The 64498-nt window shown below is 31.1% G+C and overlaps 2 protein-coding genes across 2 annotated transcripts; one reads left to right on the top strand and one right to left on the bottom strand.

The window, feature by feature from the left end:
* Positions 1 to 3816: 3816 nt before the first annotated feature.
* Positions 3817 to 39097, top strand: LOC111700854 (otopetrin-2). The gene is made up of 26 exons (XM_023471912.1): positions 3817 to 3924; positions 8387 to 8505; positions 9388 to 9472; positions 9801 to 9944; positions 12982 to 12988; positions 13170 to 13189; positions 14657 to 14695; positions 19067 to 19131; positions 19593 to 19648; positions 20314 to 20373; positions 20559 to 20600; positions 21275 to 21340; positions 21435 to 21491; positions 21773 to 21822; positions 22543 to 22666; positions 23705 to 23766; positions 24537 to 24569; positions 26969 to 27146; positions 27879 to 27955; positions 29418 to 29467; positions 31851 to 31912; positions 32559 to 32650; positions 35717 to 35781; positions 36327 to 36394; positions 37079 to 37152; positions 38372 to 39097. Exons 1-26 carry the CDS (start codon positions 3842 to 3844, stop codon positions 38448 to 38450), a joined length of 1857 nt encoding a protein of 618 aa, XP_023327680.1. The 5' UTR covers positions 3817 to 3841; the 3' UTR covers positions 38451 to 39097.
* A 2245-nt stretch (positions 39098 to 41342) lies between these two features.
* On the bottom strand, positions 41343 to 60368 carry LOC111700856 (sex peptide receptor). Its single transcript, XM_023471916.1, has 14 exons — positions 60314 to 60368; positions 57506 to 57596; positions 56264 to 56315; positions 55757 to 55906; positions 55278 to 55361; positions 54111 to 54244; positions 52426 to 52587; positions 51980 to 52082; positions 49925 to 50047; positions 49091 to 49168; positions 47057 to 47194; positions 45704 to 45814; positions 44222 to 44320; positions 41343 to 41735 (listed from the first exon to the last, which is right to left on the bottom strand). Exons 2-14 carry the CDS (start codon positions 57549 to 57551, stop codon positions 41672 to 41674), a joined length of 1344 nt encoding a protein of 447 aa, XP_023327684.1. The 5' UTR covers positions 57552 to 57596; positions 60314 to 60368; the 3' UTR covers positions 41343 to 41671.
* Positions 60369 to 64498: the final 4130 nt, after the last annotated feature.

Genomic DNA, 64498 nt, shown 5'->3' with positions numbered 1-64498 from the left:
GGGTACACCATGAAAACTGCCTAAAGCTTCTTAGTACAAATGAGAAAAAACCTGTATTTTTAAGTGTGTCTTTCTTTGATTAATGTTGCCAGAGAACAAACTGAAAATGTAAATACTTTTCAATGTTTTATTTTGATGATTTGATGCATTTTTTTTCCGTTCATTTTTTTCAATCTTGCATTTTTGCATATAAAGTGATCCTCACAAATGAGCTCATAATATGCTCTTGCATTTCATTGTCAAAAATTACGCAAATTGAATGAAATCATTTCTAGAAAGGAACTGATTACTCGCCTCAAACTCTAAATTTGTATTACCTTTATCTTTGCAACCAAATTTAGTAATATCTTAGATATTTAAACTATGAAATCTATTAGATCATTTATTTAAAGCAAGAAGTTTGAAAGATTTTCGCAAAATGCACATTTCTTAGATTATGTTTAATCTAAAAGCTAAAAGTTGCACATCCCTAAGATCATTTTAAATTGAAATATTAAAAGTTTTAAATCTCTAAGATCATTTTAAATATGAAATTAAAAAGTTACCCATCCCTAAGATAACATTAAATTTAAAAATAAAAAGTTGCCCAACCCATGGCAAATAGATTATCAAGTACAATAGGTGGCAACAGAGAAATGGACCAATTATACACGACGTCACAAGTGTCAAACATAACTAGGAAAACGAAATTTTCTCACATTAGTTGAAATGTTCTCCAAGATTATATACAAAATTTATTTTCAAACGTAAGGTGACATATATTTAGGTCAAGTATGTACAGCTATTTGCTATTTGGACGAATCCCTTGTTTAAATCTATAGTACATGTCTACAAGATACTGATATATAGGATATATATATTTGGACGAATCCCTTGTTTAAATCTATAGTACATGTATACAAGATACTGATCTAGGATATATATTTATGGACGAATCCTTTGTTTAAATCTACAAAGTACATGTTTACAAGATACTGATCTAGGATATATATATATGGACGAATCCCTTGTTTAAATCTATAGTACATGTCTACAAGATACTGATCTAGGATATATATTTATGGACGAATCCCTTGTTTAAATCTACAAAGTACATGTATACAAGATACTGATCTAGGATATATATTTATGGACGAATCCCTTGTTTAAATCTACAAAGTACATGTATACAAGATACTGATCTAGGATATATATATTTGGACGAATCCCTTGTTTAAATCTACAGTACATGTATACAAGATACTGATCTAGGATATATATTTGGACGAATCCCTTGTTTAAATCTACAAAGCATATGTTTAAGGATATTTTGCTACTTCTATGAAATATATTTGGATTGTATATATCTCCTAGAGTTTAACCTCAGTTACAACTATACTCTCAAGTGGGAAACATTGTCTGCGTGTTTTTATTTACCGCATATTTAGGGCTGGGCCAGTGGGCAGTAGGCCTACTATTCGATCCGTTATTTTAAACATTCAAAGGGACTGTGTAGGCGTTTTCTAAAACTAATTTTAATCTAATAAACAGCATGTCCAAGAAACAAGAATGATAAAGATGTCATTGTACGTTTTTCTATCTTAAAACTTGCCAAATTCTAACAATTCAAGTTAATTCAAAATTGTGTGTTAATGATGGACTATACCTCTATAGAGTTAAAGTATATGTCAGCTCCACATTTTATTGTAAATATATTCCGGTCTGGACTGAACCTCGTCAGTTCTAGCATTATCATTTTAGTTTCAGTATAAGTAAATATTTCCATTTACTAATAGCATCGATTGAAGGATTCATATCTCTAATTGGATAAAAAGATAGATAAAAAGATAGATGTTACCACCAGACTATTTCTATTGGTTCAGAATAGACAACAAACACATGACTGAACCCTGATTGGATCAGGCGCTAATGGACTCAGCATACAGGAGTGTTATAATCCCCATCAAAATTAATAATAAGAAAATGTTAAAAGCCTTAAGAAAATATTTTATTAAAAAAGAATTCAAGTTAAATTGTCTCTTCAGCATAAATCCGCAAGTCATTTTATATGGAAACCACAATCTCATTTACTCATATTAAAAGGTACTGTTGTGTATCGAACATGCCATTACATTATTGGAGGCTGCCAGTGCCCAGCCCTACTTGACGGCAGTTACTGGAGTACATGAGTATGGAAAAAACAAGAAAATGAAAACCATATGTAGTATTGTGCAAACTGCATGATTTCATGTTTTTAATAAAGTCTTATCTTCTTGTCTCATACGATAACTTTTAGCACTAACCAGTAGGTCAAATATAACTAATTTTCTTTCTTTCTAAATATAAAATATCGGGTTGCAAAGATAGAGGGATTAAAATCAGAGTTTGTGGCAAGTTTTGATTGAATTTAGATATGAAAATTTTAACATTGTTGAAATGCTAAATCTATCAACAAAAGTGTCTAGTAAATGATAAATTAAAGGTTTCAAATTATTGCAAGTCAACTTACAAGTCAGAGAAAACGTAGACTTTTACTTTAGTAAAAGCAAATAAACGTTGCATTTTATATCGCTTTTTATTAAACATGTTACACGATGATGTAGATGTCTTGGTCAGTGAACCTTCACTTTCGAAACCATTTAACCCTTTTTTTTGCTATTTATCAAATAGTTCATGCACCTGATCAGAAGCCGTAACTAATCTTTATCTTAGAAAACTTAAACATATAAAACTAAATTTGGTTTCGCGTAGCCCTGCAAATGTAAATATGAATTATTTTACTGTCTAAGTGGGGGTTCCCCCCCCCCCTCTCCTCCCTTACAGAAAACGTCCGGTCGCCGGCCTGAAATCTCAATCTAAAATAAATTGCTAGAAAAAACACGACATCTTCGTTTCGAATATTTTTGCAATTTCGAATAACAGATTTCTTTTGGAAAATTCTGGGAAATAACTAAACAAAGACTTAAAGTTCTTCACGGGAAAGGCAGGATATTTCTATTTCTTGAGTGAAATTTCTAATGTCCAGATCCGTATCTAAACATGTTTTTTAGGGGGGGGGGGGGGCCTCCTATACTTATAATTTTATCTTACAAAAGAGGGGGGGGGCACTTGTTCAATTGCTCCCCCTCCAGCTACGTAACTGAAAAAAATTAAAATGAACATTGTTATCATTTTATTAAGAATTGATCTAAATAAAATTTGGGAAATCTTAGAAATTAACCAGTAATAAGCTGAATGAAAGTCGTCTTTATTTACTCACTAATTTCAGTTTCTCTTCCTTAGAATGGAATATTGTAAACTTTATATGTATCCTGAAATGGAATATTATCATCTATCTATGTATCCTAGAATGGATTATTATCATCTACATATGTATCCTAGAATAGTAATTATCATCTATCTATGTATCCTAGAATAGAATATTATCATCTATGTATCCTGAAATGAAATATTATCATTTATCTATGTATCCTAGAATGGAATATTATCATCTATGTATCCTGAAATGGAATATTATCATCTATCTATGTATTCCTAGAATGGAATATTATCTATCTATGTATCCTAGAATGGAATATTATCTATCTCTGTATCCTAGAATCGAATATTATCATCTATATGTGTATCCTAGAATGGAATATTATCATCAATATATGTATCCTAGAATGGAATATTATCATCAATCTATGTATACTAGAATGGAATAATATCTATCTATGAATCCTAGAATAAAATATTATCATCTATCTCTGTATCCTAGAATGGAATATTATCTATCTATGTATCCTAGAATGGAATATTATCTATCTCTGTATCCTAGAATGGAATATTATCATCTATAAGTGTATCCTAGAATGGAATAATGTTAATGATGAGAATGGATGAGTATGGGGACAGGACGGAGAAGCCTGATAGGACTGATAGATCATTAAATGGGATTTCACAGTAAGGATGATGAATGTGAATCTAACCAAACTAACAGGGAGAAGGACGGAATTCATTTTTTAATTAAAATATTAAAAATATTTGTGTGCTAATCTATAATATTAAAGGGACTGTAAGCGTAAGATGGTAATGCCAAATTCACAATGGTACCTTTGAAACCTTTTTCTGATCATTAAATGTTTAATTCTGATATTTTATATATCTATATTTCCTGCAGTAGAAATGCGCAAGTCAACTTTAAAGAAAATCCCCAATTGAAAATAATAACTTTATAAACATTAATTTCTATTTCATGCTTGATCAGACAAAGCTTTTAAGGCACTGTTGTAAATCAGGCATTGTTGGCACTGTTGTAAATCAGACATTGTCATCTTTGTTTTGAGGGTCACTTGAAATCCCTTTAATCCACCACATGCATGAATTATTTATTTAAAAATTGCATGAATCAGTTTTATTGTCCTCACAATAAATGTGCCTGAAAACACACACCCCAAAATGCTGTGGAATAGAAAGACGATATTTACGCAAATTTATGTTCATTTAAAGTTGTTAGAAGGCAAATCTTTTCACTTGCAAATTGAAATAAACTTATTAAGTGAAATGGTTCTGTATACACTGCACAATTGCTTTTTATTAAACTATTAAAAATAATAACTTGAGTCTTAAGTCGTCTTCCTTTTCCACAGTTTTATAAGTCCCACTGGATGCGATCTCCAACCTAAATCTTGTACCAGATGTTAACCCAATTATACCCACTCTCATAACAACACCAGTGTGGCATTTGCAATTTACAACAGGACAATTGATAACCCATTTTGTCCTCGATTTAATTCTAACAACTGTTTTAAACCCATTTATCAAAAAGCATAACTTTAACAGTAGATGTTCACATTTTTATCCACAACTTAAAACTAATACAAGTTAAATGTTAACCCATTTATTCTTTTCTTAAATTACCTAAATTTTATTTTTATTTAGTTTTTAACCCATTTACGCCAAACGATAATTTAACAGTAGATGTAAACCCATTTATGCCAAACTTTAATCTGACACTAGATTTACGTTTAACTTGAATGTAAATCTAGAATTGTTAACCCATTTATACCAAACGAATATTTAACAGTAGATGTTAACCCATTTATCCCAAACCTTCTTGTAACAGTTCCTGTTTGTGTTCATGTTCTAATACTAACTCAGATTCCTTACTAACCTGGGGCAAAATCAATAAGGAATATATTTCTATATTGAACTATAGCTTGGGAACAAAACTTTGTCTGGAATCTAAGTTTTCCATGCAAAATCGACCTATTAAATCAAACTAAGAATATTTTAATTAATTCCCTAAATGAGGAAGACGACTGCAAGACTCGAGTTATGATTAAATAGCCTAACAAACAATAAGAAGCTATGCAGTTTACATAGAAACTTTTAACTTAATTAGAAAAACTAATAGACACACTTTTTGCAATATTAATAATTCAACTATATTGCTCAGTGTACAAAACCGAGTGCTTGAATGTCGTCTTCCTAATCAACATTTTTTTTATTTTTTTTTATCTTATTCTACCACGTCTGACAACAAGGCGAAAATTAGACTAATAAAACTAGAAAAATATGTCTCCAGGAAATTAAAGGTTATAAGAGAAACCTTCCCCTTTCCCTTTCTGCGTTCAGAAAATATGAAAACCCAGAGTTCAGAAAACCAGATCGTTTACCAGAGTCTAGAAAAACATCTCGGGAGACAGAAATCACTTTCATGACCTCTTCTAATCATCCGTACATGCAGTTTCAAGGCAGTCCATAAAATTGAATCAACTGACTTACTCTTTAATCATATTGAATATCTTTTACTGCGTTTAGACCCCATGATTCCCCCAAAAGAGGGGGGTCAAGTTACTTAACGTCCTTTAGAAGAATGCATTTAAAAAATCGCGCATTTTTATTCAAATAGACAATGCAATTGAGTAAAATAAACAACGGTGGGTATTTAAATATATATGAACTGTACTGCAGAAGAGACCGTGTACAAACTTCTGGAGGATTCAGCTCATATAGGATTTTCTCCTCTTTCCCTAGGGATCAGTCAGTGCAACAATTTTTTATACGATGGGACGATGGAAAGATGAGACGACATTAAAGCAATCTTGTGTGTTTTGATATTGTTATACAGACATTAGTTTTACAAGTTGGCATTAAAATCAACTAATGAAGGGAATTGGGTCTGTGTACACTGCACAGTGGGTGAATTTCATGCTTATTGGACAATTTTCGTAAATAATTTGATTCTTACAATAATCTAAGTATCCTGCAGTTTTAATGGTCTTACTATGTACCTTTGTAAAACACTGTGTCCTTCTTGCAAATATTTTCTTTTTGGTTTTAGACATTTCTCTCAGCGGCCTTGCAAAGATCTCTTCTTTAATCTTTTATATTCAAACCAAAATAGATGCAAAACCGAAACAGGTTTTGTTTTATGTAATTTCGAAATTAAAACTTAGAAATTAACATAATCTTCTTCAACGATAAATTCCTAAGTAATAACTCCATAAAAGAACAGTTGGGTTTGAGACACTACAATTGTACTTAAAAAAAGAAAATTTTTATGTTTAGAGAATAGAGACTTATTTAGAATATTTTTTTTCAACTTTTTTATCTTCAAAAACTAAAATATTAGGCCATTGGTAATTTTTTCTCCAATATTTCTTTTTCTTGGGAAACATGTTTTTACAAATTTTCATTAGAAAATTAATAAAAGAATTATTGAATCGAAAAATTTATTCTTTTCTCTTAAATGTTTCACTAAATGTTGAATGAATGGTAATTCAATTTCATTATAAAAAAATTTGTTCGTCAAAATGATTAATATTTTCTCATTCCTAAAGGTTGCTAAAGCTAACGAATTAATTATTTTTTTTTAGTTCAAATAAAGTTTTCATGAATGGTTTTTATTCCATTTGAAAAAAAAATCGACTTTACTTATTGAGTAATTTTTCATGTTCAATATTTTAAGTTTTATTTTTAGGCCTAGACTGAATTGTATTTGTTTGATTAGAATTGACGAGCAATTATTAGCTTGACAATGACATCCACTCAATTACGAGAAATAAAAAATAAACACGTTTTCCTTTTAAACGCAATTTTGTCAAACATGAAGGAAAACATCTTTTGAAATAACAATTTTCTTGTTCTCGAATATTTATTTTTCTTAAACAATGTCCCCCTCTCCTTCTCTTAAACACTGAATCTGGTTTCCAAATTTGTATTGAAAATCAGGTTGCATTGCAGAATATGATTTTTTACTCCAGAAGGAACTGCAGAGGCTCGTTTTTAAAACATTAAAGGTTTTAGAGTTTTAAAAGGCTTTACGAGAATCTGAGATTGTTATCCTATTTAAAAATTAAAAACCTGATAAGTTTGCTTTGTTAAAATATACACAATATTTACTTCGACTTATGATTTCACTAAAAACAATTTTTACAGTAGTTTTTTTAACAATAATTTTGGTTAATATTTTTGTAATTAATGAAACCCAATAAAAGCAAAACTTTTATTTATTGGATTTTGCTAAGCAATATAATATTTCGGAAACCTTAGATATTTCAAACTACTTTATGTAGCAACATTAATTCATAGTTTGAATAATCAAAGGTCTACACCATAAGGTTTAAAGTTTTGAATATTGCAATTTTGATTGTTTTAAAATTAATATTAACAACCGTGCATGACAAGTTACTTTTATTAAAAAAAATTTTCTGTAAAAATCAGGAATGTACGGTTTATGAAGAATTGAATTTTTGTTGGCAATATAAACAATGATTAATTTAGAATTAGAGTCTTGTATGAAATTCTATTCCATGTTAAAATCAATATTAAATTCACTAAGTAAAATTACGTAAATTGTGAGTTTCTTTTATCCCAAATCTTGCATGAACTGATTTTTAGAAAAATTTTCTCTTCTTTCCTCTGCGGCTCTCCCCTCCTGCTTTTCAATATTTAGGAAAATACTGGATATTTTTACATTTATATATTTTTTGAAGTATATAATAATACAATAAATATAAATATTTCAATACATTTATCCACTATATCTGAGTATCTATTCTGTTGAGGGAACCCCCGGGTGCCCGAGGAGTAACATAGACTAAAAAAAAAGAATTTTTTCTTCTTCAAAAATCTAATTTTCATGTAACTGTATACCCTGGGATTAATATAATGAATTTGAACTGCCAACCGCCAGTTCAAATTTGAATCACCGATTTAAATCCTTCCCTAATCTTTAAATGCTTGTATTGCAGTGATGCCCTGCAGAAAGTACTAACCGCTATCTTGTATCTTATATCCTGTATCCTGTATCCTGAAGTATATATAGGTGCATGTATTGCAGTGATGCCCTGCAGAAAGTACTAACTGCTCTATATCTTGTATCATATATCCTGTATCCTGTATCCTGAAGTATATATAGGTGCATGTATTGCAGTGATGCCCTGCAGAAAGCAGTAACTGCTCTGTATGCGAATATTTTGGTTATTCTTGGGTTCGCACTGCCTCTGGCGGAGAGCATTGCAGTTAATATATCAGAAGGTTAGTATTATAAATTTAATATTTTTTTCTGTTATTCCAGAGCTGAAAACTTTAGAATGGTGGATATCGAGATCAATGCTTGATCTACTTTTTACTTTTTTTTTACATATTGTCATAAACTATCAATTGAAATATACACATACTAAGGATACTATCAACTGATCTACGTATATTTACGATATTTTAAGATTTGAATGAAGGTAAATATCCCATGACTTTAAATTCCTTCACGACGCTCGAATTATAACACAATAAACACAAAACAATACTTTATTAATAATGTAAAAATGACTTATATTTAGGATACCATCAACTGATCTACATATATTTAGGATACTATCAACTGATCTACGTATATTTAATATACTACGGTGGTAGGCGGTTTTATCAATGTAAAGAAGACGACTTTTGATTTAATTTTTTATATATCAAGCTTTATAACACCATGGATACACAAAAACATAGATACAATGAGATGCTGTCAATTAAAAAAGCTTCATTTTAATTACTTGTAAACTTTGAATTCGGAAAAAGCTTGTTAACCATAAAACTCTAACAAAATGTCGTCTTCATTATATTGATATAATCGCCTACCACCGTATATCAACTGTTCGACGTATATTTAGAATACCATCAACTGATCTACATATATTTAGGATACTAGGACATTATCAACTATTCTACGAAGTTAGGTATATTTAGGATATTTTCAACTGTTCTACGCATATTTAGGATATTTTCAACTGTTCTACGTATATTTAGGATATTTTCAACTGTTCTACGTATATTTAGGATACTATCAACTGTTCTACGTATATTTAGGATACTATCAACTGTTCTGCGTATATTTCGGATACTATCAACTGTTCTACGTATATTTAGGATACTATCAACTGTTCTACGTATACCTGTACCTTGGTAGTCTATTGTTTCTTCTATTTATCTACATAGACCTACTTCAAACAAGGTAAATTCAGATTATATTTATTGATAAATACAGTTTTTCCTTGAGAGAGCATGTATCATTATTCCATAGTTTATCTTATCTGTAAAAGGAAAAAGTCTGTAAAAATAAAGCATGAGTCGATATTTCAACCCCCGAAAAGAGCTCAAATGCAACAAAATTGGCTGAACAAATAATTAGAAACGGTCTCAACTCTCGAAATTTTGTCCTTGAACTTTCAAGTTAAAATTTCATTTCATTTATTACTGTTTCCGAATCTGAAATGTAAATTAAAACGTATAGCAATGATTCTTCAAAATCAGTTAATGGATTTTCATATTTTTTGTTGAAGAATTTTTTGGAGTTTGGCGCACAGTCAGTTTGGTGTAAGGTATCAAACCAGTTTTACATTTCTTGGAATGTGTGTTTTCCTTTTTTTGAAACAAATTAAACAATTAATTGGTTTTCTGATCACAAGGTTTAAAATTTTAATAAAGTTATTCCAAAAGATTTTTTTTTTTAAATTATAAAATGACGAAAGGAAATATTTGCTGTGCATGGGAAGAAAGACCCACAAAGAATGAGACTTCAGGGACGATTGTACGATAACTAATCTGCCTTATGTCTTACATTAATAATCCCCTGCAGCTGTAAACTTGTTTTTCTCTTTGGTCAAAATATTAATCTATCATTTAAATACTATATAAAAGACAGAAGATAAAATTTAACTTTCCATTGGCCATATGGTCTCATCCTTTGTGGGTCAAACTGTACAAGCCAGAATTTTTCATGAGAAACTAAGATCAACAAAGACAATATATCCTGAAACGCTAATTTGTTAAGCAAATTGATTAGGATTTTGGCAAATTGCTTCTTTAAAATCCAAGCCAAAATTGATGATGCCTAATAATTACAGAATAATCGACAAGATTGACCTGACCTAATCTGACCAAGTTTTGCACAGCATCCTAGTTCTTCAGATTGTTTTATAACTGCTTAGTTTTAAGTTTAAACTAATTATACTTCCTATCTAAAGAAATTAACTTTTTTCTCACTAAATCAAATTTCCAATTCTTACATCTTTTCAACTTGATGGTGTAAATCTTTGATATTTCAATTGATGCAATAGAAATTTTAGTTAGAAATATCAAAAGTCTACCACAATGGGTTGCAAAAGTATAACGATTAAAAGATCGGAGTTTAATTTAAAAACTTAACTTCTTTGTGTGATCGCTTAGCTAAGTTATCCTACAGTCTACGGACCAGGTTCAACCGTTGACGCCGAAGGTAGTCGGCTAAGCCAAGAAAGCACAGATTTGGAACACACAAATTTCCCCATTTAATTACTAGATACCAGCAAAATGTTGAATTTTTTAACCTGTGCTTTTTAAATTTAAAATTTCTGCATTGCCCAACCAGAAATTCTTCGTTCACCCAACTAAATATTGGACAAATTCGATAAATTTTAGAAACGAATTAGGGATTAAGGAAATCTAAAACTAAAGTATTACTTCAAAAGAACGCACCAATAAGTTTGAAAACAAAGTTTTATCTTCGGAATATAATATTTAATCGTTAAATTCTTTTGTATTGTTTATATTTGGTATTTATTTATCATTTAAAATTTTTATAAAGCAAACGTTTTAAATTTAAACATGTGTAAACTATCCATTTATGTATAAAAAGTACGAAAAATGCAAAATTTTACAAAACAGTCATAAAAATTCTATGCATGCACAATCTAAGAAATTATCAAATACAGTTTTTTAATAAAAAAGGTTTTTAAAGAAATTGAAAAAAATAAAATACAATTTCGCACAATGCTCTAGTATTCAAGAATGATCATCATATCTGTATGGTCAAAAATACAAAGGAAGATTAGAAAAAAATATTTGAAAGGAACTAAATACACTGCTCAATTTCAAATGTTGAAATCTTAACTTTGAAACCGATGTTGTGGACCTGATATTTACACTATCAGGTTCCAAAGATATTTAATTTTTAAGCCATTTTAGCCTTAAAAAATCACTGCACAGTTTATGATTCTGCAAAAATAAAAAGTCAACAAACTAATCAAAAATAATGTTCAGATTTCTAAAATAAGAAGTTAATCAGAAAAAATGCAAAGGAAAAAAATTTAATTTTTAGACTCATTTCAAATTACAGTGATTAACATTCCAATGTTAGCATAAAACGTGTTTATCTATTTTGAAAACAATACTTCGGATGTTATAGGCTAAAAAAGTTCTTTTTTAAATTTGGTTTTAAAATTTTTTTTTCTCGGGCACCGCCGGGCCCGTCAGCTAGTATCTGTTTAAATGCAAAAAAAATTAAATGATTATAACAGGAGCAAACCTGAGATTCTCAGGTTTCTGTGGGATATCGTCGTTATCAGATTGGTTTCGTATTTGTGAAATAAGATCTGTTTTATACTACACCTTTTATACAAAATTGCGTATATGAATTTTCGTATAAATTTGACACAGTTTTATATCAATTTCTCGAGACAGAAACTTCAGATAGATGTCTTATATGTGTCATTCTGTGTCATTCAACGCCTGAGATTCTCAGGTTTCATCCTATACGCCCTTTCTTTTTTCCTTTACAGCCTTTTAAACTAAAAAATTTAAAAGTACAAAGTTTTGTTCAATTAAAAGTCTAAACTTAAAAAATCATAAAAGAAGTAAATTATAAAAGTAACTTTTACAAGAATATTCTTTAACGTCAACAAAACCTTGAATACGTCTGACTAAATAAATAATTAAGATTAACGGATAAGCTGTATTCTTTGTATCCATGATATTTTAATCAAGTTTAAGGATAATAAAAATTTAGATCTTTTCAGAAACTAATTTAGAAAAAAAGGAAAATTAACTTGAAAAACAGCTTACTTTATTAACAAAAGTACATTTAAGTGTAGAAATCTATGAATACTGCAAAGTACAAAAATTAGACATCGATATTCCTTTGATCCGACCAAAAGTTCAAGAATTATGTATTTTAACGATTTTCTAGAGAACAGCGCGTTATTTTATGACTGAATTCGATAAACTACAACAAAAACTTTATTGCATAAATCGGAAAAATATTGTCTGTTTCTGGCACCTAGGAGATAAACAAAGCCCAACAAAATTTTTTTTTGAAATATCAAAAACTGAAAACCTACATGGTAAGGGTGAAAATCGGTTTTAAAGGTAAGACTTACTGGACTGTAACCATGTTCAAACGTCTAAGGTTGGTCAGCACCGTTGAGAAATAAATAAATTGTAATTCAAGTCAATACATAACCATTACTTTGTTTGGACCATTTCTTAATAATATTTTGATAGATTTTTCTTGTTCATCGTGGATTTAAGCTTAAATCCTTCCATTGAAAGGTTCACATTGTTGATATCAATTGAAGAAACTATTTCCAACATGTTATTAAGTGCGACGATAACTACAAAGAACACTATTAACCTTTTTTCTAAAATTAAAAAATTAAAATTCGGAGTGATCAAAGTTGATTTTGCTATTCTAACCAAAATGTTTAGCCTCAGTGTAACACTTTTATTATATATGTGTATTTAAAGCATTCTATTTTAGACAGGAATGCAGATTATTAAACTTTTATGATAAAAAATACAAAAAGTGCAAATTTTTAAACTGTTAAGATAACAAAATACAAACTTGCAGATTTTAAAANAACTCGGAAGAAACGAGGTAAATAAATCTATTCAAGGAGAACTCGGAAGAAACGAGGTAAATAAATCTATTCAAAACCTTTAATCCTAAAAAATCTGAGGTTGGAACTGTTGTTCGGAGTATCATTAGTCTTAAACGCTTTATCTCGAATTTCAATGTGTCCACTTTTAAATTTGAGGATACACGCTGGATATCACCTCAATTAAAGTTATCCCCACAGTGTATAACCATCATGGGATATATATCCCTACAGTGTATAACCATCATGGGATATATATCCCCACAGTGTATAACCATCAAGGGATATATATCCCCACAGTGTATAACCATCACGGGATATATATCCCCACAGTGTATAACCATCATGGGATATATATCCCCACAGTGTATAACCATCATGGGATATATATCCCCACAGTGTATGACCATCATGGGATATATATCCCCACAGTATATAACCATCAAGGGATATATATCCCCACAGTGTATAACCATCATGGGATAAATATCCCCACAGTGTATAACACTCTTTCTGAACACTCTTTCTGAAAACTTTTTCTGGACACTCTTTCTGAACATTCTTTCTGAACACTCTTTCTGAACAATTTTTTTGAACACTCTTTCTGAACAATCTTTCTGAACATTCTTTCTGAACACTCTTTCTGAACACTCTTTTTGAACACTCTTTCTGAACACTCTTTCTGAACAATTTTTCTGGACACTCTTTCTGAACATTCTTTCTGAACACTCTTTCTGAACACTCTTTTTGAACACTCTTTCTGAACAATCTTTCTGAAAATTATTTCTGAACACTCTTTCTGGACACTCTTTCTGAACACTCTTTCTGAACACTCTTTCTGAACACTTTTTATGAATACTCTTTCTGAACACTCTTTCTGAACATTCTTTTTGGACAATCTTTCTGAACACTCTTTCTGAACTCTCTTTCAGAACACTCTTTCTGAACACTCTTTCTGGTCACTCTCTTTCTGAACACTCTTTCTGAACACCTTTCTGAACACTCTTTCTGAACTCTCTTTCAGAACATTCTTACTGCACACTCTTTCTGGTCACCCTCTTTCTGAACACTCTTTTTGAACACTCTTTCTGGTCACTCTCCTTCTGAACACTCTTTCTGAACACTCTTTTTGAACACTCGCATCAAACAAAATCTAATTTTCTATAAATCTCTTTATCTTTACAACCTGTTTGTGTAAATATTTGATATTTTAATATTTTAATTTTAATCATGTTTTTAAATATCAAAGGGCTTCGCTATCAAATTGCAAAGATATGAGGATTAGAAAATTTGAGATTTAAGCGAGTAATAATCAAAAAATTCCGTCAGAACTGCGTGTTTACTTTTTTACATTAACAGTTTTCCTCCTTAATTCTCATTTTATTTACCTAAATATTTTTTATTTTACTTATAGTAAAATTAACTTGGGGGGGGGATATTAAAATAAACTTACCCCCCCCCCATGTAATAAAGGGAAGTTAAAATAAATAATTGAAATTGTTTAGTGGAGACACAGTAGCAACAGAGCCCGATGGAATGCCCAGGTAAAGTTTATAGTTTGAGATGTAGGGATGTAGGGATCTGTTATATAAGGAGTGCACCTCCCCCTGCCCACCCCTTGATTGTTACTAGAGTTGAGGTAGAAAATGGGATACATATATATGTTATGATATTCTTATATTAAAAATTTGTTAAATCAACTATAGCTCCATTCCTGTAGAGATATTTAATAAAATGCATCAAATTTGACATGTATTGTATTTGTATATATATCTGTACAAAGCAATTAAAAATATACGTACTAAATATGTATACTGAGTCGTAATTTTACTTTAATTCAATGTGTCTTATATGCGTCAGTACGTCCAATTTATTTTTCCTTTATTTTAAGACTTAGTAAACTATTTATATTTCACGAACAATCATAGTTGCAATCATGGTTATAATGCAAGAAAAGGTGTGCGCATCTTTTGTACTGCAGTTTACTGTCTCTGGGCAGTAATGTAAACACAAGACGGAAGTCACAGCCTGACATGGGATCCATCTTTCAGATAAAAAATCAATAAAATATTCTTGTCATAGGAAACTATTATGTGAATTATCAAAATTATCAAAATTAGATGCTTTTAACCTCCTCGGATTCTAAAAGAACACTAATGCATCTATTCTTGTTTACGAATTCCGCCAGAGAGAACTGGTTTCAATATGTATGCAGAGTATACGCGACCGCAATTCACTTTCCTTGCATTATAACCTCGGTTGCAAGGAAATTGAATTTATAGGCACCACTTCACAAAAATGCGCTATCCCATTTTTATATCTATTTTCATTGTTGACTCACTGCGAGCTTGAAAGATAAAGTCAAATTTTTGGAACATTACTGGTCCGACTTCGTGACCTCGTAGCTCCTCTAGAATTTGTTACAATTAAGATAATCAAAACATCTTTATTCTTCTCAGTAGCTCTTAATAAGAGAAGTTATGATTAAAAACATTTAAGGTTTTATCTCATGGTCAATTTACTTTAGTTAACGTAGAATAACGCAGAAATCAAAAATGACTAATATTAATCAAAAATCCAAACAGAAGAATATTTTGAAAAAAGTCATAATGAGTTGATTATAGAAAATCTACTTCTTAAAACTTATTATAGGTTCTGATTTCCTGGTTAGCTACTAAAAAATAATGTGAAACATGAAACATTTTGAAAATATTTTATGATAATAAGGCTTGTTAAAGCATAAGCCGGGATTATAACCATCAGGTTTTGAGGAATTGATCTAATAGTTCAGAACCCTTGTCTATATGTAGTAAATTCCCTACTCCAATAAATTGTTTTAGATCCGTACCAATCCAGGTATAACTTTCCGTATTCTCAGGTATCTGTTTTACAAGATACAACTCAATCTCAAACTCAATGTTCCTCAATAATACTTTATTCAATATCAATCCGGATACGACTCTGCATTCTCAGGTATCTGTCTAACAAGATACAACTCAATCTCGAACTCAAGGTTCCTCAATAATAACTTATTCAATATAAATCCTGATACAACTTTATCTGAATTCTCAGGTATCTGTCTTACAAGATACAACTCAATCTCGAATTCAAGGTTCCTCAATAATACCTTAGTCAATATAAATCCGGACACGACTCTATCTGTATTCTCAGGTATCTGTCTTACAAGATACAACTCAATCTCAAACTCAAGGTTTCTCAATAATACCTTAGTCAATATCAATCCAGATACGACTCTATCTGTATTCTCAGTTATCTGTCTTACAAGATACAACTCAATCTCATACTCAAGGTTCCTCAATAATACCTTACTCAATTTCAATCTGGATACAACTCTATCTGTATTCTCAGGTATCTATCTTACAGGATACAACTCAATCTCAAACTCAATGTTCCTCAATAATACTTTGTTCAATTTCAATCCGGATACAACTATCTGTATTCTCAGGTATCTGTTTTACAAGATACAACTCAATCTCGAACTCAATGTTCCGCAATAATACCTTAGTCAATATCAATCCCGACATGACTCTATCTGTCTCAGGTATCTGTCTTACAAGATACAATTTACTATATTTCCTAGCCTAGATCTATCTTTCAAGATGAGACTCAGGTCCCCTCTCGTTTTTGCTAAACAAGGAAAAAATTACTCTCACACCGTAATCAAAGAGGAGTATTATTCAAACTAACTGTTTATTTTGGGTTCTGCAGGTTAGATTAATGAACGTAATTACATGTTTTGCAATGTTATTTATAAGCATAGTTAGATTTATCACATTACAGACCCTGCGACCCTATTTATAATTGTAGTTAGGTTAATGTACAATAGATATTTAGTTTACTATGATGTTTGTTTCATATATTCATTTTTCATAAAAAAAGTATTTTTTGAATCCAACAATTGATATTTTTTTCTTAAAAGTAATAAAAGTTAAACATCCGGGAACTATTCCAAAAAATAAGGATGTTTATCTTTATTTTATTAATAAACTAGCTTTAGAACCCAGCTTTGCCTGGAATTTAAGTTTTCCCTTTAAAAGTTGATGTTATCAACTTAAAAATAATAACAATTCCGTGGTTTTACTCATTCAAAATTTGAGGCAAATCGGTCAAGAGGTTTATGAGTTATATTCAAACATACAAATAAACACCAAGACAAACAGAGATTACTACTTTATATTTAAAAATAGACGTTTAAATGAACTTTTCATTAAAATGATTAAATGTGAACACTTAAAGGGAGTGATCGCGAAAAATGAAAAACTTATCTTACTTCTATCTGTTGCGTTTACATTTGACTTGGATCGTGAAAATCAATTTAATTCCAAACAAATCGTTAAAATATGACTACCTATCGTCATCTGTAATTTTTCGACGCATTCGTATATAGTTGATATTTTATAAGATTTCATATTTCATATACTTTTTACTTTAAATGATGTTTTTTTTTCGGCGTTAGGTGTCGTTTTAGTCTCTTCCACGTGGAACTCCAGAAGCATCGAGCGCGGAGACAACTAGCGGCCAAATAAACGTCCTCTAAGTATATTGTATATGAAATATGTAAAAAATATTATGAAACATCAACTTTACATGAATGGATAAAAAAAAGATTTGTTTGGAATTAAATTGCCTTTTTTACTTTCCGAGTCGAATGTTGCAACTTTCTGAAGTAAGATTAGTAGCAATCATCATCGTAATTTTTCGACTTAAGCCTATACCTCCTTTCATTTTTCGCGAACACTCCCTTTAACACTGTAAAAAATGACAACATAATTTTCAGCAATTCTTCTGTTTAGGACTGCCATAATTTCTTTTTAAAAAAGAGCCTTTATGAAGTTTTTAATGTAAAGGGAAACAAATTAGCCATGTTTTTCCTCGTCTGTGGAATAAACTCTACAAGAAACTCAGATAAGCGTCAGGGGCGATACGGGGGTAGCGAGTTCCGCTTCCGTTCCCACTATCGGTACAGAGTTTTTAAAGATCAAGTCTCCCTCCTGAACAAAATCCTGTGTACGCCCCTGATAAAGGTTTAATTATGGTTTCATTTTTTTAAACTGACTTTTTAAGAAAATCAAATCTGAATTAAATGTAATATCCCTTTTAATTGTATAAGTAGCAAGAAGCCGGATAATGACGATGTACTTGACTATTTGCATGGAATGACCTTTCAAGATGAATTCTAACTTTAGTACATCATTGTTAACTGTGTACAGTACAATTAGCAATCAGACTAATCACTCCTAATGATTTGCAGCCCCCCCCCTATTATTTTTTTTTTACCTGAACACTGAAATACAAAGGATTTACCAAATTATGGGAACCAAGCGCCCTTAATTCTCTCTAAATTATTAAATTTGAGAAATATTACTAATTGACGAGTGCCAAGTGCCCTAAAGTGTCGGTATATTATTAGTTATGAAAAGGGTTACTATTTGTTGGGTGCCAAGCGCCCTAAATTGTCTCGATATGACTAGATTTTAGAAGGATTACAGTTGATGGGTGCAAAGCACCCTAAATTGTTGGTATATTATTAGTTATGAAAAGGATTACTAATTTTTGGGTGCCAAGTGCCCTAAATTGTCTCTATATGATTAGATTTTAGAAGGATTACAATTGATGGGTGCAAAGCACCCTAAATTGTCGGTATATTATTAGTTATGAAAAGGATTACTAATTTTTGGGTGCCAAGCGCCCTAAATTGTCTCTATATGATTAGATTTTAGAAGGATTACAATTGATGGGTGCAAAGCACCCTAAAGTGTCGGTATATTATTAGATATGAAAAGGGTTACTATTTGTTGGGTTCCAAGCGCCCTAAATTGTCTTGATATGACTAGATTTTAGAAGGATTACAATTGATGGGTGCCAAGCGCCCTAAATTATCTCTATATCATTAGATATGAGAAGGATTATCCCTGCCATACAACATACGGAAGCTTCTATCTACGGCTTGGAACAGTTTGTAAGTTTTAAATATTTTTAAGTTTTAAAAATTCTTTGCTATAAAACGTTTTGCAATAATATTTCAGAATTGTTAACCTTTTTAAAAATTGTAAACGTTTCATAAGTTATTACTTTCGAAAAAGGAATTGAGTCTTTGCCACAAACTCAAATATTCCCATCGTAATATCTCTACAACCTGAACGAAAAAACCTTTGATATTTCAAACAAATTCTGTTTATCTAACATAATTGATAGTTTGAAATATCTATGGTCTACCGTCTACGATATTGGGGGAACATATAAAGGTATTAGAAAATCTGAGTTTAAATTACATCACAAAGTTTACATAATCGGGTTCTACTGATATAGGGGTTTAAATATTTTAGTTTAAGACAAAGACTCAATTCCTATTTTATTTTGCTGTTTTAGTTTTTTTTATAATTTTTGTTTGTTTAATTTTTTATAGTTTTGTTTGTTTAGTATTTGGAATTGGAAGTCTAATCTACACTGGTATAGAGATAGGAGGGATTTTCGAGGTCTTAATTAATTAATTTCAATTATTTATAATTGATTAAAAAGTTTGCTAATTAATTAAGTGATATTAGTTTGAATTTTCTTTTAAGAACTTTTTATAATTTTTCCTTTTTGTATCAATATGTTATTTGTTCAATTTTCCTTTTAACTAAACAAATTGTCCTTATTTTTATGAAAACTTATGATAACCGGTTTTTTTCCCTGTTTGTAAATAATTCTAGCGGGATTTATATTTTCAAGAACTATACAACAGGCGCGATAAAAATGCGGCCCATTATTTTAACTATTAATGTTTTTTTTTCATGAATTCTACGATTTACTCGAATGAATATTTAAAACAAATTTTCGAACTCCTTCAATGAAATTTTAATGGCTAGCTTTAATAGCTACGAGAACAAAATAATTTTTAGATATATTAATATCATGGTCAACTTTTGGTGTTGATTATGTGTAAAGGGAACCTTTGTGAATTGTTCATGGCACATCCAGTAGTTTTTTCCAAATACTCAAATATGTATTGACATCTTTAGATTAAAAGATTTTAGGAAAAGTTGTTTTATAAAAATTTCGAGAAAAAAATCTTTCCAAAATGAAGATTTAAAAGAACTTTTTATAACTTTTTGGTTGTCATTAGTTTAGGTAATTAATGGTTTATATATTTTTCTAGATCGCCATTATGAATGGACTAACACGATGCGGAGACTTTATAACGATTGTCAGGGAACCTGTTTTAAATTAGAATCTTTCATTATTTTGTTGTTAAACGAATGTTTTTTATTTTTAAAAACTCACATCTTCTCTTGCTTACTGAAATGTAATATAATATTTAATTACTTTTAATTAACAAATAGCCAAATTATATAAAATGCCATTTTTTATTGTAATATTTTTTTAAAGAATTAAAATTCTTAGATGTACTTTATTTTTCTCAACCAAAAGATGAACGTATACAAGGAACCAAATGCAATTTTTATAATCAACAACATTTTTCATTCAGAAGTATTTTAACTTAAATGCTAAACAGTTTACTTAAAGCCCTTTGATTTTTCTTCATCAATTTTTTAAAAAGTTGAAAATTTGCGCAAAAATTACAAATTTTATTTTGAATCAGCAAATTAAAACATGCAAAAATAGTGGCAAAATTTTCGAAACCTAAGTGTGCATTTAAGAAAACTGAAAATGTGCAAATTTCTGTCAATGCCTCTTTAAAAAGCTGAGCAATTTTTTTTACAAAAATTGTAAATTTTTTTCTTTTTGTCATATGCTTTCAAAAAATCTATAAATTGTTGAAGTTAGTGAATGGAAGTAGGCCTAAATATAGATTTAGTCTGGTATAGGTACATAAGGCATTCAGGCAGAATGCCTGATTACTCATAACCATGGGCAATGGGTTTTAAAGTCTGGGGCATGTGTTAAAAAGTCTAAAAAATAGATTGGCCTGAAACCATTCTTTTTAAATTTTGATCAACCCACTTCAAAAAAAAAGAATAGCTGGGTAAAAGTTGTGACTAAGTGTTTTTAATCGCAGTATCAGGTCAGAAATGCATCACGACATTTGACCAAGTTAAAACATTCTCAAAAATCTCACTTAAATATTTGAATATTTTTTATTGAATCATTTGGTTTAGCACAAACTTGTTGGTCGGTTGGGACTGATGCACATGATTGCCACAAATCTGTGTGTTTGGCTAAAGGTACATTTTATCTACTTTTTCCTACGCCATTGTTAGTCTAATGATTTACTTTTTCCTTTATATTATTCCAGTAAAAACTGTTTTTATCTTGAAGGTTTTGATTATTGAGACAAGGCATGAAATAGAGTTGGCCCATCATAAAAATACACAGGTTCAATAAATCAAATTAGTTCTAGATATAAATCTATTTAAATTATTTATGGGATTGTTTGCATTTTTTTAGGATGTTGAAAATTGAACATTTTTAAGGGCGTTTAGAATTTAAATAGTTAACTTTACCCACTCGAAAATGCAGTCAGTCCCTTCCATTAAATTAGTTTTCTCAGATTAGATTAGAAACTGTAGTTTATATGTAGAAAAATAGAATTAATGTAAAAGAAGATAACCATTGTTCAAAAAAAACCAGGAATTAATTATTGTTCTTCTATTTAGATGCTACAGATCCGGAATACAAGCCTGGAATTTCCTGGACTATTCACTAGGTGGAATATGTTTACAGGAATATAAACAAATATATAAGTTAATGTTTATTTACATTTTTTCAAAAATTCCTCTTCCTAGCCCCCTCTTCAAAACAAAAGGTTACCCACAAAGGATAAGACTGTAAAGACGACCAGAAACTCTTAAAATGTGATAAACCCAAGGTTGAATTTTGTATTCTGTCTTAGATATCGTAATCTAATGGCTTATTTAATGATTTGGCAAAGAAAGAAATAAAGAAATTGAGTCATATTTTCAAATCCCTATATATTTGCAACCTAATGTTGTAAAGCTTTGATATTTCAAACTTAGATACTTAGATTATTATCGAAATTGTATAATTGATCATATTTCGTGCATTTTTGATTTTGTACATTTTTTGCTTTATAACTTAATATTGCAAAAAATATTTGAAATTTTTCAAATTTACAATTTTTTTGCATATTATTAAAGTAGAGCCCAAGGCTTTCTAAAAGTGTACCATATGTTATATATTTGTATGACAATAAGAAAATCTAGAGTGGGGTCCCAGGGAACCCCCCAGAATATTTGGGTAAGCTAGACGTCAGCCTGAGTAGGGTTGACAAATCTGTATTTTTATCGGAAAAATTTTATCAATCGTTTTCAAAAAACAAAGATGGAATTTTTTAAACAAATCAAAAGAAGAATCCAAATCTTATATCCTCGTCTATCTTACTTCCTGCTAAAAATATGCTGATCAGCTCCAGAGCCAACCTGGTTTCCGAGGATAGCCTCGAGAGTGTTGAGGATGATCTGCACGTTGATCAACATGATAATGATCATGATCTTCACCTACATCCAAAGGATGCTGTTTGTTCAAACAAGGTACAAAAAAACCATGTTCATAACATTATTTTCCTGATTTTTAACAAACTTTTTGTAATTTCGAATTGGTTTTGTTAAACATTACGGACAAAAAATTGAGTTTTTATCTGTAAATGGGGAAGGACAGAGATTAAACGTATTTCAACAATCTTCAAATATGCCAAAATTTTATATTTAAAATGGGAAGCGGGGGGTGGGAATAGGAGTTTAAGGAAAGAGAACAAGTTTCAATTGGTTTGGGCATTTAGCATAGGAAAATAATTTATATTTTCTTCCTAAAAAACTATATATAAATTTATATTAAAAAGTCAAGAGTTTTGTTTCATTTCATAAATTCATAAAGGAATTTTCATTTGCCCTTGTTTGAAAAATTTCTAGAAAATGAGATAAAAACAAGCACTGCGAATTTTAGTTTATAATAAAAGTTTATTGTTGTCTTATCTCAGCTTGTTTCTTTAATATAAAAATACACTATGGTTTTTTCCCCAGCTAAGATTTGAAATAATCAAAATCGTTAGAAAGAAGAAAATTTTAAAATTAAGCTTCAACTTTTTTCTTTGTGGTAAAATATCAATTTAAAAATATTAAAATCACAAATTTTTGATTTTACGCGAAAAGGACCATATTAGTTTTTATTTAACATTTTTCATAAAATAAAAGAAGAGTTTTCAACGAAAATATGCCGAATATTTAGAACTTCGATGTAATATTTAACTGAATTTTAGATAGATTTCGAAAAATGTATGTATTGAGTTTTTTTATCTTATGTTATTTAACGTGTTCAGATAAATGATTAAACTAAAATCGGATAGTTTTCTAACATTAAAAGCTATAAAAGAACCCGGAGATTTATTAAAATTGAGTTTATAAGAGAAAAAAAGAGACGTTCCGCGAAATTTTCTGTGAACTTGTTAAAAAAATTTAAGAATTATTTTAAAATTGAAAAAATCGTTGTGAATCGGGCATGTCATTTGTTAAATGAAGGTTCACATGAAGTTAAGAGGACTGTCCCTTTATCCAGGCTTTGAATATGTTTAGATAATGTACAAACTGCTGGAGGACTCTTCGCCTTTTCTTTTCCCCTGCACCATTGAGTTCAGGTATACAGGGTGATCCTAAATAAACATCCCAAAATGTGCCCGCTGGTATAGTTGTCAACTGTCAAGGGTGTCTCTTAAGAAACCTTTTGGTGTCATATTACAATACGTATTCAAGAATCTTGTTATTCTGATTTTTCATTATTATTCTTTAAAGTTGAACAAAAATTAATAATGCGTAAAATAAAATTTTAATCTTAATTGCAGATAAAATTTAATGTACCAAACCAGATTTCATATTATAATGATAAAGAATACGCAACTTAATTACATTTTGTTAAAGGGACTGTACGCGAAATTTTAAGTGACGCATGGAAAAGATCTTTATGTCAAGGTTCAGGGTTTATGAAAGCAATAGTAGGAAAAAATTGGAGTGGAGAACATTGTTGTCTTTCTTCTTGAGTTTAGCACAAGATCCTTCATGTTTATTAGTTTAGAATTTAAATAGATATTTCAAAAAGAAATAATATCAGGACTCTTATGTTGTTTTATGTCTTGTGATATGTTTGGAATTGTTTAAAGTTGACAACTATAATTTGATAATATTTGATACAAGTTGCAATATTACTAAAGAATGAAACTTTGGAAGACGATAAATACCTAAAACCCCCTAGAATTAACAATTAGCTGAATATATATTTATCGAATTCTTTTTTGGGTGTTTTTCAACTTAGGGTTTATGGATTTAAACCCTTAAACCCACATTGGTCACCCTGTAAATACATGTTCTTAGAAACCTATTTTCTGCTGTATTCTTATATATATATATTTAGTTTGATCTGTGCTGCTGTACTGTTATATATACAGTTTGATCTGTGCTCCTGTACTGTTTATATATATAGTTTGATCTGTGCTTCTGTACTGTTAAATATAGTTTTATCTGTGCTGCTGTACTGTTTTATATATAGTTTGATATGTGCTGATGTACTTTTTTATATATAGTTTGATCTGTACTGCTGTACTGTTTTAAAGTTTGATTTGTGCTGGTGTACTGTTTTACATAAAGTTTGATCTGTGCTGCTGTACTGTTTTACATATAGTTTTATCTGTGCTGCTGTACTGTTATATATATAGTTTGATCTGTGCTGCTGTACTGATATATATATATAGTTTGATCTGTGCTGCTGTACGGTTATATATACATATAGTTTGATTTGTGCTGATATACTGTTTTATATATATAGTTTGATCTGTGCTGCTGTACTGTTTTATATATAGTTTGATCTGTGCTGCTGTACTGTTTTATATATAGTTTGACCTGTGCTGCTGTACTGTTATATAGTTTGATTTGTGATGATATACTGTTTTATATATATAGTTTGATCTGTGCTGCTGTACTGTTATATAGTTTGATCTGTGCTGCTGTACTGTTATATAGTTTGAACTGTGCTGCTGTACTGTTTTTATCTAGTTTGATCTGTGCTGCTGTACTGTTTTATATAAAGTTTGATCTGTGCTGCTGTACTGTTTTATACAAAGTTTGATCTGTGCTGCTGTACTGTTATATATATAGTTTGATCTGTGCTGCTGTACTGTTATATATATAGTTTGATCTGTGCTGCTTATATAATACAGTGCGTGTAATTGTTCTATATTCTAGAACATATTAAATACAGTGCGTGTAATTGTTCTATATTCTAGAACACATATAATACAGTGCGTGTAATTGTTTTATATTCTAGAACACTATAATACAGTGTAATTGTTCTATATTATAGAATACATATAATACAGTGCAATTGTTCTATATTCTAGAACACATATAATACAGTGCGTGTAATTGTTCTATATTCTAGAACACATATAATACAGTGTAATTGTTCTATATTATAGAACCCTCACACTTTTCCTTAATTCAGTAAACGAAAGAAAAAATACTCTTTTTCTTTATTTTTTGGTTCTCGTTGTAGAGCTTCTGAAAATTCAGACATTTTTTGTCAATGTTTAAATTTCCAGGGCCCGGGGTACAAGGAGTACAAAAATACATTTTTTTTATCTTTGTGGAAAATTTATGTTACAATTATAAAAACTTCGTTTTTCCAACATTTTTAAAAGGTTATCTAGTTAATTGTTTGATTTATGACCGTATGTATTTTGTTTATTGTACAGAAACTCTTCTAAAACGATTTAATCTGTGGTTCACTTTATTTTACTTTAATGTGCAGAACGTTATTTCTTAATGTCGATTATAATTTGTATAAATATATTTTATAGTTACCTTAAAAATGTAGATATATTCTATCGTTCGGTACAATAGAGAATGATTCATTTTTTTGTTTCAATAAAATAACTCTGAAAGATAAGCCTGCACAGAACTATATTTGTTTTAGTGTCCATCAGAAATATTGTATATCTCCAGATTGCATAGATCAATTTATTTCAAGCAAATAAAAGAAATCATCAATATTTTAGTGCCCAGCTGGAACAATTCTTTTCAAAATAAATACAAAGTGCATACCGAAAAAGTTATGACTTTTAAACTGTCTGTATATATAGATATATATAAAGGTTGTTAATTATTTTTTAAAACGATCGATAAAACAATCGTTTTCATTTCGTTTTTTGTTTTACTAAAAATGATCGCATCGTTTTAGAAAAAACGAAGGATCGTCGTTGATGGTCGTTAACGATCATTAACGATCGTCAAAAATTAAAAACTACCTACCTTTGTTAACGAAACAAGAAACTAAAAGTAAAATTGCAAAATTCAGTTTTTTTCTGTATAAAGTACATCGCATTTTTGCCATAAAAGCACCATATATAATCGGAACCAAATGTCAAAATTTAGACAAACATTTGCGAATTTAATATCATGTAAAGACTTTTTTACCTCGTCATCAAAGATAAAAAAAGATGTTTAGAAAGACTCTGTAAGCATCATAGTTGTAATAATTCATTATAAACTAATGGTTTTGATACTAGATTTTTCCAGTTTTTAATCAATAGTTATTTTCTCCACAAAATCCCTAGCTAATGAAAACTAAATATTTCTGGATATATTACATTTAATGAAGGCTAAATATTTCTGGATATATTACATTTAATGAATTACTAGGTACAGAACATTTTAATTTAGTACAGTTCTTTAGATTTATAAAGATTTGTACTTTTAATCTAAAATTTTGTTACAATCCTAAATGCCTAATCCTTATATCTTAAAAACTTAATTCGGCTTCGTACTGATCAAATAGTAAAAGTTTCAAAGGTTTATTAAAAAACCTAATTTTTATTTCAGACATCAAACCTACAGCGTGGACTGCAGTCATGCAAATACTGGTTTATTTTGTGGGATTGTTGTTGTTGTTGTAACTATCATCAGTTTAATCATTTTCTTTGTATTTATCTCAAACGAGGATCCTCATACTAAACTCATTGCAGTTCAGGTAATACAAGAGAGTTCAGTGAGACACATAAACTTGTGGAATAAGTTTCAAAAATACTAATAAACAAGAAACAAAGCAATTTATACCCATTTCACTTAATAAGTTGATTAATCTTCTGATAAAACTGGATTGCTTAAATATCGGTTTATGTTTAACAAGCAAAAAGCTTAAATGCCTTTTTTTACTTTTTCCATCTGAATCTATATTTGAACCTACTTCCATTCATTGGATTTTTTAATGTACAGCTCTTTGGAAAGCCTATACAAAAGCAAGCAGATTGCATAATTTTAGCAAGAAAATTTTGTTCATATTTTTGCACTAAGTTTTTAAACTTCAAAGGGCTTTCCAAAAAACGCATTAAATGTTATAGACATATTTTACAAAAATAAATTTCAATATTATATGCTAATTACTGTTATATTCAAATTTATCAAATTTTCTAATCCATAAATCTTAACAACCTGATGGTGTAAACCTTTGATTTTTCAAATTTAGAAAATTTGATCCAACAGAATTCATAGTTTGAAATATCTAAGGTCTTTGACATTGGATTGCAAAGCAATAGGGATAAAATCTGAGTTTGTGACAAAAACTCAATTCCTTTGAAGTGACCCTTCTTTAATCATTATATGCCTGATTCAACACGAGTAAGGATACATTTGTATATTTACTCCCTTATCTCTGCTGTTTAAATCCGCATATCTTACCTCTTTATATCATCTTAATGTTTAGGTTGCTTCAATATCTGAACTGACACTATACGGCCTAACAACAGTTGCAGTTCTCCTAGGGCTCTGCCAGATGCGACGGTAATATTTTTAAAGGAGTCTGTAGACGTTTCTTGGAGTGTAACTCTACATTTGTGGATTGGAGTTTCTGATTCAAAACATGAACCCTTAAAGATGCATGATTAGCTTTCTTTTTCACGCGGCAAAAAAATATCTATTTATATTTTTGTAATGGGTATTATTAAGTGTGAAAAAGTTTTTGCCGGGATTTTTATTTTTTAGTTGAGATTGAGGGTTCTCTATAAAGAGATTTGTATATTTCTGCAAAAGAAAGATTTAGAATTTAGAATTAAATTTAGAATTACAGTAGCTTAACTTTTATGTACATTAGTCACTTAACTTTTATGTTCATACGTCACTTGCATTTGATGTGCATTATAACTTACATTTTATGTACATTAGAACATACATTTTATGTACATTAGTCACTTACATTTTATGTACATTAGAACTTACATTTTCTGTACATTAGTCACTTACGTTTTATATACATTATAGAACTTACATTTTATGTAAATTAAAACTTACATTTTATCTACATTAGTCACTTAGATTTCTGTACATTAGTCACTTAACTTTTATGTACGTTAGAACTTACATTTTATGTACATTAGAACTTACATTTTATGTACATTAAAACTTCGAAGCATGAAAATAATTAAGCAAAAGTGAAGTTGATGTTGTAAGAATATATGGCTTTTAACAAGTCTGCTATTTTATGTAAATAATTAACAAAATTATCAAAAATTAATAATAGAAATACAAGCTGAAAAAGGTTTAATATTGTACAGTGAACATTGGAATTGGAAGACACCATGCATTAAAGAAGTACTTAAGTATATTTTATGTTTTTACTAAACAAATAGTTTTACTAGACACTTAGCAAATCACTACTTTAGTGAAATGGGACTGTTTACACTGCACAATTGCTGTGTCTCATAATCATTGGACTTTTTAAAGTTTACTTCATTCTAAAAGTCGCCTTCCTATTTCATTGTTTTCTGGTTATCACTGTAGTAGAAAACATTTATAATTTTATCCCTTATCTAGGTGTACCTAGGGATGTTAACGTTTACATTCTTTTGAAAAACGATCGTTTCGTTATGAAACCGACGACGAAAAATCGAAAACGAAACGATCGTTTTTAAAAACAATCGTATTTTTTAAAGTTCGTTTTTTAAAAATGATCGTTTTTAAAACGATCATTTTGTTAACGATTGTAAACGACGACCCTTCGTTAAGGATCGTTAACGACGAGCCTTCGTTAACGATCGTTAAAGACAACCCTTTGTTAGCGATCGTTAACTACGACACTTTCTTAACGAAGAGAGGAAAACGACCTGAAGGGCTCCCCCCCTCACCAATCCAAAATTATGTGAGCATTCTCTGAAAATAAACTTTGTTGCCTTCTTAATTTTAGAAGCGGCGTGTTAAAGCCGAATTTTTATAATTCCATCTTTTAAAAAGATTATTTTGTTATAAGATTATGGTATGATGTAACTAGGAAACTGGAACTAGACAACTTATTGTTAGGTAATTTTACACTTTTCATTTATTTTAAACTTTTTTGTCAGAACTCCCGGAGAGTGAAACTTGTGAACATGTCAGCACATAGCTTCAGTAACTATCAACTTGAGAACCATTACACTCACATTAAAATTGAGATTTAACTCTTAAATCCAGCAAAGTTTTCCATTTTCAATGAGGTATTCAACGTGTAAGGGGGAAATGAATTGGCTGAGCTCTTAGGTCATGCTTTAGTTTTGCCCTTGGCTTTCTGACAATAAGTGACCCTTACTGATAACTCTAATTTTCTAATCCCTATATCTTTGCAACCTCATATCATAAACCCTGTTATTTCAAACTTTGAATTTTGATTTATCTGAAAACTAAGGTTTGAAATACAGGTTTCAAAGATGGTCACGTGATACAGACAGAAATCATGTGACCAGTCTATAAGTATACTGCACTGGATTGGATTTAGTTCTGGTGACGTAATACGGACTATACGACTGTGTCTGTATGTAATAATATTATCAATTACATCTATTAAAAATGCAAAAAGACGGAAAAAATTATAATAGGAGCAAACCTGAGATCATCAGGCTCCTGTGGGATATCGTCGTTTTCAGCTTGGTTGCGTATTTGTTGAATATGATCTGTTTAATACTACAATCTTATAGAAAATTGCATATATATGAAATTTCGTATAAATTTAACACAGTTTTATATCAGTTTCTCGAGACAGAAACATCAGATAGATGTTTTATATGTATCCTTTAACGCCTGAGATTCTCAGGTTTCATCCTATACCCCATTTCATTTTTCCTTTACAGTCCCTTTACTCACAAAAATCCCCCTTGTCCTAGCATATTCAAATATGATTTATTTTGATTTCCTTATTTCCAGAAATTTGAAGAATTTCCTTCAGGTTTAGATAATTTTGGTTTTATTTGATATTTTGAAATCTGAACATAATAAGTCTTTATATCTACGGTTAACTGGAAAGCACAAAAAAGGGCAGATTTCAGGAATTTGAGATTACCCTTTTCAAGATTGATACTTGTAAAAGTTTAAAAGCAGCAAATTATGATAGCCGGACGTTGCACCTTCCTTGTCTTGGCGGCAAATTATTGAAACTCCAGTCAGGACTGGTTTTTTAATACAAGATAATCTCTTAAATATTAGTGTTGATACGAAATAAACTTGAAATTACAGTAATAATATCATTAATAATTTGACAGAAAAATTAATTATTTATTATTTCTATACGATAATTTGAATTGGAAACATCAAAAGAATTTACAATTAGTTTAAATCGTATATTTCTTTCAAGAATTCTTGCCGATTGAGCTGCATGGCTTAGGATCAGTGTAGGTCTTGTCTAGCTTTGAACTCTTTGAAAAGTAGTAACAAGGATTGTTTAATGCGTTTTTATTCTTTGAAGAAAGGGTGTAAGCCACCAACATGTTATTGCCTTACTAACTGAGAGAAACTGAATAAATTTTTTTTTTAAGTTACGTATTTTCTAAAAAAAGTTGAAAAATTCGTTAAAAATGTAAAATGTAAAACTTAAATGTTTATTTAATACTTTCTTCATGGGGAAAATGCCGTTTTTCCTTCATGGGGAAGTTGCCACTTGGGAAATTTTCATTTGGGAAAATGTAAATTTGGGAAGTTGTTGCTTGGAAAATTGCACATTTGGGAAGTTGCCACTTGGGAAATTATCACTTGGGAAGTTGCCCTTGGGAAAATGCCTTTGGGAAAGTACCTAACATCGTATCCAGTACATATCCAATTTAAAACATTATTTGACCTAGGGATGTTTAAATTGATTTTTTGTAGATATTTTTTTTTAAATATGCAAGGTTCGGCAAACCCTATCCGAACATAAAATATGTTAGTTTCAACAAGTTACCAGAACTGGAAAATCAAACATTTGCAGCCAAGACGAGAAGGTGAAACATCCGGCTATCCAAATTATTTCAATGATTACATTTACAGACAATCTTCAAGTCGTCTCTGAACTTTAATGTTCAGTGGGACGCACTGTACATATTTTGGGATACACTGTACATATTTTGGGACACACTGTACATACTACATAGTTTGGGACACACTGTATATATTTTGGGATTCTTTGTACATATTTTGGGACACATTGTACGTACACATTTTGGGACACTTTGTTCATATTTTGGGATTCTTTGTACATATTTTGGGACACTTTGTACATATTTGGGGACACTTTGTACATATTTGAGGACACTTTGTACATATTTTGGAATTCTTTGTACATATTTTGGGACACGCTGTACACATTTTGTGACACACTGTAGATATTTTGGGACACACTGTACACTTGTTGAGACACTTAGTACCTTCAAATCAATTAACAATTCTATGTATAATTTAGTTATTGCCCAAACAGGAGTTTTCATTTACGCGGCATTTTCAATAATTGGAACATTTTTCCAGGTAAACTATTATTAGAAATCAGAGAGCAGGGTTAGTAAGAGGTGGATGGATTGTGGAGGGGGGAGGGGCACGTGGATTTAAGGGTCATGTGAATATTCCAGAAAGCTGTGAATTTCGATCACAATTTAACCCAGTAAACATCATTTTTTAGCCTTTTTTCTGAAATATTTTTTTTGTCGGCATATGCATTTTGGTAAGGATGAGTATAGGGGGGAAGGAGTAGGGGCAAGGATGAGTATAGGGGGGAAGGAGTAGGGGCAAGGATGAGTATAGGGGGGAAGGAGTAGGGGCAAGGATGAGTATAGGGGGGAAGGAGTAGGGGCAANGTCAAAAATACTTCGAAATTCGCGAAAATTTTGAACAAAAATGAACAAATTTCGTACTTTCATTTTCGCGAATTACGTTTAATGAAAAAACACACCCTAGAGACATTGTGCGATATCCATTTCGTCACTGAATTCCCATGTTTATTGGGACACACTGTATATTTTTATATTTTCTAGTCTTTTGGCGCTTTTTATTCACATAATACATAATGGAAAGTAAAATTAAATTTTGATAAGTCTCAACTTTTTCAAGAACAGCAGATTTGTTTGAATTTTCAAAGAATTTTAGGTATTTGTAATTTACAATAGATTTGTTTCAGTTAGAACTACATCTGATAGCTTTCTTAGCGTCTCTTGCAACATTAGTGCAGACGACATTACAAACTATATTCATCCTTGATGCTTCTTGCAGGTAAACATTATATAACAAATATGCTAACAATATGTTAACGATATGTTAACAATATGTAAACAATATGTTAAAAATATGTAACAATATGTTAACAATATGTAAACAATAAGTAAACAATATGTTAACAATATGTTAACAATGTGTTAACAATATGTTAACAATATGTTAACAATATGTTAACAATATGTTAACAATATGTTAACAATATGTTAACAATATGTTAACAATATGTTAACATGTTAGCAATACGTCCCCAGCCCAACAGTTTAAATACGTCCCCAGCCCTACAGTTTAAATACAGTTTAAATACGTCCCCAGCCCTACAGTTTAAATACGTCCCCAGCCCTACAGTTTAAATACGTCCCCAGCACTACAGTTTGAATACGTCCCCAGCACTACAGTTTAAATACGTCCCCAGCCCTACAGTTTAAATACGTCCCTAGCCCTACAGTTTAAATAAAAAATCGTGGAATACAAGAATTTTGATTTCGAACAGTTCTTTTATATTAAATTTTTTTTCTTCAATTTAGTACAGACTGAAAATTCAATAAAATTCTGTTTCCAGCTAAACGTGTGGACTATGAGTATTGAAAATAAAAAGATATTTAAAAAGAATAAGAAAATTAAGCGGTTCACTAGGCAATAATAGTTAAATTTTCTGTTCATAAAATCAAATAAAAAGGTCGTAATTTCAATTTTTTGTGGTTCGATATTAATTTCAAGCGATGTTCCATGTAAAGATGGCAATGCTCGATTCACAACGTGACCCTTAAAAGCTTTGTCTGATTAAGTATTAATTATACATCAATGTTTTTGTTTCTTTAAGCTGTTTATTTTCATTTGCGGTCTCTCTACGAAAGTGACTCGTATGCATTTCTTGCTTATAAGAAGCAACGGAGAAACTCACAGAATCAAACATTTTCCTAGTCAGAAAAACGACGCGGTATCTTCCACATTTTCGATCAGATTAAGGTGTCAAGGGTACCGTTGTTAATCAGAGATTACAATCTTTGAACGGAGGGTCACTTGAAATTACACTTACAGTCCCTTTAAGAACAAAATATTAAAGGTTTCATGCGCAGAACAAAGCTCTTTGTATAATGTGATTATATTTTGTTATTTCTTTATTTTGAATTACAAGGATTATAAAAATATATGGGATATATAAATATTTTTTTTAAATCTAAAGTGTCGGCGTTTATATTAATACGATGAAGACAACTTTTCGATTAAAGTTTTTATTTCTAACAAGTTTTTTGAAACTAAAAAATACCCGTAGACAACAAGAAACTGTTAATTGACAGATTCTTATTGTTTCAATATTTATGTGTATCCATGCTGTTTGAAAACTTTGTAGAAATCAAATTGACGACGACTGTACTTTGTAGGGAAATTAAGAATTTTACTTTATTAAGGGTACTCTTGACCGATTTTGATAAAAAAAAAATGGTCAAGGAAACCGGTGTGGTTAGGAAAATTTTTAATTTCCCGAAAAAGAAGTTGTAAATCATTTTATTGTCTTTTGAGATAAAATTGTGCAAGTTTTTTAATGAAAACTTTGCAGAGCTGGTGGACGTTAAGTAACTTATAGCATCCCTCTGAAAGGGGTAATGTTGGCCAAATGGCCGTAAAAGAATTAAAACAGACTTTTCGACTTTTCTGTACTCTATGCATTAAAAGGTCAAAAAACAAAGTGTCAAAAATCAAAGTGAGAGAGTAAAAAACTAGAATTGGGGAGGGGTGCCGAATTCCCCCCCCCCCCTCCAGCCAATTTATGGTTAAGGGTTCAATACCATCATGTATAATGTGATTATATTTTTTCATTTTCTAATTGAATTCCCTGGATTAAATTAACTGTTCTAGCAAAATGTAATAAAGTAGGGATCCAAGATTTATAGAACTTTTTGCTAACCTATAAAATTGAAAGAAGTCCTATTAGGTAAATTAAAAAGAATTGGAATTTAGTATTACAAATTTTAAAATTCGCTTTTTTGTTGATAAGAGTGTAAAAAAATCGCTTTAAATTTTTTTCATCTTAACACTGTACGCACAGCTTTAGTTTAAAAGAATTAGAATTCTGTTTACAAAACAAAAACTAAGCAAACATTCGCCTGGTTTTAAATATTTAAAGATAACATTATAAACTTGAAAACAACAGGGAAGACGCCTGTTTCCATGCTTCCAAAATATATTAGATTTTCTCATGTAATTTTTTCCCCCTGGATTTACAAGTTTTAATATCACAGATTTTCAATTCGGGTTTCCAAATTTTCGTTCAATCTATTTCGCGAAAATTTAGTTCAGCCAACGAAAATATAAAGGAAAACGAAACATTCGTTCATTTTCGCGAAAATCTACGTTAAAATTACTTCGCGAAAAAGGTGAAATCCGTAAAAATTTTTTTAGAAATTCCTTAAAATTTTTTACCTTTCTTTAAAAATCTTATTTTTCGTAAAAATATAATCTTCTCGACTCGAAATGGAAAAATTTAGATTTTTATCAAATGAAAATTGAACGAAAATTTCGCGAAAATGAAAAACTTCGTCAAAAATACTTCGAAATTCGCGAAAATTTTGAACATAAATGAACAAATTTCGTACTTTCATTTTCGCGAATTACGTTTAATGAAAAAACACACCCTACAGACATTGTGCATGCTATTATTTTCATTACGATTGGGTAAAAATTAAGCCTTTGAAAGAAAAAGTGTGTTTTTTTAAACACCCTTTAATTGGTAGAAAGTTGTAGGTTCTGTAAAAAGATAAATAGATAAAAGAATATTTTTTTTTCGATAAATAATAAACATTTATCTATTAAACAAAATTTTAATTGTCATTAATTGTCTAAAAGAATATTAAAACTTTGCCTTTTCTAAAATTTGATTAAAATTAATTCGAAATCACATTTATTGGTTATTGCTTGATGTGATTTCTAAAAATCCATTTTTAACTTGTCATAAAAAATTTGTTTACTTGCTTTTAAAGGTAATTATGCAAATTTTTAGTGACAAATATGTCTTTACAATACCCAAATTTTATTTTGAAAAGACTTTTTATTTTCCTCCAGGTTTGCCTACACAAGTCTACAAGTAAAGAACAAACCAGGAAGAGAAGTTGTAACATTTTTGCTTGGTAAATATTATTTTTTTATTGTTTATTTTTATGTCTAATGTTTGCGATTAGTCCATTTAAAAAGTTTTGAAGTATTGAAGATGTTAATGCATTTACAACGCACTTTAGATGCTTTTGAATCGTGTTTCTTCATTTTTCCCCTTTATTAATTCCTCGACAATTTTATCAAAAACCCTTTAAACCAATTTTATTTGAAGTCAAGAAATTTAAATGTGATAGATTTCAAGATAAATCGGCCACCTTTAATTTAATTGTTAAAATGAAGATAATAAATAAAGGTTCAGTCTCATCTCTCCAGTTTTGAAAAAATAAAGGAATTGAGTGTTTACCAAAGGCTTAAATTTTCTTATCCTTATATGTTCTGACCCTTTGATGTAAACCATTAATATTTCATCCTTAGATTATTTGATCCACTAAAATTTAAAGTTTAAAATATCTAAGGTCTACGACATTGGGTTGCAAAGATACAGGCATTAGAAAATCAGATTTTGTTGAAAAGACTCAATTCCTTTGGTTGAAAAATAAATAAAATATATTTTTTCTAGTTTGCAATCTTGCAATGTGGTTGATGAATACACTCGAAACTAATAGATCTGACTCACATCCAATACAGGTAATTCAAAACTTTAAGAATTCGATTTAATTTGATTAAATATTTTCGAATTATTTGTTTTCTACAACTTTTATTTTTTATCAAATATATTAAAACTTATAATCATGTTCTCTCACATCGGGAAGTTGAACCCGAACTCTTGGTTAATATTGAGCTGTGTTGTTCGTTCCGCGTTCGTTCCACGTTCGTTCCACGTTCGTTCCACGTTCCACGTTCGTTCCACGTTCGTTCCACGTTCGTTCCACGTTCGTTTCACGTTCGTTCCACGTTCGTTCCACGTTCGTTCCACTTTCGTTCCACGTTCGTTCCACGTTCGTTTCACGTTCGTTCCACGTTGTTCCATGTTCGTTCCACGTTCGTTCCATGTTTGATCCATGTTCGTTCCACATTTTTGCACACGTTTGTTCCATGTTTGTTATATGTTTGTCCCACTTTCGTTTCCACTTTCGTTTCGTACAGCTTTAAAATAAACCACCGTGTTCAGCTTTATAATAAACCACCGTGTTCAGCTTTATAATAAACCACCGTGTTCAGCTTTATAATATACCATGTATACAGCTTTATAATATTCGATGCATAAAGTTTTATTTTATACCATTGCTGTGTGTACAGTTGTACAATATATAATTTGAACAGCTTTAAAATATACCATGTGTTTTATGTACAGCTGTAATTAATGTACAGGTTGAGTTCTACGGAGGAGCTTGGGCTTGGCCAATGATAACTCATATATCAATGCCGTTGGCAATTTTTTACAGGTAACTCAGTTTTTAAACATATCATAGTAAATTAGAGGCACATTTTAGCTCACTTTATGGATATACAGTAGTAGTTGCTGTTTGCCTGTCTGTTTAGGCCGCACAAATTTAGAGTGAAATTCAGCTGTAAATGTTGTCAAATTATAACCTTAGAGCTGTTATGCCATTTGGTTTCATGTTCCAAAAATATTAAATGTTTTTTTAAACACATTTTTATTATGCTCAAAATCCGAACAAAACATAAATGTTTAAAATTTTGTCCAAAACAACGATAATTACAAGCTGTATATTAGACAAAAATATCCCAATTGAGAAAGTGTTAAGTATATAAAAACCTATTTTTGACAGATTTTGGATTGGATATTTTAAACATTTTGAGAAAATATTCCGATACTGCAATCAAAATAATCCACAAAAAAACTATTAATATTAAAAACAAAATAGTTTTTAAATTTCATAAATACGGTCTGTAAAAACTGTACCTTCAAAATTAACTGAAACATTAAGAAATTAACTATACACTGTCACAAACTTCTAGTTTTCTAATGCTTATATCTTTGCAAAATGATGCCATAGGCCTACTTTAACAAAATAATTTTACAAGACCAAAAAGTCAATTTAAAACATCACAGATTAACACAATCAAGTTGCAAGGATATAAGGATTGGAAACAGATATTTAAAAATATCAGTTTTGTTTTCAATAGATTTGAAAATTTCATCCGACTTAAATTTAACCCTTATATCTTGGTTTGAAAAAGTTATACTGAAATAAGGTTCTTAATAAATAAAAGAAAAATCGAAATCTTAAAATTGTTGATCTCAAATCGTTTATAAAACATTATCAAAGTAACTATTAAACTATCATATCCTGATACTTATTTTTCTGAAACCTGAAACATCTCATCAAGTTGTAAAGATTGATAGGAATTAGAAATTTAAAGTTCAAATCTGTTGAAACGCAGTTTAATGTCTAAAACATTTATAAAGGGTTACGTATAAAGCGAATTTTCGCGCAATTTTGTCCAAGCTTAATTGCACTTTTTAGCGAAATTTTTCAGTTTTGGGCGAAAATGAAGTTTGACGAAGTTATCTTGCGTCGCTTATTGTTGTATTCAATTCATTTGTAATTCGTAAACATTCTCTTTAAAACATTCATGGATCAAATATATACAGTTCTCATAAAACCACATGATGTCATATATCAGTTTCATGTTTAGGTTTCATTCTACTGTTTGCTTGTTCGAGATCTGGAAGAAATCTTTCAAATATAAACCAACAAACATCAATTATGTTTAGTCTCAGTATTTTATACTCATTTTATATAATATCAACACCCTGATATTTATACTCTACTGACTTTATACAATATGTTGATTGCCCTATCTATGAAATGACCTTTCTATGTAATGTCCGGTCTACGAAATGTAAATTTTCTACGAAATTTTCATTCTATGAAATGTCCTATCTATGAAAGGTCTATATATGATTTGTCCAAACACTATTCTTTTACGTGTTTCATTTATAATTATTTTTCATTGGCGCTAAATCAAAAATAAAGTAAACAGGCTTTTTCTTACTTTGTAATACCAGGCCAAAAATTTACGTTTGAATCTTGCAATATTTTTGTGATCCATTAAAAGACAAGCATATATCTCTTCCATCTTCTTCTAGTTTTCGCTCTTTTATTATATTTTAAAGAACTGTTTTTTACACGAACAGTTTATTGACAGAATAGATATTTTACCATATTTTTTAGACATTTAATTTTTTTTTCAAGTTAATGTTTTTTTTACACAACTTAACTATAAATAGCAATACAGAACTAAGAAGAAAGGAATATGATTTTACTGAAAGTACACCAACCCATTGTTTACAATAAAACATGTTCTTAAGTTGTCCCACGAAACATTACAGATGGTGAATAGTTTAAAATGTCTTCTTCCTTAACTTGTTTGATACTGGAGAGAATAATAAAAAATACTATATGGAAGTCATACTATATAATAAAATTGATTTTAAAGTAAAATATATTAATTGAGTAAAAGATTTTTTTTACGAAATAACCTGCAAAAAGTCTTGAATATCTAATAAATTGTAAAGAAGATGACATTCAAAACTATTCACCAACTGTCATGTTTCGTGGGACACCCTGTAAGTTACAGTAAATGGAAATAAACCTGATAATTTTTAGTTCTGTAACTTCTAGAATAAACCTTTATTTTAAGCAGAGCTGGGAACTCTAATATTGTTGATAACAAGATCAATGGTTGATCTCGATATTTTGTTAGATCTGAAGATAAATTTAATCTTTATTTGATATTCCGCACGGTAAAAATACCTTGGAGGAATAACTGAAATGAGTAGACAAAGCAATGGTCCTCAAATTAAAAGTGCCTAAAGTGGATATCGAGATCAAAGGATTGGGATTATGATTATTGACCACAAAAGTTCCCAGCTCTGCACACATAAACAATATATACGTATTTACTTTCAATCACATTAATAAATATTTAGAAATAGCTTGAACGCTATAATAAGAAGGTATAAAGAATACAACCTGTTTCGCTATGGGGTTTAGTTCCTTCAAAGATGTGTGTTTTTATAAATAAAAATGTATTATAAAAAGCCAAAACTACATTATAATACTGAAAATGATCATGTTTTTACCAAAATCAAAGGGATTGTTCATGAAGAAAGAACATGATTTTTTAATTCTAAGTAATTTGTTTGTAAAAGTGTCTATTTAATTTTTGTCATTTTATGTCGTATTAAAGATTTGAAATGTCCAATATATTAGTATGAAATTAAATATTTAAATATCTAATTTTAGAATAAAGAACCAGAAATTATAAATCTGCAGCGTAAAATCAATATTGTTCTGCAGACTGCAGTTGTCTGTATCTATGAAACCTAAGATTATAGGATGCAATGAAATCAATATTTGGTTGGTCCTACACACTTCTTAAACCTACGAACAATCCCTTAAACTAATTTTTATCTCTTATGTTAGCTGTTCAATGAAAATTCATATAAATTAACATTTATCATAATTTAAACATAAAGATAATAAATATTCATAATTATGTATAATTTTGTTTAACTTGTTAAATTATTGAAATAATCGTCTTCATAATTTTATCTTATTATAAAAACAAAGCCAGGCCTAAAGGATTTACAATGTAAATCCTTAATAATCAAAAAGTACAATTCATGCTAGGTCATAGCTTTAAAACTTCAAGTTCAAAATTGTAGATGTATGCAAACAAAATATTTTAACAAAATTACTAAATTCAAAACAGTCACTATTAGCATTCACATTTCACAAGAATAGATGTTCATTCTTTTTTGTTCTTTTTGTACATAGTACGCACTATGCAGTGTCCTCATTTTTCATATTTAATATTCTGATTTGGGTCTTTAAAAATTTGCTTGTTAGAAAGAAAAGTTTTTTTAAAGAGATTACGATTATCAGAGTAACACTTTTAAAGTTAATTTTATTTAGAATAGACATAAAACCATAAAGACGAAAACGGAAATTTAAAGGGATTTAGACCAATTTTTTAAATATTTACAACACCAGGTTTCCAATAAAATAAGTTAAGTGACAACTGACTTTCAAAATGTGGTCTGTTGGGGACTTTTTGCAGCTGATTTTGAAAAAAAAATTAAAACTAATTAAAGCTAATTTTGGATAAAGCAGTTAGGGACTACTCTCAGCTCATTAAAAAAAGTAGTTAGGGACTGCTGTCTGCTGATTTTGGAAAGAGTAGTTAGGGAATGCTTCCAGCTGATTATGGAAAGAGTAGTTAAGGACTGCTTCCAGCTGATTTTGGAAAGAGTAGTTAGGGAATGCTTTCAGCTGATTTCGGAAAGAGTAGTTAAGGACTGCTTCCAGCTGATTTCGGAAATAGTAGCTAGGGACTGCTTCCAGCGGATTTCGGAAAGAGTAGTTAGGGACTGCTTCCAGCTGATTATGAAAAGTGTTAGGGACTGCTTCCAGCTGATTATGGAAAGAGTATTTAGGGACTGCTTCCAGCTGATTATGAAAAGAATGTTAGGGACTGCTTCCAGCTGATTATGGAAAGAGTAGTAAGGGACTGCTTCTAAATGATTATGGAAAGAGTAGTTAGGGACTGCTTCCAGCGGATTATGGAAAGAGTGTTAGGGACGGCTTTCAGCTGATTTCGGAAAGAGTAGTAAGGGACTGCTTCCAGCTGATTTCGGGAATAGTAGTTAGGGACAGTTTCCAGCTGATTTTGGAAAGAGTAGTTAGGGACTGCTTCCAGCTGATTTGGGAAAGAGTAGTTAGGGACTGCTTCCAGCTGATTTCGGAAAGAGTAGTTAGGGTCTGCTTCCAGCTGATTATGGAAAGAGTAGTTAGGGACTGCTTCCTGCTGATTTGGGAAAGAGTATTTAGGGACTGCTTCCTGCTGATTTTGAAAAGAGCCGTTAGGGACTGCTTCCAGCTGATTTGGGAAAGAGTATTTAGGGACTGCTTCCAGCTGATTATTTAGGGACTAGCAGTTTGTGACCATAGTTCTGTTACTATTCCTTCCTGTGTTCCAATTATCTGTGTTGATCCTAGAAAAAGAAAAAATTGATAATTAATTTAAAATTCTCTTTATTGGCTTACATCAAATATAAATTTTCGGTTTGGATATATTTTCATATTCTTTTAAGAAAATAACCAATATAATTAATAATTATATAATAAAATAAATGAACAATGCATTGAGACAAATCTGAACAGCATATTCCAAGGTAATATAATATAGTTTGTTCTAGATTAAAAGTAAAATCTGCAAAATGCTCTAAAACAATGCTAGGTGATGCGCATTTAGCAAAAATAATTTAATTTCTATTATCTCTCAAGCTCAACATATTTCTTTTTTTTCTTAAAAGAAAAGAAATCTTGTTCAAAAGATGCTTTGCTTATTTAACTAAACTGTTCTTGTGAATTCTTTAAAAAGAATCAGCCATTGTTAAAAAAAAAATTGAGCCTTAAGTTTTGAAATAAAGGTGCAAATCAGTTCACAATAGAGTTAAACAAAGGAACTGTATTTTTCTAGAAATGTTTGCGTGTCTGTCTGTGTGTCTAACATTTTTTTATTGTTGTAAAATTTTGAAAATGCGCAAAAAAATGTTATTAAATCCGCGAACTTTTTTGGTTTTTGTTTTATTTTGTACAAAAAGAAGATGCTCACAGATAGAGCCACAATTAAAAGACGATCTAAAAGCCTAGTTCCTAAAAAAAGTAATATTCAAAGGAAAGACCGCTTTTTCATCTTTTATGTTTTCAGTTCTCAAAAGTTTAAACCTATAAAAATGTCATAAATCATGTAAAATTCACAGCTTTTGGCAATTTTAATAATTTTTTTCTAAATCTGAAAACATATCTTTAGCTAGTTTGCGAATTCGAGAGGGAGGGACATTTTAAACATTTTCAAAAAGAATAAAGTTTTTTCGAAAACAAATTTCAAAGGAAAACCAGTCATCCGGAGATTAAAGAGATTAATGTATTTTTTCACACTAAAAAAAATGAAAAATTCAATTGAAGTATGATGTTTTTTTCACAGTACAGTAGGGTACAGAATTGCCTTCAAGATCTTTAAACTGACCCTGAAGTGAATCTGTATTAAAAGAAATAAACCTTTCAATAAAAGACGCCATTGAACAAATTTATTGAATTTGAAATGAAGATTTCCAAGTTATTTCTCCTCTGTCGACATTATTTTATAACACACTGCCGATCCTGTCCTAAAACTTTTTAGTTTTGTTATCTTATTTGAGGAAATTAAAAAGTATGTTTATAATAACTTCTTATTTATTTTCAATCGGCGGATGGGGGGGAGGGGGAAGGGCAGTTTACTATAAAGTTTGTCTAAGACTGTTCAAACTGGCTTTCATTAAAGAAATCAAAAATGAATTTAAGCAATTTAAGATTTTATGAACATTTTTATGGTCAAGGACACGTTAAACTTTCGCTAACTTTTTAGTCTAATAAGAACTACTAGCTGATGGGCCGGCATTGCCCATGGGAAAAAAACCCGATTTTTTTTAGCCTATATCACCCCCTGGCCAACCCATGAGTGTCCGCAAAAAAAATTCAGTCCATTCGGTCCAGCTGTTTGGCCAGCTATAGGCAACATATATATATATAAAAATAAATGTCTTGTTAATTATTATCTAGATATAGGCTGCACTAGGATAAAAGTTCAGATTACGTTAGTTGTTTACAAAAAATCCTTTAAATTACCCCCTCGGCCTGTTTAGGCTTAAAATTCGCTGATTATTTTAAATGGTTTGTACACACTGCCCAATTCCTGTGTCTTGTGTTCATTAAACAACTTAAATCATATCACAAGTCGTCTTCTTATTTCACAGTTTCTGATGCTTATTTATAGATAGTGAAAAAATGCGAAATGCGTGATGCGAAAATTTTATGAAAACCATGAGTTATAGCTGCAACACTTAATTGCTCAAAAGAAGTTGTGGAATTCTCTGCTCGAGATAGCTCAATATTTGAAATTTTATTATGTCATATAAATAATTTCTCTTCCTTACTTTAATAAATGTTTGATTTGATTTCACTAGCGCTATATCTTAAGTTTCTGTCTGTCTGTCCACAATACATACCTTCAACGTTCAATTTTTTTTGCGAAACAGATTAAAGCGAAATTTCGCGAAAAAAACAAAAAAAATTTCGCATCTTTCGTGAGCGAACGAAATGCGAATATGAAGCGAAATGGTCGCGAATAATGCAAAATTTTGGCAAAACGATTTTTCCTTTTCGCTGGAAACCCTATTTTTGCGTAATTACGCGCAACGGAATTCCGAATGGAAACTATATGGTCTCTGCTGTTATGCTACTGCACGATTGCTATTTTTTGTTCATAGCTCTATTCAATTACTTGAAATTACAATTACAGTCCCTTTCAGTTTAATTGGTCTATTTAGTCATGGCCCTGCACGATGATGCTGTTTTTATGTTCATAAGACCTATTTAAGATCATTGAGTCTAAAAGTCGTGTTCCTATATCACAGGTGTATTGGATCCACTGCATTACCTGACAGCTGAGGGTATATTTTGATTAATTTGATTAGAGTTGGTTGGTTTACAGGTGGAACATTGCCAGAACGTGTCCCTAAAGGTTTCTCTGAATTGCCTAAACAGTATAATGATTGGTACTAATTTTGCGTAATTACGCCTTAATTATGCAGAACTAGACTTTTTTTCGTATACCTAATTAACACATAATTTTGTGTAATATTTCATTGTCAAGCCGTTAATTATTTTGAGCTGGCTTAGATCTTTAAAAATAGATACACATATATTTATATCTGTAGATATCCAGTCGTTGTTGTATAAATCAATACAATGAAGACGACTTTCGATTTAAATTGTTAAGTTCTACCAAGCTTTCAAACTGCATGGATTCACATAAACAGCTTCTATTTGTTAACTTAAAAAGATTAAAACTTAAATATAAAAGTCGTTTTCATTGTGTTAATATAAACACCGAACACTGTACACTGTTTAGCTATGAAATCGTAACTTTCTTTTTTTGATCTGCCCCTGAAAGTTTCTCTACATTTGTGTGTAACCCCTGCAAGCCATGTATTGCCAGAGAAGGGATTTTAAAAGCTTAAACCCGAGTAAAACTCAAACTCGGGCTTGGATAGAACCCAAGTCAGGATTGGTTCTGATTCGACCAATGAGAGATCGTTTTTCAAGCTTTCTCTCTGTAGCAGACAGAATACTGTCAGATCAGCTGTAACAAGGAGATGTAAATTTCGAAATTCAAACTTTATGTAGATAATTCATTTTCATAGTATGTTTATTTTATATAATTAATAAAATTTGACACCACAAATAATTCCCGAGATTTTAAATGTACAAATAAAAAAGATTTTTCGAAATAATTACGATCATCAGCTGCTGAAGACTAGTCGAGCCTTAAAGAGAGAAAACCCCTAGATGATTGGTTCTTACTAAACTCAAGGCCACCCAAAACCCGGGTCTTGACTTGAGCTTTACTTGGGTCTAAGCAAACGCAAAGGCCGGGTTTTACTCGGGTTTAAGCTTTTAAAATCTCATATCTGAACTGCCGACACTGTAAACTAGTTTTAAATGTAAATAATAAATAAATAAAATGTTTGTGACCCAGATAGAAAGGTTTCCCTGTTAAGCTACATTGAGGTAAGTATTTTTTTAAGTCCCTGGTCTGGTAATATATTTTTATTACAGGACTATTTTAATTTTGATTTTCATCACTGAACATATATATATATATATACCTGGACATGCCACAATGTATTCCAAAATTAATGGAGTACCTGATATATATAGATATATATACCTGGACTGGACATGCCGCAATATATTCCGAAGTTGATGGGATAGCTGATATATATACATATATATACCTGGACATGCCGCAATATATTCCGAAGTTAATGGGATAGCTGATATATATACATATATATACCTGGACATGCCGCAATATATTCCGAAGTTGATGGGATAGCATATATATATATATATATACCTGGACATGCCGCAATATATTCCGAAGTTGATGGGATAGCTGGCACAGATGGTTGTGTTAAGGATAAGAATGGTGTATCGTATCTTCTCATAGTCCAGGAACTCATACAGACTGTAGAAGACGACTGTTAGACTCAAGTTATGACGTGATTAATAAAAAAATAAAAATGAAACACAAAATAGTTTCTGCTTTACATAATAAAAATATTTTTAAGCTGCTCGTAAACAATTGGAGTTATAACAGCATCAATTACACATAAGATTGCTTATTGTACTATGCAGTGTGCATATTCCTCAGGTTCGTGGGGCTCACTGTGTATGTATATATCTGTATAATAGAGCTCTTCGCTCATATATATTCGTATGTTATATGTTATCTATAGCCGGCCAAACGGCTGGACCAAATGGGCTGACATTTTTTACCTGTGAGTACCGGGGGGGGGGGGGGGGGGGGGGTTAGCATAGGCTTAAAAATAAACAATACTTTTTTCTCTAAAAAATTTGGAATATTTTTCCACAGGCAACGCCGGGTTCTTCTGGTAGCATATGTATATATGTGTATACTGGTTGTGATTATAAACTGGATTAACATGACTATCCTCTAGTTTTCTAAATTCTTTTGATGAAACTTTTCTTATAATTAAACTGTGGAGAATAACCAGTCCTTGTCAAAATAAAACTTTTTCACTTTTCTCACTTTTAATTAGTTTTTTGTTGTTTCATTTTCCTTTATAAGTTTATACTGTGAGACTACAGTGTGAAGTTTACAGAAATAATTAACTCCTATTGTAGACCATAAATCTGATTTTAGACCATTTCCAAGAAATGTCGTCTTAACCAGTCCAAGTCCAAACCAAACACTTTCGCCGACCCTACCTCTTACTCTCCGACAAAGGAAACAATAAACAAAGAAACGTTTTACCAATAATTAAGAATAAATCCATAAATAACTTTGCAATCCATAGTAAATTCCACTTAAGCAATTCTTTCCAGTAAGGTTAACCAGTGTAGATTCGACACAACACGTTTTATGTAAAAAATCTAGCATGGAAAGATCACAGTGTATATAGTGTGCAGTGCGTATGTATAACTTGAGTGTGTAGCGAACAGTGTGCAGTGTACAGTGTGCAGTGTACAGTGTGCAGTGTGCAGTATGCAGTATACAGTGTGTACTGTGTATATATACCTTGAGTGTACAGTTTGCAGTGAACAGTGTGCAATGTACAGTGTACCGTGTGCAGTATACAGTGTACAGTGTGTATATATACTCGAGTGTACAGTGTGCAACGTACAGTGTACAGTGGGTAGTGTGCAGTGTACAGTGCACTGTACTGTGTGTAGTGCGTAGATATACCTTGAGTGAACAGTATGTAGAACTGTTATGACCATGAAAGGTATCTCTGTAGCCAGGAATACAAGGATGACGACAAGTAACATTAAGCTCGTCTTCCGCGCATCACGTTGCCGCTTGTTCTCTCGGTGCATTTTCTTACTAAAATAAACATACAGTGTTACCCAGAAAGGATGAGGCTGCAGAGACGACCTGATACTTTGATATTATGACGATCCGAAGGTTAAATTAAATCTTCTGCCTTGAATATAGTGTATAAAGTATGGCTGCAATTGAACATATTTTAGTGTTTAGTTATTATTACTCGGACTTTGAACCCAAGCCGGAGTTTAGTTGTCTGTTTGAAAGTTAAATATAAACCCAAGCCGGAGTTTAGTTGTCTGTTTGAAAGTTAAATCTAAACCCAAACCAGAGTTTAGTTGTCTGTTTGAAAGTCAAATCTAAACCCAAACCGGAGTTTAGTTGTCTGTTTGTAAGTTAAATCTAAACCCAAACCGGAGTTTCGTTGTCTGTTTGAAAGTTAAATATAAACCCTAACCGTGGTTTAGTTGTCTGTTTGAAAGTTAAATATAAACCTAAACCGGAGTTTAGTTGTCTGTTTGAAAGTTAAATATAAACCCAAACCGGAGTTTAGTTGTCTGTTTGAAAGTTAAATATAAACCTAAACCGGAGTTTAGTTGTCTGTTTGAAAGTTAAATATAAACCTAAACCGGAGTTTAGTTGTCTGTTTGAAAGTTAAATAAAAACCTTAACCGGAGTTTAGTTGTCTGTTTGAAAGTTAAATATAAACCTAAACCGGAGTTTAGTTGTCTGCTAGAAGTTTGAAGATAAAGCCAAGTTAGAAGGTACCGTTAAAACTCGAGATAGCGGGTAGGCGGAACAGATGATAACATGCCTCATATTATTTTTTTGTCTTCCAGATGCCATGAGCCACAACCGTAAGGTCTTCCATGCCACAGTCTTCTGGCAGTTATAACGTTTTTAAATAATAAATTCACTCCATTGAAATTGTGATTTTCAAAAATCCAGCGACGTCATGCAAAAGATATATATTTATTAAGAACTTTATATTTAAAATTCGGTGATGGTAATTGACCAAACCTATGTAGAGAAAAAAAGTAGATGTTAGTTCCACGTTTTATTGAAAATATATTTCGGTCTAGGTTGACCCTTGTCAGTTCTTGAGATTGTTTCGGTCATGAAGATTAAAAATTGAAATAATGACATTTTCTTTTAATGTAAACTGCTAATCTTATTTTCCCCCAGAATGAATTAAATTTTTCCTCTAAAATGGCTTATTTTTGAAAACATTATGAACAATAAAAATGATGCACCATAACATACTCATAAAGTTCAAAGGGCGCCCTTACCCGAAAATGTGCACTATTTAACGAGAAAATTGCAAAATAGAACTTTTTTTGAGGAAATCTGTAACGCTCAGGTAATGAAAGTTAATGTTGTGATTTTTCTCTTCTTTCTTCTTTTCTTATTATTCAGACTACCCCAAACAATTTCTCTTTGTACCCACAATGCTTAAAATGATGTAAAATTTTCATTATATAATTTAAAGCACGAGTTTATAAACTGAACATGCAATTCATTGATCTTTAATAAACTTCTAAAATTTCTTAAAGGTTTGATCTATCGCCTAATGCGGCAGGATTTTTAAAAATTATTATTTCAATGCCTCAAATTTATCATATAAAAACGTACTAACTGCCGGAAGACTCAAATGCTGTGGCATGGAAGTCCGTACGGTTGTGGCTCATGGCTGCCGGAAGACAAAAAAGATAATATGTGGCATGGAAGGGGGAAATGATGTGGCTTACAGCCGTCTGCCTTCCCCGCTCGTATAAGACCCATTTCACAATTAAGTTGTTATTGGCATGCTTTTAAGCAACATCAAATACACATAAGATTGCTTAAAAGTCGTCTTTTTATTCCACAGTTGTATGGGTCTCACAGTAGACTTTAAAAGAAATCTAAAATAAATTTTTAGAAATTTTGAATTTAATGTTTGAAAATGTTTATACGAACCTTTCCTTCCTTCTGCTCCTATGATGGAATATTCTCACCCTAGCTTCGTCCTCTTCTGTTAGAATATCACTCAGAATTCTAAATTATTAAATTAAAAATAATTACATCATGAAGATGGAGTCCATCTATATATATTCTTCTAACACGCCCTAAAAAAAAAGCTAATGAAACTAAAGACAAGCCTCGCAAATTGCTAAATCTGTGAAAATGTGTTTGAAAAAGCAGAAAATTGTTTTTTTATGTGTTAAATTCTTCAAGAGTGACCCTAACTTTATCAAGAAAAATTTAAGTACATTAAACGTTATATTGAAACTTAAATATTTTCAATCTAAATTCCTTTCATTTAAGAGCTGTTGAGAAAAACAAATCTTTTTTAATTTGTAAATAAATTTTTGTTTTTCAAACTGTACGTAAAATTAAAATTAGGGGAGCTACAGGGTAACAAGGTTGTAACCGTAACGTAAGCTTTTAAACTTTAAAAGGAGTGTTCGCAAAAAATGAAAGGGGGTATAGGCTTAATGCGATAAAAAAGCGCTTTTGATCGCTACTAATCTTTCTTCTATCTGTTGTGTCTATAAGTTGTGTCCGATCCTTGAAAATAAATACATTTTTTAAAAATATGGCGACGTTTGGGGCATAAAACATGACTAGAATAAAGTTTTCCAAAGATTTTGAGATGTTGGAATCTTCAAATCCACGAGAATGATGTCAAACATTATTTAGGTTAAAAANCTTCCCTGGGCACGATCGGTTCAGCCGTTTTGACGTTTATCGTTTACAAATAAATAAAAAGACAGTTAGAAAATCAAGGTAAATGTATAGATGAAATCCTACGTTCTCTTGGATGAGAGCATCCTGTTCCTTCTGTTCTCCACCCTGAACATCTTCTGGGTGAGGAGGATGGTGAGGATGGTCAGCAGGATGCAGGGAACCAGGTGCACAAATACAACACGGAACCTATATAAATTATACTTAAAGGGACTGTTGACCTATTTTCAAGTGATTCTACAATCTACATTTAAACAGCAGCATATTTGATTCACATCGATACCAATTAAAGCTCTGACTGACCAAGAATAAGTTTAGAAAATTTATTATCCTAATTGCTGCTTCTATATAAAAGTGACTTGCAAGTTGCGGTTGCAGATTTATATGCTACCGAATAAAAGGAGAAAATTCTTAGAATTGAACACATTTTAGGCTAGAAAAGCGATAATATCTTCAAAGATATTGATCAGATAAAGGTTTTAAGGATATCAATGTAAATCTTTTAATTTAGGGTCACTTGAAACTACGTGTACAGATATATAGGGTCACTTGAAACTACGTGTACATATATTTAGGGTCACTTGAAAATACGTGTACATATATTTAGGGTAACTTGAAACTACGTGTACAGATATTTAGGGTTGGATTTATATAATTTATATCGAGTTAAGCACAGTTTAACCCAGAACTATGAGGAATCGAAAGAATTTATGAAATGTCGTTTTCTAAATCTACTTTTAATTGAATGTTTTAGATATTTAGGTTTTAAATTGTATAATAGCTCCTTAAACCTGTTACGGCATTTATCATAGCTACTTTTTTATATTTACAAAAATATACAATATACAATAATATACAATATATATACAATACATGATACAACCCATTACAAAAATGTCAAGACGACATTTTTAAGATTATTTTTAATTCTCCGAAATTCTGGGGTTAACTGTAGTTGAATTTTACTAAAGAGAAGCAGATTTTTTAAAGTAAAACCCTTTCGCATAATATCGAACGTTAGAAATGATTTTGTTTGTGAGATATCCCATAACATATTGTTCAAAATTTCTATAATTTTGGAAGTTTGATATAACAAACAATAGTGTCTAGATTGATTTTACTTCACTACCTCACGTATTTTTTATTGTAGCCCTAGACATATACATTTTAGAGCCATACATCTTTTGTTTTTGCGAGAGAGCTTTGCAACCTTTGGATCACTGTGTTCTCCCATATACTTTTGGTCCCACTAAAGAAGTAGTTTAACGATACATATCTAGTGGAACTTCTTGCACTTTGACCAGCCATACCCTTGTAATGAATGCCTTACTCCAATAAATAGTTTTAGATCCGTACCAATCCAGGTATAACCTTCCATATTCTCAGGTATCTGTTTTACAAGATACAACTCAATCCCGAACTCAAAATTCCTCAATAATACCTTTGTCAATATCAATCTGGATACGACTCTATCTGTATTCTCAGGTATCTGTCTTACAAGATACAACTCAATCTCGAACTCAATGTTCCGCAATAATACACTAGTCAATATTTATCCAGATACGACTCTATCTGTATTCTCAGGTATCTGTATTACAAGATACAACTCAATCTCGAACATAAAGTTCCTCAATAATACCTTAGTCAATATCAATCAGGATAAAACTCTTTATATATACTCAGGTATATATCTCACAAGATACAATTCAATCTTGAACCCTAGGTTCCACTCTCGTTTTCGCTAAACGAGGAACAAATTATTCTCACACCCTAATCAAAGCAGAGTATTATTCCAACTAATGTGTATTATGGGTTCTATGATACATGTTAGATTAATGAACGTAATTACGTAGGTAAGATTAAGTCGTGATTACAAGTATTACATGGTTGCCTAAAAGGGTAATTAATTAATAATGAGCTTAATTGGATTACAGAACATGTACAACGTAATATTTATATATAAGCATGTTCAGGTTTACAGACAGACAGGGTTTACCATGATATTTATTACACCTCTTCCCAATGGGGTCATGTGAGTTGCCGAAAAAAATTGGGCATGATCGGTTTAGCCTTTTTAACAAACAAACAGTCAGACAAACAAAGTAAAGAAAAATAGCCTACCAGTAGAACATGTTGAAGTATACATCCAATGAGAAAAGTTTAACCCAGTTTGAAACTTCAACCTGACAAACATCCAGGGGTTCTCCAGGGGTCTCCAGGCTACCTAAATAAACAAAATTATATATAAAGGGATTGTTAATCTTTTTCAAAGTGCACATTATAAGACGATCTTTATATTTTTAAAGATTTTTCTGAGAACCAGAATGCCCAAAATTATCTGTCTGATGTTCATTTGGTAAATCGCAGTTTAATTTTGAATTTCGCGGAATTTTTCGATACTTGAACTTCAGCTTCCACCGAAAGAAAATTTTTCCCAAAATTGTACAATTCAGCGCTTACCGTAAGCAAGAAAAATTGCGCTAAAATTTAGAAAGTAACAAAATGCAAAGTATCGAAAAAATAGTGTTTCAGCTATATTTAAAACTTCGGATTTTTTAAAGATTTACCTAGGGTTTGTATTGAGTATGTTTTATCGAATAGCCTTGGAAGGATATGAAGGAAGGAGAGGGATAGAACCAAGAAGACTGATATTCTAGCGATGGACAGAGTGCACCACTGTTTCACCAGATGGGACCGACAGATGTAGATATATCTCTGCAGAGCCAGCACTAAACATTTTTTATCAAACTAGCTGAACTGCCTGGTAATGACATTGCCCGTGGAATTAAAAAATCTACTTTCCTAAAAAATTGTTTCAATAAAAAATACGATTTTTGAAAAAAATGTACGCTATTTTTGTCCAGCTGTTTGGCCAGCAATATTGTTATAAATATGAATACAGGGTGTCTCAATAAACGTGGAATAAGGGTCTGAAGATTCATTAGTAATCGGATTTTGAAGAATGAGATTTTTTTTTAAAATCTTTGTACAATTTTTGATTTAATGAGTCCAATTTTAGGTTTGTTGATCTAAAAATGGCAATTTTATAGGCTTCTAAAGATTCCAACTGCAGAGTAAGTAAATTTGGTAAAAACAAAAATAATCTTTGTTTGCACAATTTTTATCATGGTCTACAGTTTTCGGATTTTTAAAATTGAGACCGTTTTAAATATCTAGGTAAAATATAAGATTTATTAAGTGCAATATCAGGCTTGTAATAGATCTAAAAATAACAATTTTGTAGGCTTCTAAAGCGATAATTTTTTTTTACAAACTTGAGGTCAACATTAGGAGAGAAATGGCCCTGCCCTGGACTCTGCTGTCTCTTAAAAGGCTTTTTGAAAGTTAGATAATTTGAGCCCAAAAGTGTCTTGCTGCTAACGGTGGAAGTTTTGCGCAAATTTCTCCCCCCTCCCCCTAGATTTATTTCTTTAAAGGCCCTTGGACGTAAAAATCAAAAATAGTCTCAATCTTGAAAATCCGATTACAAATAAGTCTGTAGACCATTATACAAAGTTGTTTAAACCGAGATTATCATTATTTTTACGTTTACTATATAACTCCATTTGGAAACTTTAGGAGCCTATAAAATTGTTATTTTAGATTACCAAGCAAAAAGCTTTTTTATATAGATTCCAATGAGTGTGAACGGGATTCTATATGTAATTCACTGTAAACTCAGGTTCATTTCAAGTACCAAACCAGAAGAAGCTGTACAGTACAAATACAGACTATGTAAGGCAAACAGGACGGTGCAGCAGATGAATCGATATTAGAGAAATACTTTTGCGTTTATTGACTGCATGCCATTTAGAAATGCTCATCCATCACTTTTCTTTTACCTAGAGTTAGCCAGATAGAAGCAGTGTGAAACATCTGTTACCTAGAGTTAGCCAGATAGAAGCCGTATGAAACATCTGTTACCTAGAGTTAGCCAGATAGAAGCCGTATGAAACATCAGTTACCTAGGGTTAGCCAGATAGAAGCCGTATGAAACATCAGTTACCTAGGGTTAGCCAGATAGAAGCCGTATGAAACATCAGTTACCTAGGGTTTGCCAGATAGAAGCCGTGTGAAACATCTGTTACCTAGAGTTAGCCAGATAGAAGCCGTGTAAAACATATGTTACCTGGAGTTAGCCAGATAGAAGCCGTGTGAAACATCAGTTACCTAGAGTTAGCCAGATAGAAGCCGTGTGAAACATCAGTTACCTAGAGTTAGCCAGATAGAAGCCGTGTGAAACATCTGTTACCTAGAGTTAGCCAGATAGAAGCCGTGTGAAACATCTGTGGAAGGATCTCTAAGCAGAGTTCGAAACTGTAGCAGAGATTGATGTTTGAGTACAACAGGTCCTCATGTTTTCCTAGGGTGTACAACCAGAAATACCTGAACAAGTACATCGTATTTAATTGTACTGTTTTGTACTGTTTTTAATTTAGTACACTACACTGTACTATAGTGCACTGCACTGTACTTTACTGTACTGTACTACACTGATATTAAATGTACTGTAATAAACTATACTGTACTACTGTACTGTACAACTGTACAGTACAACTGTACGGTACTACTGTACTGTACTGTATTGTACTGTACTGCACTGTACTGTATTGAGTACAAACTGTAAGTAATTCCTGAAAATTTGAGGTTGACACATCTTAAAGGAAAAATAAAAGGGGGTATAGGCTGAAAACTAACTTACTTAGGAGTTGTCGAAACCCTTGCGAGTTCTATCATATTTATGCACTTTACCTTAGTTATTAATAAATAGGGATAATCTATTCCTTAGTTATTAATAAATAGGGATAATCTATTCCTTAGTTATCAATAAATAGGGATAATTTATCCCTTGTTATCAATAAATAGGGATAATCTATTCCTTAGTTATCAATGAATAGGGATAATCCATTCCTTAGTTATCAATAAATAGAGATAAACAATATGACATGCTACACTTATTACTTAACTTTGTATTCATGTGCAATACTGCAGTGCAAAAATTCCATTTTTTCGTATTCATGGGCATTACACAATTACATGCAAAAATTCTGACTTAAACTTCGTATTCATGCAAAATTTCGTGCAAAAAAAATATTTATTTCGAATGAATGCACAATTTCGGGTAAAACTAGTTTTGTATTGATACGAAAATGATGCGAATTTTCGTGCAAAACCACGAAACTGTTGCGCAAGAGAATCTGCTGTTTCGTGGAAACCCTAGTTCTTTACAGCCCCTTTAAATTCTTTAATTCGCTATTAAAGTTGAAGAAGTGCTACAGAAAGTAAAAAACATTTTAATGAAATTATGATGTCACATATCAATTTTTTTTCGTTTTTAAGCATATATTTTAAAAAGTTGGTAATCCGCGGACACCTTAATGTACATGATAATATGGTATAATGTACAATATGTACATACCAGGGTCCAGGGATCAGGATTGTGAGTAGATCGCAGAGAGCCATGGATAGAAGTATTATGTTTGTGGCAGACTGCATGTGAGACCTGCAAAGAAAAATATTTTAAGAATGGATAGATTAACATCGCTTATTGAGTAAAATTTGGAAGGATGGAATTGTTGAAGCATTCCTTGAATTGAACACATTAATCTCACCAGAAGGAGTTGATTCATTTTGTGGTATTTTCCCAGTATTAGTGATGTGTATTTGGTTTATTTTTGGGCATGTATTTTCTCGTAAGATAAGAAAATGTTTTTTTTAAGTTGTTTATTTGCTTTTCTTACACTATGCTGACAGAAAAAAATATGCAAAATATGAACCAAAAACAAAATCTATTCAAAAAAAACATATGCTATAACAAATCATTTTAAATAGTTTTTACATTTTTTTGGATCAAAGTTTCAAAGTTTTAAAAAACAAAACTCTTAATGAGACACTAACCTTGTAAGTACGAATATGATGAAACTGTTGGCAACTACAGTGAGTATGAGCAGGCCCGGCATGACAGTACCGTACAACGGGTTCATCAGCTCAGGTGGGCCGAGCCAGTTCGAAGTGTTCATGATGTAACAGCTGCCATCCAGTAAACATCTAAATTAAACAGGTATATAGATATATAGATTAATTTGGTTGTCTAAGCAGTAAGCATACTTTAAAGTTTCAACCAAGTTAAAGCTATATCATTTTACTCATAATCTCCTGTATAATCTATATCAAATCAAACCAAAATATTGCCACTCATCAGGGAAACATAATCAAGATGTTTCAGTTTTTAAAACTGTATTTTGAGAAAATAACATGAAAAAAAACTATTTTTTTATTTTAAACAAACTTTGTAAACATTAATTGCCAAGACCTGGTCCACATTCACTGCCGTGCCACATTTAAAGCCAGTCCAATATATAAATTTCTAATATCTATAATTGTTGTAAACATAAATGAACTTACTCGGTTATTTCTGAACTATTTTGAAGGCCAAGACTATAGTTCTCCTCCATGTCTGAAAAAAAGGAAAAAATTTGAACCCCCAGAAACCAATATTTTTTTAAAACATGCAACAGTGGAGTTCTACTTTCCAGTTGTCTTGGTAGATGTTTTTTATTGATAATGTTGCATCAAGAGTGTATATTTTATAGATCTAAGGCCGAATTTTAAGAATTTAAGCTGCAGCCTAAATTTTAGACGCGGTAGAAATATAGTTGGTTCCACATGAATTGTATTCAATGTTATATGATTCAAGCCGTTGCTCAATTGACACTGTTTATTAGAGGATTTGAGACGCGGCTCAAATTCATTAAATTCGAACTCTGGAATAACAAATCAAAATTGGACAGTAGAAGGCAAGTTTTTTCATGATTTTCATACTTTTTACTAAAAAATGTATTTATTTTCCTCAATTCAGCGAACAAAACTCTAAAACAACTCTGCTCCATGTAAGCATATCTAACTTTGGAGATACAATTATTTTCAATTTTTCAAAACAGAGGGGGGGTGATTTTTCCAGAGAATATACACTTCTGTGAGGCTGTGTTATCACAAGGAAGTTTAAATCTAACGGGAATAAGTTTAATTAAAATGTTTAACTTCACATTATTATTTATTCAATTAGTTATTTTATCTATTTATGTCATTGTAATGGGTATTATTAAGTGCGAAAAAGTTTTTGCCAGGATTTTTATTTTTTCTAGTTTGTTTTTGATCAAAATAAAAGTATTTTCATTTTGATCGAAAACAAACTGGAAAAATTAAAAATCACAGCAAAATCTTTTTCGCACCCATTTCAATAACCTATATAGTTTTATTCCATTTTACTCAAATTATTTAAAAGCAAGTCGATAAAGTTACTTAATCACCCTGTTGTAGGGGGATTAAGTAACTTTATCACCGTACAATGAGAAAAATTAGTTATACAATTTGAAATTTTCATAGCAGGGTGGAAAAGTTACTTTTTCGCCCTGTTGTAGGGCGGTAAAGTCACTTAATCACCCTTCAACGGGAAATATTAGGTGTGATAAATTCAATCAAAATTGAATAAATTTATATATTCACTTATTTATTTATTTATTTTTGTTTTTGGGAGAACAATACAAAACTATTCTGCCAAAACTACATTTCATTTTGTCTTGGAAACAAACATATGAGGCTGAGAAGTGAAAAGAGGACGAAGAAATTGAGGAACAAGGGGTGTACCTGGCATTGTAAAGAGGGACCCAGGGCCGTCTAACTCTGGGCTCATGAGGAGCTTCTCTTCAGAATTCTTCGAACTTTTTATTCAAAAAATCTGAAATTGATTTATTCGTAAATCTTTTGTAAGTTAATGCCAAACAATTCAACAAAATTAAAATATAGAAAAAATCTGGAGTCAAGTGCGGATGAATTTGCGTTTTAAGTTTATCGTTATTAAGCACAGAGTCTTTAATAAATTAAACCAACAGAAAATGTCATGGTCTCATGTTTTTTTTTGCAAGTTCGCAAAAATTAATTTTTTTTTTACAAATTATTTTTTCAATTGTCGGTTACATAAGTTTATATTGTCCTCGTCACACGTCAAGGCCAGGGAAATAATGTCGATTTAGTAAGGAGGGGTAATATTATACAAAAAATAAGATCATATTAAAATAGTGGTCATGTAAAATCTTGCATGAAACCAAATATTCAATATTCAATATCCAACATTTTTGATAGACAGAAAAGTTTTCAGCAGAGTTTAGAACAAAAATTTTCTTCCGTTGCAAACATTTTCCGCTGCTGCTTATCCTGACTTAAAGGGACTGTCAGCTTGGGATGTTAACGTTTTCATTTTTTTTTTTAAACGATAGTTTCGTTATGAAAACGACGACAAAAAATCGAAAACGCGTTTTTAAAAACGATCGCTTTTTAAAATTTTTTTAAAATGGTCGTTTTTAAAACGATCGTTTTTCAAAATGATCGTTTTTATAAAACTCGTCGTTTTGTTAACGATTGTTAAAGACAACCCTTCGTTAACGATCGTTAAAGAAGAGAGGAAACCGACCTGAAAGGCATCTGTACTTATCATTGAGTACTTTTTAAGAAAATATCAAGAAGTTTTAGCTCCCCCACAACTGATTAACTTCATTAAGACGACAATCAATAAAGTTGCATGTATTTTTTTTTCTCAAAAACGATAGTTTTCACAAAAACGACCGTTTTTATAAATGTTCGTCGTTTTGCTAACGATCGTTAACGACAACCCTTTGTTAACGATCGTTACGGACGACCCTTGGTTAACGATCGTTAACGACGACCCTTCGTTTACTGCATCAAAATATTCCGGTTTGTGTTTGTAAACGAGGAGCATCTCCGGATATCTTATTGATACTTGATCACAGTCAAGTATGAATAAGAAATGATCCTGATCATGAATGAATCAGATGCCATTTTGTTGTTGTGGACAAAGCGTTCAAGGGTACTGTTACTGTGTAACCGGCAAAAAAGTTCTTGGAAAAAAGTTTCCGGAAAAAAGTCCTAATATTTCACACTCAGAAAGTCCTGTGGCAAAAAAGTCCTTTTATTAAAAAGTCTGCAGAAATAAAGTCCTACCAATTCGAGACTTTATTTTCTAGGACTTTTTTCTGGCTCCAGTATGAATTTATACAAAAATGTCCTAGGAAAAAAGTCCTATAGTAGAAAATGCATGGGAACAAAGGATGTTTAAAACCATGCAAAAAAAGGGGCAATTGATACACACAAGGATGGCTATATTCCAAAGTACAGATTCATAAAAAAAATCTTTTTTTTATGAAAAAGTCTTAGACTTGACCTTATTCTCACAAGATTTAGAACTTTTTTCTTGGTTTTTTTTTCTTCGGATATATTTTCATTAGGACTTCTTTTCCTGTGATCTTATTTCCTGAGACTTTATTGGGAGCCCTTATACTATTTAGGAAAAAAGTCCCAGGCATCGAAAACTCAGAACTTTATTTTCAGTGTCATTTTTTCCAAAGACTTGAAAAAATTCGGACTTTTTTCAAAAGTTTTATTTCCAGGTTTTTTTCCATTAGCATTAGCATCTTTGCAGGGAGGGTTAATTGATCTGAAGCGGTTATTTTACAGTCTCTTTAAGCGATTGTAAAATAACCGATTTTACAGTCACTTTAAGCGATTGTAAAATAACCGATTTTACAACCTCAAATTTCATTATCTGCAATTTGATGCTGTAAATCTTTGATATTCTTAAACTTAAACTACTTAATCCAACAGAATTCATAGTTTGGAAATATCAAAGGTTCATGACGTAGGGTTGCAAGGATAAGGGGATAAAAATTCATTTTGCGACAACTATGGAGAACGATATGTTGTCAAACGGAGTGAAGCTTTAAGGGGTGATTCATGAATCATTTATGGCATTTTGGAAAATCCACAATTCTTTTTTTAAACATCTCAACCTTCATCATTCCCACCAAGCTCATCATAGCCTCTGCAGGACTGGTCCAGTAACTTTTTGAAAATTTCGAATTTTTCTTATGAAAAATGACCTCTTTCTCCTTTTAACTATAGGGGCATACATAGTGCTTATGGTAAGAAGACATATTGAAAGCCTGAAAGATTTCGGAATTACAAACAAATTATAAACATTTTGTTAGAATGTGAAAACATGTTTTTCATGATGAATTAATACTTTCCAACAACTTTTTTTAAGTCCACATGAAAATGTGATTTTTAAAATTCTAAAAAATTTTACTATTTTCGAACGCTTTCGGTTCTTTGGATATTATGAACAAAATAATAAGGTTCCTACAACACCGCATATTTGAATTTTTGTGATGTTGAAGAAATTGAGTCTTTGCTTCAAACTTAATTTTTCGAATCCTTATATGTATTTAACATAATGGGTTAAACCATTTATATTTGAAGCGTAGACTATTTTATCTAACAGAATTCATAGTTTCAAATATGCAAGGTCTATGCCATTGTGTTGCAAAGATATAGAGGTTAGAAAATCAGAGTATGTGGCAAAAACTCAGTTCCTTTGTTTACCTTTTTCTTTGTTTATCTATGACTGCAAAGAGATGGATGAGAAGATACGTCCTTTCTCCGTGGTATACTAGTATACTGGAGAAAACTCTTTCTTTCTCTCTACATCCTCTCTCCCTCGTTTCATCCCGTCTCTCGATCTCTCTACCATCTCCTAGTCCTCTCTCTTTCCGTCCAATCTCCCTCCTTGATCCCGCTCTCCTCGAAAAGAGACTGTAGACGTATATTAAGTGAATGTCTATTTAAGAAGTAGACGACATTCCTTATAAATACACAATCTATGGAATACACTCGAAAACAAATTAAGACAAAATCCTATATATACATCCTTCGGACGTGCAACTTTAGGCGGAGGGGGAGGAGGGTTACTTGAACCCACTTGAGGGTCACTTCGACAATATGTTTACAATTGCAAAAGGGATTGATTGACTAAAAGTTACAAACACAAATATATTTGATTAAAAAAAGTTGATTTTTAAATACTTACTAATGAAATTAAATCATAACTAAATTAATGGAATCTTTTTTGTTGGTTTAAAATCAGAGACAAAGGCAGAACACATTTCGGAAATTGAAAGTAGTAGTTTGCGTTAGTCAGAGATCGTACTCGTAAAATTAGTTTCAAGAATTTATTTTTATAATCTTAAAGGGAGTGACCGGCAATGTATGGTAGTTGAAGTGATAATGAAGTATTTTGGAGAATTTTTAAGTATTCATTTTAGATATATAAAACGTTTTAATGATGTATAATTACTGAATTTGAGCGTAAATTCGATTTTCAAAATCATTTATTTGAGTGGTTACGTTTTGAGAATTGTTTTTTTAAATTATTAAATATCTACGACAAAAATATATCAAAAATTCTACAGTAAACTAATTAGATGTTTAGGAACATATTTCTTAATAGAGAATCGTTAATAAATCAATGTTAGAATCATTTATTTCTTTTTCATCATTAAATTCAGTTTTTTATTCTTTACAAATTTTTCGTATATTTCTACAAATTCTTCAAATGTCGTCTTTTCAATAAAAATTCCGGAAAATCTACAGAAAATGTTTGTGAATAATGAGAGATTACAGAACTAATAACTTAATAAGATTACTTATTTTCAATGATAATAGTTAATTTTTATTTTCTTGACTTGTTCCTAGACAACTAATTAGTTTAATATAGATTTTTTGCTACAGTTTTTGTCGTCGTTATATAATTTTAAAAAATAGAATCTCAGAATGAAACCACTCAAATGAATGACTTTGAAAGTCAATTTTGCGCTCAAACTCAGTAATTATACATCATTAAAACGTTTTATACATCTCAAATGAATCCTAAATAATTTCAACACAATACTACATTCTTAGTTTAACTACCATACATTGCCGGTCACTCCCTTTAAGCAATATTTTTATTGTAATTGTTTTATAGTGTTTTTGAAACAATTTACTATTTTTCTAGAACGTCCGATAATATCTAAAATTTGTATTAAGGAACTCGGTAGAAACCAGGGAATGTGCGGTTTAAAAATGGGAGGGTTGACTTTAATAAGAAATAATTAAATTTCCGAAAATTTCGAGTGACCTTGTTTTTTTTTGGCTTTTCAAAGGTTTACCCTAAATACTCTAAATATGAAGATCTTCATTAATATTTTTTCTTTTATCAAGCTATGTTAATTGCAAATTATTAACTAATTGCCTCTCAAATTCCTGAAAATAAATATAAACCAAGTGGAAGTTTCCTCTCATCAACAAATTAATATTATAAATATTATTAATATTTTATTAAATTTTTATAATATTTACCGTTGAAGGGTGATTAAGTGACTTTATTGCCCTACAGCAGGGCGAAAAAGTAACTTTTTCACCGTGCAATTAAATTTTCAAATTTCATACCTAATTTTTCTCATTGTAGAGTGATAAAGTTACTTAATCACCATACAACAGGGTGATTGAATAACTTTATCGACCTGCTTTTAAGTAATTTGAGTAAAATTGAAATGGGTTTCATGCTTGCAAAAAAAATTTTGCTGTGATTTTTATTTTCTAGTTTGTTCTTGAAAAACTAAAAATCACGGCAAAAACTTTTTCGCACTAATAGTCTAATACCCATTACAATAACATAAATAGATATAACTCTCACATGGGTTTTTTAATCAGACTTTTAGGACTTCTCCTAAATTTTCTTGAAGAAAGTTTAGTCTGGGGAAGAGAGGGGGTAAGGGGGAGATTTAGGGTCTGGGTTCAAAAAAGATATTTTTCAAACGTAGAAAATTTTGATCATGTATTGAGCGTAACAACAAGTCGCATAGAATTAAGCGCAAGATTTCGCCTAATTATTCATTACTTTGTTTTGTAATTACAAACTTGGTATCTCTTGATATTACCATACATATCACATGAGTGTACAATAAGACAAGAGAGCTTAAGCTTGACCTTTCATTGTATAATGAATACAAAGTTCACAAAAAAACAACAGTTTTTGTGACAAAATTGACAAAAAGTTTAGTTTCACAAAAATACATTAGAATCTTTATATGAGATTTTCCAAAGTTTAATATTCTGGTTTAAACCAATGTATTTGGCCGGCTGTAAACTCTCCAAGTAGAATATAAAGTGTTCTATATTCTTTTCCATGTTTTTACAGTACATTCAGTTTTACTCTTAGATATTCACTTAATCCAACAGAATTCATAGTTTGGAAATATCAAAGGTTCATGACGTAGGGTTGCAAGGATAAGGGGATAAAAATTCATTTTGCGACAACTANTTATATAGCTAGGCTTGTGTCCTTGTGTAGCATTTAGAGCGTTGACTTGTCCCCATCATTTGAGATCGATATATTTTGTTATATAGCTAGGCTTGTGTCCTTGTGTAGCATTTAGAGCGTTGACTTGTCCCCATCATTTGAGATCGATATATTTTGTTATATAGCTAGGCTTGTGTCCTTGTGTAGCATTTAGAGCGTTGACATGTCCCCATCATTTGGGATTGATATATTTTGTTGTATAGCTAGGCTTGTGTCCTTGTGTAGCATTTAAAGCACTTTATTTGTAGCTGGATTTTGATAACTACACTTGTGTCCCTGTGTGGCATTTAGAGCCAGGGATTCTGTACTGTTTGAGTTTGATAGAGGTTCAGACCATGGGCAGATACGTTTCAAGAAAATGTTATGGAGTAGGTGTTTACTACTAACTGATGGCAGCGGCGTGAATCACGGAACCCGGATCAGATGTTAATGCCTAAACCTCCAAGGAAGACAAATCAAGTGAGTACCTAGTTTAAGGGGGTACTGAGAGAAACAAGATGAGGGGTTATCTTCGAAGACGAGACAGCAACAGCAACACTGGATACTGGGGAATCATTGTACTCTATGCTACCACCTAGTGAGGACGGTTCAGAAATAGAAATGAGCATGACAGAAGCTGGAGAAGGGTGAAACCCCCCCCCCCCACAGCAGAGTTACAATTACAGTTCGTAATTCAAAGAATGGAGCAAATGGAGCTAGATAAACAAACTGTGAAGGCAAAAGTTGGAGCAATGCAGAAAGACATAGAAGAGGAAAAAATGCAGAAAGAACAAGAATTGTACGTGCATTGTGCAGACATTGGAAAACAATGCGAAACCAGAGAGCTAGGATCCTATTGCAAGAGTAACAGCAATGCTGGAGAAACCCAAGGTCACAGATGCAAACCAGAAGAGTAACCCCCGCTAACATTCGATCTCCGCCGTGTTTTGGTCTCCGCCATGTCGTATATGCATAGAGAATAGAATATATAGAGAGGAATTAAAAGAATCTTTCGGTATGAATTTTTTCAGTCTCTTTCAGCCTGAAATGGAGTTCAAAGTGTACAAATCATGTAAATGTTCACAAATTATATGCAGTAGAGTACATTAATACAGTTTGTTCCCTAGACTATTCATTTCAATTTCGAAATTTTTAAAGCTGTTAAATACACTATATAATGAATTAGGTGAATAAAAACATCATTTGATTTACAGTTATAACAGAAAATCATCGTTTGTACAGTGGAAGGCATAGAGTCTATGTGAAATAATCATTTGTCAATTATTAAACCAGCCTATTTCATAGTTTGGTTTTCTTTTAACAATAATTTTAGATTTTCTATAAAATGATATTCCAGGGCCCAACAGGTTATATAGCATAAATATGTGAAGTACACCTGCAGTATGGAA

Source organism: Eurytemora carolleeae, unplaced genomic scaffold (genome assembly GCF_000591075.1).
Source record: "Eurytemora carolleeae unplaced genomic scaffold, Eaff_2.0 scaffold366, whole genome shotgun sequence".
Taxonomy (NCBI): domain Eukaryota; kingdom Metazoa; phylum Arthropoda; class Copepoda; order Calanoida; family Temoridae; genus Eurytemora; species Eurytemora carolleeae.
This window is presented reverse-complemented; position numbering and strand designations above follow the sequence as displayed.

Excerpts from the sequence above, each read along its gene's own strand:
- LOC111700854 (XM_023471912.1), top strand. The coding sequence starts at position 3,842 with ATGTTAATGATGAGAATGGATGAGTATGGGGACAGGACGGAGAAGCCT. Across the intron at positions 14,696-19,066 it reads GAGCCCGATGGAATGCCCAG|ATATGAGAAGGATTATCCCT; the intron begins GTAAAGTTTATA and ends CTATATCATTAG. Across the intron at positions 21,341-21,434 it reads ATCTGTGTGTTTGGCTAAAG|GTTTTGATTATTGAGACAAG; the intron begins GTACATTTTATC and ends TTTATCTTGAAG.
- LOC111700856 (XM_023471916.1), bottom strand. The coding sequence starts at position 57,551 with ATGAGCCCAGAGTTAGACGGCCCTGGGTCCCTCTTTACAATGCCAG. Across the intron at positions 55,907-56,263 it reads AATAGTTCAGAAATAACCGA|ATGTTTACTGGATGGCAGCT; the intron begins GTAAGTTCATTT and ends TGTTTAATTTAG. Across the intron at positions 55,362-55,756 it reads ATCATATTCGTACTTACAAG|GTCTCACATGCAGTCTGCCA; the intron begins GTTAGTGTCTCA and ends TTTTCTTTGCAG.